This window comes from Malaclemys terrapin, chromosome 3 (genome assembly GCF_027887155.1).
Source record: "Malaclemys terrapin pileata isolate rMalTer1 chromosome 3, rMalTer1.hap1, whole genome shotgun sequence".
NCBI classification, from domain to species: Eukaryota; Metazoa; Chordata; order Testudines; family Emydidae; genus Malaclemys; species Malaclemys terrapin.
Window position 1 is genome coordinate 150,408,673 of NC_071507.1, and position 72,089 is coordinate 150,480,761.

The following is a 72,089-nucleotide window of genomic DNA, read 5'->3' on the forward strand; positions in this document are numbered from 1 at the left end:
TCATCTATTGTGATAAACATTCTAAGTGCACTCCCAGAGTCCCCAACTCTCAACAAAATAACAGTGGGTGTTTTTTGTTTCGTCTGCTTGTTTTTACAGCAATCTTATTTTTATAAATTACCTTAGGTCTAATATATAAGAAAGCTGATAGAGTTTAAGGCTTTGACTTACATACCCTGGGTAGCGCAAGCGACAGCTATTGAATGTTAAAATTCTTTGACCTGATGACGTAAATAGAATCACAGAAGATGAAAACGACTAATGCAGCTGAGCAGTCAGCATAGTGAATGCAGTTGAAGGCTATACTCTTTCAGAGCCCACTGCAAGTATTATTTTAACACATAGGCAATAAAATTGTCTATCATCACTGAATATCTCACTATTTTCATTGATTCTCCTCTGAAAAGGGCTGTGAATAAGCCAGCAGATCTAACATTTTCTGTATTAAACTGATCCTCTAGAATTTATTGTTATTATTTTCACTTCAAAAATCTCAAGATCAGAAACCTGGTAGTAAATAATACACTGTGTGAAATATACACATAACACATCTGAAAATAGGTCAGTGATTTTTTTTTTTTTGTCAGAGACCAGTTTTCTATCTTAACAAAAAGCAAAAAGAAAAAAATAATAATATACACTACAGGCATTGTAAGTGTCTATCCTCTTAATATCTAAAATAAAACCTATAAAATGGTTTAAGTTGTCAACAGTAGGTCTAATAGAACTTACTAGAACATTAAAAGAGAGAGAGAATTAATGCCTCCCATCACAAATATTTATTCAAATTTCCTGCCAACTTGTAAAATGTAGTTTTAAAACTGGAAGACCTGGATGACCAAGAAAAAAAGATATAAAGGGGCCTTCAGAAAAGGACAGCTGAATATTCTGTTATAAGGCCCCCTTGTACATTGTACTAGGCCTCATGCCTGGGAATTAAATTGGAAGCATTGGTCAGGTAACATTCCCATCGTGATAATCTGTAAATAATTGAGAACTAATTTATTGGCTCTGTCAGCTCCTAAATTTCCCTAGCCTATGTGCCCTCTCTTCTCTTTTTAGACATATACACTAGTCTGAGTACAAATGAGCTCTGATTTGGTTTAATTCATGTAATCCCTGCTCTAGTTCTGAAAATGGAAATGAAAAAAGTTGACATGAAATGGAAAAGAAAATTAGTAAGTGATATTTCTTATCTATTTAAAAAACAATTAAAAATTTAACCCATCATTGTAATCATATTGATTATTAATATTTTTTATTTAGCACATAAATCAAGCTATGTATTTCTCCCTGCTCTAATTTGCTTACAGACAAAATGGAGAGCTGACATATTAATTGAAGATGAAATAGAAGGAACTGTTCAGGAAGACTGAGGTACAAAATGTACAGATAGAGAAGACTAGCTCTGAGTCACTTCTCATACCACTTTTACAAACTGTGTAGCACCATTCATTTTGACTGAATTACTCCTGATTTATACCAGTGTGAGTGAATTTTAAACTCTTAATGAGCTCACTTGATTGGTCAGAGCATGTCTTCAAATATTTCATTTTGGGAGTGTCTGGAGTTGGTATGGGTGGGATGAAAGTGATGCAGAGAAAGAAATTAATAGGAGAGAGAGAATAGGGGAGGAAACAGAAAAGGGAGAGGAATTTGAGGGGGAGGAAAGAAAGGAGGGCTTAGGAGGAGGAAAAGGGAAATGAGAGAAGAATATTTGGAAAGGGGTGAGAGTAGGTCAGAGCAAACACAGCTGAAAGTCCAAAGATAAGAAGATGTCACTGAGGTCCAGGGACTGCAAAGGCAGAAGAGATGGCTTTTGTGGCAAAGTCTGGAGGTTCTCACGATCTCAACCAAGTCCCAGAGTCCAGCTTTGCAGGATCTCCGTTTCATGGTATATTACTGAGATGGGGCAGAGCAGTCTGGAGGATATATGTGCTGGGGAAAATAACAAAAAATACATATTGGCATGTAAGTGTGGTGCAAGTGCCTTGGAGGCCACTCCAACACTAGGGCCTGGTCTATACTACCATGGTAAGTCGATGAAAGTTACGCTGCTCCAGTTACATGAATAACGTAACTGAAGTCAACGTAGCTTAGGTTGACTTATCGTGGTGTCTAAACCGCATTGTGTCGACAGGAAATGCTCTCCTGCTGACCTACCTTAGTCTTCTCCCTGACCTGGAGTACCGGAGTCGATGGAAGGCACTCTGCCATTGACGTAGTGGGTCTTCACCAGACCTGCTAAATCAACACCACTGCGTCGATTGCAGAAGTGCCGATCTACCAGTAAGTGTTGACATGGCCTAAGACTGGCGTAGTGGCTGAAGAGTAGGTTTGTTGCTGCTTCACAGCTTTCAAGGAGGATTCATTTGTCCTGGTATCATCATAGAAATCCCCAGCAAATGAGCCCTGCTATTTGAACGAATTGTCTGGATTAGCATTTTGGTTTTGATGTATTGTTTACTGCTCTGTACACATAGAGTAGAAAAAGGATAATTAATCTCAGAAGAAAAACATCATCCTGTGCTCTCTCATTTTTATAACTTGATACTTCCTTTAGCTGCACTGTCATAAAATATATTCAGGTATGACAGCATGTCCATGACTATGATTATAATTGTAATAGAAAGACCAGGGTGAAGGCACTTTGATTTTTTTCTCTTCCAAATCTGGAAATATTTTCTCTAAGTGATTCTGTCTTCACATATGACTGACTTACTCTACATTTACATTTGTATTATCTTTCTGCATAACATTTTCCCCCCAAGGATTATATTTAGTCCTAGGAACAACTTGCAGCTAGTGCATTTTGCAAATATTTCATATTTGACTTGTCTGGTATGATAATAAAGTGCTTTAAATCTTTTCATTTTCTTGGGCAGAAAGCAAATTCAGCTTTAAAATGTCTCATTGCTGAGCTACTAAGTTATTTAATATTTGGGTTTGACTAATGCTAAACTGGCTGGGTAATGCTTCTGATATCATTAATTTTCTAGATGCTGATGTATTCTCTCATTCCATTATGATGTTCTAACTGCAGTTTGATGAAACATATATTAGCTCTGTTGACAGGAATTTCCTTAAAAGTGTGAAAAATGGTACATATGTTTGATTAAATAATGTAGGACTTTCAACATTGTTCAAAGTACCTAGATATAACAATATTGTGCAAATCCATATAGTATGGAGTTCTTTGGAAAAAAAATCATGCTAACAGACAAACACCCGATCATGTGTAGATGAACACTTTTCACAAAGAGATCACTCTATAGCTTATCTCTCAGTCCTCTTCTCAAAGGAAGTCTGCTCAACACCTTCAAAAGACAAGTCTGGGAATGTAAACTCATAATTTTGGTAGACAGTAAAAATCATGAAGTCAGATGCACTGATTTTATGGCCTATTAGAACAATATGAACCCCTACTAACCCTCCTTTGTCTCATGGCTGCAGAGATGTTAATTGTCCACTTCATTTTAACTGGTCTCCTGCAATATGTGTTTTGTTTAACAATCTATCCCATCTTGTACTTAGCTGTGACACTCTCCAGACCTGAGGAAGAGTTCCGTGAAGCTTGAAAACTAGTCTCTTCCATCAACAGAAGTTGGTCCACCTTGTCTCACTCTGTTATCAATCTCTGAAGACAAAGCAAGCAGGTGTGCTTGGGCAACCTGTCTCTCCCAGGAATAACATAGTAAAGGCAGAGAACTGTGCAGCCTGGAAATATCCCAGTCTTTTGGCAGTGGGCCCAACAAACGCAATGACTGGAAACCTGGAAGCTTGGGGAGAAATACAGGTGCAGTTGTCATGAACTGTGACAGTAACCATGGATAGATGTTACTTTTAAAGATCTCTTTAGCTCTGTATATGTTTGACCTCAACTTACAATGCACTGAAGCTGGTTCAACCAAAATTACTTTGTGGGTTAACAATTACAATTTTACCTTTGAGTTGTATCTCAGTAAATATTTTAGGCCTTGTTGCTGCAGTCAGATATGTGTGGGTAAGTACCTGAGCATGACTGACAAGAACTGTGCTGCTCATTGAACATAATTTCCTACTGGTGACCATAACCCTTTGATTTCCTTGAGACCTCTCCTGAGCAGTAAGATCAGGTATGGGAGTTTTAACTATATTCTGCTTCAAAAGTCGGCAAATGGCGTTGGGGGATGAGCGGTAGGAGAGTCAGAGGAAGCTTGGCTAGAGCAAAGAGTAACTAGAGGGGGAGTAGTGCGGTATTAGGAGTGATGAGGCAATTGCTGGACAGGACAGAGCATGGGAGTTATTGGAGTGAACAGGTGGGATAGGGAAGTGTCTATGTGGTGAGAAAGACCTTGGGAATACTTGAGAGTGGACAGGAGAGGGAGCATGGAACAGTTGGTGGGGTTTGTTCAGGTCTATTGGGGAGTCTCTCCCATTCTGCTTTGCTCCCCTTTAGCCATCCGAGTCTGTCACTGTTCCTTTCCACCCCATAGCCCTCTTCATCCCATTGTCCCCAGCCTCTCCCCCTCACAAGCCCCTGCCCAGCCTCCTATTGACTCCTCATTTCCCCTACCAGCAGTGCACAGCAACTGAGTTAGCCAACAGCCTTTGCCACCCTCCCTCTCTGCTGCAAGTTACTCTATGTTGGTTTCAAACAAGCAAGTAGACTAAGGAGAAAAGGAGAATAGTTAGTGTGGCTATATGGCTGCATTTACTTCTGTCATCACAGTGACCCCTTGTGGCTGGGAGGAATAATTGCAGAAGAAATCCTGTTCTCTCTCTAATGAATAAGAAGAGCTGCAAATGTGATTTACACCTAATACATGGCACTTGGTATATATGCTTGTGCAAAGCCCCATGTAAGTCAGTGGGTTGTGGTGCAAGGAAAGGGGTCTGCCCATGTGGCACTGATTGCAGGATCAGGTTCTTATTTTATAAATTGTCTGGATGAACTTTAATTTGTTCAAATTAAGTTGAATGACTAATTATTTGCTCTTAATTTACATCTTGCACTTTAGGTATTTGATATATCTAAAGGAATATAGGATTGCAGAAATATTGTTTCCATATTTTAAAATTATGTTTTCACATAATGTATATGTCACACACTGTAGCATCTGATTACATCAGTTTATAATTCCAGATCATGGAAAGGAGTTTGACATACCCCAAAGCAATGGACTGGGTACATTATTTTGTGTCAGCAATTTAAAATACTTTTTAAAATACAACATAAATATAACCTGGAAAAAAAACACCTGGAACTCTTCTTTCTATAGCTATAATGTGGTTAAGGAGAATATTATATGCTGAGAAATATTCAACTGCTAAAAGAAGGAAGCATTAGTTGTATCACTGTTCAGAAATCATGGTCACATGCTTTAGAAGCACCTAACCAAGGTGGTGACCAGCAGAATGGTTCTGATCTTGCTTCAGTTGAAGTTTAGTGAGATGAGCCTTATTTTCTTCCCCTGCATTTTGAGCAATCACATAACCTCCTGCAAAATGGGTTTAAAATGCTACTGTTAGATTTGGCAGCATTTTGTACCTCATTCAATGAGTTACAAGACTCAGCAAGGTTTCGGGTGATGGTGAGTGGGCCCGAGAAAAGAAATTTAAAGTAATTGATAATTGGAACTCAGTATTTTGTTTGTGTGACTGATCACTGTATTCTCATGGCTTTGTTTCTGTTCCCGTTGGATGGCTGAAACAGTTTTAACAAGTGCCTGAAGAAATCATTGAGGTGTTTCATTTCTCAGAAAGAGGGCAAAGAGTACTTTTACTCTGGGGAAAGAGAAGCATAGCACAAGCTATGCTGGTCTAGGAAATATTAAGACATTTAGATCTTTTTGTATCCTACTATATCTAAGAAAACACATTAGATCTGGCTACATATGTGGAGCCATGATTTTCATATAGTTGGGGTCCTTCCTAACTGAAGAGAGAAAGACATATGTCAGGAGGTATGCCGATGGTCTGTGATTGTGCTGCTTTAGGAGTCAAAGGAATAGTGAATATGCAGGTGAAGCCCTGATTCTAGCTCGGGGGCTGAGATACACATGGATGAAGGGGATGGAGTCTGGATTCCCCAGCTCCCATTTAGCTGTCTTTCACAAAGCCTTTTTTTATTCCTTTGAGGGAGGAGTGGGGTGTGTTTTGCCCTAATGGAAGGCAATCCATCTTTCAGCAAGAATACCCTGTTTGCAAGCCCTGAGTCACTGACTGGTCATCTTTGGAATGCATCTGCTACGGCTGCTCCATTAACACAGTGCATTGGACCACCTACGTTCATGATGGATGTGAGTTTGAAGTCATTGACAGACTTCCTTATCTTCCTTTCCAGTCACCCTGCTTCTCATCTTTGTGTGAGAGGTCCTAAAGGATCCCATAAGGCTATACAAAGTGAAGCTGATAAGAACAGTGGAAAGAAATACAGACTTCCACCACTTCCCTCATTACATTCTGCAGTGAAGGACTGTGTTCATTGGAGAAAGGGAGGAGGGGTTGGTGCAGGGTTTAAAGGATGGTTGTTAACTTTGGACATGAATTTGGGCGTGTTTCAGCTTAATAACATCTGAGACACATAGCAATGTGTTTTTAAAATATCTGAATCCCACAGCAGTTTATTTGATCCGGAGTAAAGGAATTGTATCAAGGCAGACAGTGTTCTAGAAAATGTTTATATTAAGACTATACTTTTTAAACTAAAGCACTGTTAGCTTATTTATAATATGTTGCAATCATTTTATGCTTTCACCTTTTTATCAGCAATATCTATTTAGCATCATAAGGCCTCATTTTTCTGGGCTTTGAATGCAAGTGATAATATTAGAGGTTAAATACCTCATAAAACCGTTTGTGTAATTTTATTAGCATAAGCTTAGTTTTGTACAGGAAAGCAGGTTGAAAAGGGAATATTTTGCATGAAAATATTTGCAGACATGGTACCCCTTTTTCCACTGAGTTTTTGAAATGTTTTGACCAGCTCTAGTGTACAGTAAGAAAGATCAGGATTTTGTGAGGATGAGCCAGGATTTGGCTTTACAAACAAAAAACAAGCCGCAGGTATAACTAAAACTCTGAAATTGAAGGCTAATATGACAGCACTTTTAAAATCTTTCTAACATTGGAACATTTGCTGTCAAAAATCTAGCAACGGCACATTGCAACATTAGCATGAAGAGGTTAAAAATATCTACTTACTACAGCAGTTCTTAAGATCACACAGACATTGCCCAGAGTTCATTGTCTAGGAATCCTGCCCTGATGTTTAAAATGTGTAACAGTATTTCATATCTTATACCTTTCAAAACACACTTATTTCCAAATTCTGTATTCAAGTTACTGAGAGTGAAAGTCGGAGATTTTGGAAGCCTCTTAGCTGCCAATCTTAATGATGTAGTTAGTCAGTGGCTTCAATTAGGGAGTCTGAAATTGATCATATTTGCTGGAACAACAAATCTATTACTAAAATCCTTGCAAGCATTGGGAGTTGGTTTACATACTTTTTGCATGTTGAAATTAGTGGTAAGCACATCAAGGTTGTTTTCCAGTTCATGCTGGGGATTCACTACAGTAAAACTATTTGGTATTTCTCAACCCATGTTTTTAACCTAAACCAAAAAGTCCTAAGGACACTATACTGCTTACATGTTTCAAATGGAAAAGCACAAGTCAGAAGGAAAACATTCTTCTCTGGGAGGGATCCCATCTCATTCCAACGACTTGGGTGACCTGAAATTTCCAGTGGGGAGTTCCTGACACTGATAGAACAGTTGATGCAGAATGTTTATTTTTACCTTAGGACTTTGAGAAACATTTCAAATGTGTTATTTTGGAGGTGAGAAGCATATTTCCTTCTATCTATTATATAGGTATACTGACATTTGATAACGCTAATGGCATGGGCCTGATTCTTCTGTCTCAAGGATTTTTTCCTGCACTGAAGTCAATGGTAAAACTGCCATTGATTTCAATAGTGCAGAATCAGGCACTCACAATGGTGTAAATCAGGAGTAATTGAAGTCAGTGGTGTTCAGCTTGGGGGGAAATTGTAAGCTTGCAAAGAACCAGGCTTAACGGGACCATCACAGCAAAAAGTACTTGTAGAAATGTGCCTGAACCTATATAGTGCTTAGATTTTTTTTTTAATCTAGTCACATATAATAGAGTTAGTCAGAATTTAGGCACAGCCCTGAACAAAGGGTAGTTCATAAAATGCACCTTCTCTGCAGTAGCTTTGGGAGGCATTTTTGTCTCTGAGATGCTCAATTGAGGCACAATTCCATCCCTGCCTGTGCTGTGAGAACTTGAATGGGGGTAGAGAGAGGAGAAGGAATGGAAGTACGGAGTGATGACTTGCTGCTGGCTGTACCGGCAAATTTACACACATACACACACTGTGCTGGCTCAGCTGCACTGGCTGGCACATAGGGAAGCAGAGTCAAGGCTCTACCCATTCCCCACCCACTCCCTGTCCATGTGTGTCAGTGTGGAGTACGTAGTCAGCATTCAGATAGAATCTCTGGGGTATAAAAGAGATTCTTGCTCTCCCTTATTCCTCTGCACAGTGGTGCAGTCTGTCATATCTAGCTCTTTTTTTATCATACCATTTAGTACTCAACCACCCCACAAATATACTGAGATAGACAAAACCTCGTGACAGAGACCCTTCATTCCTTGAATGCCCCAAAGTTTCATTGACAGGACCAGACCTGGAAAGGGAATAATGTCAACAGTTAAAATTTGTCAAATGCAAACTAAAACTATAAGAAACAAAAGTGTTAAAGGGCAACCTTTTCTGTAACTCTGGGTATCTTGAGAACATGCTTACAATCTTCAGCCCTATTAGTTCTGGCTTTATACCATTGTGGAATAACCTAATAAGATCAACTTAATATTTAGGAGCAACTATACAGAAAGAGGCATATTATAGAACAAAAACATACTTCTTCTGATTAATATATGAACAAGTATCAAATAGTGTTAGAAAGATGATTCTTTCATTGATTATGTGTTACTAGATACTTGTCCAGAAAGATATGAGTTGGTATTAGTTAATTATTTATTAAATGCCCTCAGTGTACATGGTATCAGTGCTGCTACTACTACTAATGATTTATAACAAGGTTATGAGTTACTGACTTTTAAATGACTATGAAAGGGAGGGCTCATGTATAGGGAATCAATCCCAATGTTCTAATCTATACCACCTAGAACAAACCATTAAGAGCTATTTCACTGAGCTGGGATTGTCAGCATACAGCACGCCCAACCCTGACACATGGGTAAATTAGAGGAAGATTGAAAGCCCCTGAGCAAAACTTAACCAGGGCAATCAGCTCCCACCACTGGGGTGGGGGGATTGAATAGTATTGACTTAACCCCTTTCACTGACAGGGTTGTCAGCAGACAAGAGTTCAGACCACAACATGATGACCTGTTTCTCATGTAGGCAACCAGGATACATCCAAAGAGAATGCCCCTTATGGAGTGCAAGTATACCCAGGTATGGACAGCAGAGAGCAGAGCACAAAAGAAAGGACCCACCAAAATAACAGTCCCTGTGTATGGATCAATGGGATGAAAGTGCAAGGTCTGTTGGACTCTAGATGTAGTCAGACTTTGGTACAAACTCCCTTGGTAGGGATGTAAGGGACCCTAAGGGAGACAACCTTCCTCTAATGCATACATGGAATTATGAAGGCCTACACCAGCAGGTGACTATAGTTAACAGTGGGCTGGCATACGGATGCCCTCCTAGAATCTCTAGCCTCAATGCTGGCCTATATTGTCATTATTGGTCTGGATTGGTGGTACTCCAGGGAAATTATTCATGAGCTGGGAAAGTCTGACACTGCAGCCACTGACCCAGTCCTGGCACCTGGATTAGGTCCTGGACTTGCAGCACTAGCTAGGTTAGGAGAATCAGACCTCCTCCTTGAGGGGAGTTCGAAGCTCATCCAGGTCACAGACAGAAGCAGTAGCCAAGGAACTATCATTGCCAGATTTGGAAGCCCGGACTTGTGACACAGATTAAGTTTGTGAACAAAGGGGAGATCATATGGTGAGCTTGGCCTATGATCAAATTGATGCTGTGAATGATGAGGTGATAGACCCTCAATGACAGAGGCAGTGGCTGCATTTCATACTCCAGAAAGAGCATTTACATTGCGTCCAACATGATATATAGACCGGGGAGGTAAGAACCCAATTATTGATACCTCAAATATACCCCCAAGAACTCCAAAGTTACATCATGACTTTGGAGAGGTTATTGAGTTTCTGGTCCTCCACAGTTACCAGAAAGGACCAGGATGTGTTGCAGCGGGGAGCTTAATAAACATAGGAACTTCCTGGTTGGGGAGTTCTCTATTTGCTACTTAAATCATGGTCCTGTTTGTTAATCTCCTTTCACTCTCACAGATCTTGGGAGACAGACCTGTCTTCGCTTATAGACAACCCCCCAACCTGAAGCAAATACTCACCAGCAACCACACACCACTGAACAAAAACACTGATCCAGGAACCTATCCTTGAAACAAAGCCCGATGCCAACTCTGTCCATATATCTATTCAAGTGACATCATCATAGGACCTAATCACATCAGCCATGCCATCAGGGTTCGTTCACCTGCACATCTACCAATGTGATATATGCCATCATGTGCCAGCAATGACCCTCTGCCATGTACATTGGCCAAACCAGACAGTCTCTACGCAAAAGAATAAATGGACACAAATCTGACATCAGGAATCATAATATTCAAAAACCAGTAGAACACTTTAACCTGTCTGGTCACTCAATAACAGACCTGAGGGTGGCAATTTTGCAGCAGAAAAGCTTCAAAAACAGACTCCAATGAGAAACTGCTGAACTTCAATTGATATGCAAACTAGATACAATCAACTTAGGCTTGAATAGAAACTGGGAATGGCTGAGCCATTACAAACATTGAATCTATCTCCCCATGTAAGTATTCTCACACTTCTTATCAAACTGTCTGTACTGGGCTTATCACTTCAAAAGTTTTTTCTCTTACTTAATTGGCCTCTCAGAGTTGGTAAGACAACTCCCACCTTTTCATGCTCTCTGTATGTGTGTATATATATCTCCTCAATATATGTTCCATTCTATGCATCCAAAGAAGTGGGCTGTAGCCCACGAAAGCTTATGCTCAAATAAATGTTTTAGTCTCTAAGGTGCCACAAGTACTCCTGTTCTTTTTTTGGTATTAGAAGTGGATTCGAACCCACACCTCTATATGGAGTAAAGGAAAGAAAAGCTAACCCCAGACTGCCAGAGTGGTGAGTAGGGAAAATGGAAAATCAGGGGGGACTCCTATGAAAGCAGCAGCAGGAAGGAGGCAGAGCCCTGTCTCAGTGCAGCAATGTAGCCCATAGTGCACATGACTCTGTTAGAGAAGTTTGATTTTGGCAATTCTGGCAGCTGGCCTTGCCAGATCTGTAGATTTAAGCAATTCTGGATGGCTTCTTGTTTAACAGAGAAAGCATAAGAATACCAGATAAATGCCCTGATATATCCCTGGGTGACAGTGATGATGACCTCCTATTTGCTCTGCCTCTCACTAATGATGAAAAGAGAGAATACTCCAAAGTGAAAGGTTTCAGGGTAGCAGCCGTGTTAGTCTGTATCCTCAAAAAGAACAGGCGTACTTGTGGCACCTTAGAGACTAACAAATTTATTAGCGCATATGCACCTGAAGAAGTGGGCTGTAGCCCATGAAAGCTTATGCTCTAATAAATTTGTTAGTCTCTAAGGTGCCACAAGTACTCCTGTTCTTTTTCCAAAGTGAAAGCAATTTCTGATGCCCATTCCATAGGCAGATAGAATATTATATATGAAAGGGCCAAATTTAATGGAAGATGCCAGGAACAAGGGAAAACAGCTGAGACTTTTATTTCTGGATTTTGTTTGCACTGTTGTTGTCACTGTGTTGGACCCAGGATATTAGAGACACGGGTGAGGGAGGTAATATCTTCTGTTGGTGAAAGAGACATGCCTTCAAGCTTACACAGAGCTCTTCTTCAGGTCAATGTAAACTTGAAAGCATGTCTCTTTCATCAACTGAAGTTGATCCAATAGAAGATATTATCTCATCCACCTTGTCTCTCTTTTATTACCATAGTTCATAGTCTTGTTGAACATTGCAAATATGGAATGTCAGAAGAAGAACTAACACGAGACAAGATACAACAATTTATCAGCACAGCTTCAGTGGGACCCAGATCTCACATGAGCAAAAGCTGTAGCGTAAGTGAGAATATAAGAAACCATAAAGAAACAACAACGTGATTTACATGCTAGCAGCAGAGGGGAGACTGCATCGGACAATATTGCACAGTAAAGAGAAAAGACACAAATGTGAAAGAATTCAGACTGAATTTACAATATAAAAATTAGTGTACAATTGGAGAGGGGGAAAGCAGGGAACAAAGTTTGGCTCAAAAGCTCCCAGACATTTGGAGTTGTTCAGAAATTGGTGGGAATTCCTAGATTGTACCTAGTTATGATCTTCAGAGTACTGCTTAGAAATATTTAAATGCAACCGAGAAGGGGACATAGTAATGCAAATAGTTTTAAGGAATTGTTATGTGTACATATACTGGTTTAGACAGCCATCCAGGAAGCCAGGAGGTCCAAGAGGCAGTGCACTGTAGCATGGCTTGACCTGACCAACGCCTTCGGGTCCATACCCCACCATCACATCTTTGCCACCCTGGGAGAGTTTGGGATGCCAGAAACCTTCATCCAGATCCTCCGGGACCTCTATAAAGATTGCACCACCACCATTTGCGCCACTGACGGAGAGACGGACACCATCCCCATTCGCCGTGGCGTGAAACAAGGATGCCCCCTCAGCCCCATCATTTTCAACCTGGCCAGGGAACTGGTCATCCGAGCCATCTCCAGTGGCCCGACCGGCTTCAACCTGCACAGCAAGAAAATCAGCATTATAGCCTTCACAGACAATCTGGCCCTGGTCGCCGACAGCTTGGAAAGCCTCCAGCAAATGCTCGACGTCACCAGCCAAGCTGCCAAGTGGATGGGCCTCTGCTTCAACCCCAAAAAGTGCGCCTCCCTACACGTCGATGGTAGTGACAAGGCGCTGGTCCAGCCATCACGATTCCTGGTCCAGGGCGAGCCCATGGCCTCCCTCGAAGAGGGAGAAGCATACCAACACCTTGGCACACCCACAGGAGTCCGCGTCCGACAGACCCCCGAAGACACCATCGCAGAGATCCTGTGAGACGTGGCCCAAATCGACTCCTCCCTGCTCACCCCCTGGCAAACGATCAACGCCCTCAATACCTTCCTGATCCCCGTATCTCCTTTGTCCTCAGAGGATTGGCTGTAGCCAAGGTACCCCTGAACAAGGCCGACAGCACCATCAGGCAGCTGGTGAAGAAGTGGCTATACCTTCCCCAGAGGGCCAGTACGGACATCATCTACATTTCCCACAGGCAGGGCGGCGCCAACGTACCTCGGATGGGTAACCTGTGCAACGTGGCGGTGATGACCCACGCCTTCCGCCTCCTGACGTGCCCAGACCTGACGGTGAGGAGCATCGCGCAGGAAACCATATGGGCCGTGGTCAGGAAACGTATTGCCAGGGCCCCCTCCGAGCAGGAGATCGCCACCTACCTCAGCGGCTCCCTGGAGGCTGAGTTCGGAAGAGAGGGGGGAGACGTGTCCTCTCTCTGGTCCCACGCCTGCAATGCCTCAAGACGCCTGGGTAAGAGGATCGGCTGCTGCTGGAAGTGGTGCGAGGAGTGCTGGGAGCTGGGAATACTGGTGCCACGCCTAAAGACCCCGGACCACACCATCGTCACCCCGACCGCCAGAGCTATGCTGGAAAGGACCCTGAAGGACACCATCTGCTGCCACTACGCCGAGAACCTCAAGCGGAAGCCGGACCAGGGCAAGGTGTTCGAGGTGTCCAGCAAGTGGGACGCCAGCAACCACTTCCTCCCCGGGGGCAGCTTCACCAGGTTCGCCAACTGGCTGTTCGTCCACAGGGCCTGACTCAACTGCGGCCCCCTCAACGGAGCCATCCGCCACGGCAACCGGGACAAGCACTGCAGGAAGTGCGACTATGCAAACAAGATCCTGCCCCACATCCTGTGTGGATGCAAACAGCACTCCTGACCCTGGCGGCACCGTTACAACGCCATCCAAAACCAGCTGGTGAAAGCCATCCCGCCGGCTCTGGGGAAGATCACCCTCAACTCCGCCATCCCCGGGAAGAGACAGCAGACTGCAACCTGACATCGTCGTGATGGACGCAGAAAAGAAGAAGGTCCTCATCATAGACGTCACGGTGCCTTTTGAAAATTGGCCATCGGCCCTCCGCGAGGCCCGAGCACGGAAGACGTCGAAGTACACCCCGCTGGCCGAGACCCTGAGAGCCCAGGGCTACGAGGTCCAGATACACGCCCTGATCATGGGAGCCCTGGGCTCCTGGGACCCCCACAACGAACCGGTTCTGAGAGCGTGCGGAGTCAGTCGATGCTATGCCCGGCTCATGAGACAGCTCATGGTGTCCGACACCATCAGGTGGTCCAGAGACATTTATACGGAACACATCACAGGACACCGTCAATACCTCACTGAGTAATCGAGACCGCCAACCAGGGAAATAACCCACTTCCTTCCCTGACAGACCAAGGGACGCACCCCACCCATGTACTCATCCGCTACACCAATACTGACTTGGACTCCTTATTCATTCCATGGGTGGCGTACCTGAGCCCACTTATCCACTGACACTTTAAAAACTCTTGCACCCCAATCTGGGTCTATGCAGGTTATGCGATACGTATGTATCTTTTCATCCTTGCAAATGATACCTGTAGCCCCCCATAACCCAAGCCTGACCCCAGATGTACAGTACCTTGCCTCTTAACTCTTATATTTCATTTTAAACATTCACTCTAATATCTCATTGAAAAGTAACAGGGCCAGAAAGAGTTAATTAACTCTCAGACTGACCTGACCCATGGCCGAACTTTAGAGACTGGTTAGGAAGATATATAAATGAGTAGAGTTTTGAAATGCGAGTCTGCATTGTTAGAGATAGAAGGGAAGCTGTTTGCTCAGGTCTTGTGATGTAAGCAAACAAGTCTTGTCTATTGCTATAGCTTTAATTCATAGATCAAAAAAGAAGGAGGAAGACACTTAAGTGAAATAGTATTATTGTCTATATGTTTCTTTGAAGGTTGTGGTAACCTGTATCTGAACTGTTTAATGGATATATTATCCTGTGCTAATTGCCATGATGTTTAGGACAAGGAAAGTTAAGCCTATTGTTTTCTCAAGCCAAAAGGCTGCAGGAAATGTATAAAAACCCTGGGACACAATCCTTCTTCATCTCAGATCTGCTTTGGGTTTCAAGAGGGGGAAACCTTAAGCCATAAGGAGTGAGATCCCCAGTCACTAGCTGGAGTCACCCTGAATATGGACATTGGACTATAACCTATGGACTATATTCAAAAGGACTTTTGGCAACTACAAGCTCATCTCTGCTATGTATCTAAACCTCAAGAATTGAATTAAAGTCTGAATGTATATTGATCTTTTAACCATACTCTCTCTCTTTTCTTTTTTAATAAATTTTAGCTTAGTTAATAAGAATTGGCTACATGCGTGTATTTTGGGTAAAATCTAACTTATAATTGGACCTGGGTGTGTGGCTGATCCTTTGGGATTGGAAGAACCTTTTCTTTTATATAAAAAGATAAAATTTTTAGTAATCATCATCATATCTGACGTGTATCTGGATGAAGGCCTGAGGCTGGGCGATTTAAGGGAACTGCGTTGTTTAAACTTCCCAGTAACCAGTGAGGTACTGTAGAAGCTATTTTGTGCTGGTTTGGTAACTCTAAGTATTGGAATATCCACCAGCGTTTGGGGTTTGTTTGCCCTGTTCTGTTTGCAATTTACCTTGATTAAGTGACCTCAGCTGGCTCCCATGGGCAGCATCGTCACAAGTTCCAATCTTTTTGTTCAGACCCATGGCCAGATTGTGAGTGGATGCTGCATGCATCCTATATGCAAGGGGCAGGGGAGAGGATAATAAATAGCACAATCCCCTACACAATCTCAGTCTTTGCTGTTGTTTGATCAGAATTCTGTATAGTCCCGCCGCAGTTAAGACACTGCAATGCTTTGTGTTATATAATGTTAACTTGTTTGCTAAAATGTTCCGTCCCACTCACCAGAATCTCTAACCTCTATAATCAACAGAATGTTCTGCCACATATATTCCACAAAAATCTGCCCATAATATTTATTCATTGTGGTGTTTTGCAAACTGCACTTATGGGGCTCAGTAATCCAGTAACATCTGCTTCACACGAGTGTGCCTCCATGGACCTCAACCAGCTGCTTTCTGATTTACACCAATGTATGTGAATGGAGAGTCAGACCCACTATTTGTTAACATGCAGTTATGAATACAAAAACAACATTCAAATTACCTTCCAATATTGCTGATGTAGTAGTTCCTGCCACGTGAGTGGGGACTGCCGAAAGACATCATTTACCTATCGATCACTTACATGTATTTTATGACATCATTGCCCCACCCAACATTGCACTGACACAAGCACAAGTTCCATCAGTTGTATTACTGCAGCAGGTGATATTTGGATTTTTTTTTTAATCTGTCTTCTGTAGTCTTCATTAAGGATAAAGATAGGCCTGAACTGTATCCCAACTTCCCCAAAGTTTGGATCCACAGTTTGGTTTATACTCATCTGTGTCTACTGGCCCCAGTTCCAGATCTCCACACTACCAACAGGCCTCCTCTGCTTAAACAAATGAAACCTCCTCCTCAGAAATATCTTATTTATGAGCTTTACATTACTTCATAAGGACGACAGTCAAGCTCAACTGCTCTGACATTGCCTTTGGGCTAGCTACTCACATGAACCAAGTTATATATAGCATATATATCAAGCCTAGGAAGGGCTTGATTCCTGGATCTTCCTGCAGAAATGGAGAGGGGGTCTATAGTAAAGTGGTCATCAAAGGGTAACTGGATTACTCAGAGTATTATGGGTTGGGGCCAGGTTCCCCCTCTTACTTCCTATTTTCTCATAGACTTTAAGGCCAGAAGGGATCATCATGTTCATATAGTCTGACCTCCTGAATGGATGGGGAAGTGTTAAGGAAGCAAGCTTTTCCAAAACATAACCATGACTAGAATGCCAGAGAGAGCTGGCCCCAAAAGACCTGGTGTATACCAAAATTTTCAATACTTGCCAACCAACATGGTATCTGAGTACTGTCTTAGACCAAACTGGACCCTGGTCTTCTAAAGTGATAGTCAAATCATAGGTTGAGGTCAGAATCAGTTGGCTTGTGGGGTGACATGCAAGCACCAGAGCCTTTGCCCTTGGGAGATGACCACCTGGAGCAGCTGAGGCCAAGAAAGGATGCAGTTTTGATAGGAATGCCTGAAATTGGGGTATCTACAGAATTGAGGGACCAGGAGACTGGGGGAAATGGGTCTCTGCCACTGGAGGTGGCTCCAATTGCCACAGAGGCCTTGTTCACACTTACAGCAGCATGTAGAGTTCTGGCATTAGACAAGGAGGTACACGCAGTGGTGAAAGCGGGCAGTGTCTACGCTTGTCATAGTGGTGTTTAACTACACGCAGCAGTGGCAGGCTCCAGCAGGGGGAAGGCAGTGGGGAAAGGCTCTGTCAGAGGGAATCTGCCCGAACCTTTCCCCACTGCCTCCCTGCTACCAGAGCTTTTCCCAACTGCCAGATTGTGGTAGGGAAAGGCTCTGGTGGGGGGAGGCAGCAGGTCACTCCACTGCTAAAAATAGCAGTTTAGATGTGGGAGGCACTGCTTGGGCATGCACAGAGCCATGTAGGGGTATATACCGTAGGGTTCAGGCATGGAGGGCACTTTGCTCTAAACTATTCACCTAAGACCTGCCTCATCATCTACATTGCTACCCTAACCCATTTTAACTAGGCATGCAGTGTCTGTAATCTACATGCCACATCAGAGAGAATACAGCCCCTGTTTTTTTTAAAAGACTTCTTACAGGCTAGATAGACAAGATAATAACTTTTATTGGACCAACTTCTGCTGGTGGAATATACGAAACTGTGAGCTAAACAAAACTCTTCAAACATACATAGACTGTAAATTAAGAGGGAATGGTATAGTAATGTGGTCATCAAGGGATTAATAGGGTAACTCAGAGCATTGTGGCTGGAGACATTCTTCACTCCTCCCTTACCACTGGCACTGGAACCAGTGAAAGAGGGGAGTGCAGGAGTTAGGGGAGAAGGGGCACAGGAATCCTCTTTGGCCTTGGCCCTGGAGGCCAGAAATGATACATGGGGAGCATGGGGAACATGTGCCCCCCCCAGATTTATTGGGATGCCTCTGGCCAGGTTGCCCAGCAGTGAGGAGGCAGCACTCCCCCTGGCAGCTGCACTCTACGTGTGTCTGTGCAGTGCAGGGAGAGAGGAAGCAATAGGGTGGTTGGCTGTTGGCGGAGCTGTTCCCTTCTCCTGCACATGGGGCTGCTTCTCCTTCCCTGCTGCTGGAGTCCAAGCGCTGCTGCCTGCTTAGCAGACCGCCTGCTGAGGTCAGTTGGGGGTGGAGGCAGAGGTAACGCATGGGGTGGTCATATGCCCTCCCCCGAACCTTTCAATTGTGCCCCCCATCTAGCCACAGTTGCTTCTACAAAGATTCCAGCACCCTTACTATCTATTTTAGTTATGTATTCTCCTCCCACTCTGCTTATACGGAGTTGAATAAAGCAGTATGTTCCCAGCCTGCAGTGCTGTAAGTAAACAGTATTTCTTGTGTACTGAGTGGTCCTTTTACAAAAGGTTCCCTCTGGCAGCCTCATTCTCTAGGGATTGTCCTTGTTTTATATGCGCCTATATTAGAGCTGCTGCAGAGCTGCTTCAGTTCTAGTGACTGAGACTCTCAAAAGGGTCCAAGTGTTCTCTCTGAGTTAAGTCGCTCAGAGACCTGCATATTAACATTCTGACAAGAGCACTGTGGCTATAAAAACAAAACAACTTTTTCTAAAGGCTTGAAGAAACCTACAGCCAATGGCTGCAATCATGTTAAATTTGGAGAAGACACTGTAATTACAGCGTGTACAGCTGGAGTTTGAAAAAGGTGAACCAGAGAGTATTTATTTTATAATTTTGCACACATATATTGCTGCTAAGTTCTGTCACTACATGTACACTTGCTCTATCTGTCACTTTATTAATCTCACTACATGGACTGAGGTCTGTAGACATAAACATGCTAGCTCTGTGTCAAGTGGCATTTGTACCATTATTGGAACCTAATCTTAAATGGACTATGTAGGACCATAAAGAAGGGCGGATTCTGGTCAAGCAGTGTACGGTTAAGTATTTAGTTCTTGGTGACTGATAATATGAAATTCTTTGTTATGGACTGTATGATGGGGTTTACAAACCCCATACTGAGCATAGACAGAGTTGGGAGGAGAGTCTCTCCTGTTTACAAGCAAGCAGCTTGATCACACCCCCACACAGCTGCCAGAACTGCCAATCATGGAGGCAGGCACCCACAGCTGCAAACAATAGAGAAAGGGGAGAGCACAGCAAAGGAAAGGGAGGCAGAAAGGCCTGAGATGGGAAAGGGGTGAGGGCTTTGCATCAGACTGCCTCCAAGAAAACAGTCAGGAGACTCTAAGCCCTAAAGTTGAAGGGCTGATGGACTCAATGGGAAATGAGGGTCCTGGAACTGATCTGATTGAAAGCAAACTAAGGAAGGTTAGGAGCAGATGAGACCCCTAGAAAGACCACACGAAGAAGCAGTGACAGCCTGATAGTATTATCAATGTGCACTGTATAATACACACTGAATTAGTGAGTTATATTAGCTCTGTAGAGTGGTTTCTCCTGCTATGTCTACCAATTTCATATTTATTTACTCACCAGCTCATGCACCTCACCCAGCCTTTCAACTCCCCTATTCCTCAGCTGACTAACTCAGAGGGGTAGGAGGAATACCCATGTGGCTAGGGCACCAGACTGGAATCCAGGGCATCTGAGTTTAATATCAGATCGGAAGTCTGTGGCTGAAATTACACAAGTCATTTAATCTGTTCTCTCGTGGTATGTCTACACTTCAAGCTGGGGGTATGATTCCCAGCTCAAGGAGACGTACTTGAGCTGGTGTGCTAAAACAGTGTAGTAGTGGGGGGAGGGACTGGGCTCCCTCAGTGCATAGCTGTCTGAGACCCTAGATCTGCATTCAGAGCAGCTAGTTGCTCATGCTGCCCAAACTTCACTCTCTTTTTAGCGCACTCAAACTAGGAATCACCCCCCCCAAACTTGAAGTGTATGTCCTTACCTGGCTGAGGTATTGTAAGAAAATAAAAAAATGATTTTGAGGTGATCAATTATTATGGTGATGAGGGCCATATAAGTATCTAGACCGAGAGCGCTGCAGGGCACCTAAGCACTCTCCAAGCTGTCCCTACTCCTGCAGCCCTGCCTAAAATCCACATTGCTTTCCTCTTCTACCGGAGTAGGAGTAGAAGCACAGAAACTTGTAACTCTTAGAAGTACTTCAGGAGCACCTAAGACTAGGGGTAGAAGTGGAGCAGTGGGGACTCCCCTAGGAAATTCCTATGTGATATGCAGCTCTTTTAAGTCTTCACAAGCTCCACAGCTCTGCTTCTGCAGACTTTAGAAAACAGAGGAGCAAGCGGGCTTTCTAAACTCTTCATGTTTCCTTTGGCTCCCCTCCAGTGGAACTTATAAAGTCCAGAAGATGAACAGGTAGTGGACCCAGGGACCATGCATAGATTAGAAGTTTCACATGCTCCTCTGGAGTTTCCAAAGTCTTCAGGAGGAGTACTGAGGCAATGGGAACAAGAGGAATTTATAAAGTCCAGATGCTACACAGATACTTGCTGATACTCTGTGGAATTGTTCTGATCCATTGCTCTTTAACTGTGTGGGGGCGTTTTGTAGGTACATCAGAACACTGTAGCTTAACAAATGGTCTAGTGAATTTGTAATCCTCCTCAGCAGTTATTTTGTAAAGCTCATTGTTGGAACCCTAGTCATCCTTAGAAAATTTGTGCTATTCTCATGTTCCTAATCTGGCCTTGAATAACATATATGTTCTCTTTGGTGTCTCACATTTGGTCTTGTGCACAAGGCTGTACCAAGACCTTTCAGACATACCTTGTCTGCAGTGTCTCTAACAAGCTGCTTTGTAGATAGGATATGGAAAAAAAAAGAGAAGAATTTTGAAACTATAATTAACACATCTTTTAAAAAACAGCTTGTTAGAATAAACTTGGATTTGGTTAAAAGAATTGTCCCCTAGCCATGGACCACACATGATAGATTTGATGCTATTTTTTTTTTTTACTGAGTGTTTTAGAAAAGGAGCCAGAATTAAGCTCAGAATGGAAAGCTTGCAGAAATCAGCCTTAAATGTGGAGAGGCTACCACAGCTGCTTCATATTAGCCCAGCGTGCAATTTGTTGTGTTATGAAGATAAGGTGGAAAAGAGGTTTGGGGAGAGGAGAAGAAATTTTAGGGGAGTTCAGAGATATTCCCCACTAGGAGATTTTTAAGCTCTGGAACTTTGTGCAATGGGGAGTATTCCAAAGGCAAAAAACCAAGTTCTTCCAAAGTATTTTCATGAGACCCACAAATAAATGATCTGTGGCAAGGATGGTTTAATAGTAACCGGAAAAGGGAAGCTCAAGAGTCCCCCACAAGATGTCACTGCTGAAGTGGGTGGTCAGATGGTGCCTAGAGTATTAATGGACTGTTACTTTTAACATAATATAGTTCATTTTAGAAAGGACAGCGAATAGCAGATTCAGTCTGAAAAGAAAGTGTTGTAGGGGTTTTGTCCTTTACATTAAAATTCTGTTCTTAAAAGAAAGAAATACTAGAGATTTGCCAATAGGCCATCAGGGTTCTGTTAGCTGAAATGTGCTACTGGAAAAAATACCACTGAAATATCAATGATATAAAGGAAGTTATGTCTTTTGAATCCCACTAACTGCAGGGATGTGATGATGCATGTTTAACACAGGAAATAATAAAAGCCTCTCTTCTGTCTAGCTGGCAACACTACGAGATCTAGCAGTGGCCCAGGCCAAAATTGATTACTTAGTACAGAGGAACACGGATATCTGTAACTGGATTCTGACCACAAACAATGTGAGAAAACGCTATGTCTATACTATTGAAAATATAGCTGAACCAGAGAATTACAAGATGCTCTGTCAGCGTTTTTTAGGCTTGTTTCTTTCACGTAACAAACAGCTGAAACTGCTAAATGTGTTGTTTCAGTAAACACATCAGCACAATATATATGTCATGGGCAGATCCTCAGCTGGCGTAAATTGCCATAGCTCCACTGACTTCAATTAAGCTGTGACAATTTACACTAGCTGAGGAGCTGTCCCAGATCATATAGATTCTAAGGCACTATAGAAAATCCAAAGACACATAGATTGATAGAATACTTTGAGGACATTACCTTTTTGTATATACTGCTCTCTCTATTTCTGAGGCTTCAAAAAAAATCACACATTCTGTGGCTGCAAAATTTGGGGATATTCAGATCCAGGTGGTTGGTTTGGCCTGTTACTCAAACAAACTTCAAAAAGGAAGTTTGAATCCAGATTCCTCCCTTCTCCCCCACTCATGCCCCCATCAACCTTCAGATATGGAATATTCATAGCCAGGATTTTGGTTCAGGTTTCTCTGTAGTAGAAATCAGACAGGGAATTATTTGCCATGTCTAACTATTAATTAACAATGTATTTACAATTATTCAGACTAAATTCAGATCAGATGCCTGCCATCCAAAGGGTTTTAATATATACCTAACTGTCCTCTTTCAGCAAAAAATGGGAAGTGAGTTGCAACCATTTAAAACAGTAAGGAATGGTGGCTTTGAGTGTATGGCCCTTATATGGATTCTGATGTAGAAGCATTGCATGGGAAAGCCTTATTAAACTAGAAAACACCCTGAAGAGTTTGTTTCCTGAAGACTGATGACTTTCACCTTCAAATTGACATGAGTGGTGCCATAGGAAGCGAAAATGAGAAATGTAATTATAGATAAGATCAAGATTAGCAAAAAGCTGTTTTGCCTATTTGGGGAAAATAAACAATAACATTCAATATACACACCAGATTTCATAGGGTCAGATCCTACTTAAGATAGTGTATCCTGAGCAGCAACCATTATGCTCAAAGAGAGCCAGATACATCTATTGAAAGAGACATCCTGCCTTCCCCAAAACCACAAAAGAAGGACTGACACATCTTTCTGGTTGCTCTCAGCAGAAGCAACATGTTCCCGGCCAATGGGAGCTGCTGGGGGTGGTGCCTGAAGCAATAGCCACACACACCCCTGCGTCCCTCCTTCCCCAGGTTCTATCGGCTTCCCAGAGCGACGCGGGGGCAGGGCAGGCGGGCAGGGAGCATGCCCTGCCTCCCTCCGGTGCGCGTTGGGCCGGAGCCGCTCAAGGTAAACGCTGGGGAAGGGCGGGGGGGGGGGGGGGCGCAGAAAATAACCCCGCGGGCAGCATGCAGCCCCTGGGCCACGTGTTTGAGACGCCTGCTCTACACCAATGGAAGAGAGCTCTCCTGTCAGCATAAAAAACCCACCTCTGCAAGGGGCAGAAGCTATATTGATCGGAGTGTGCACACAAGCGCTTGTATTGGTGTAACTTATGTCACTCAGGGGGGGGTGGTATATTCACACATAAGTTATGCTGACATAGGCTGTCGTGTAGTCATAGCCTGAGAGTTTGCACCCAGAAAGAGGAGATCACCTGGGATGGTAGAACAAGAGTTTCCCAATAAACATTGATACATTACTATTTATCAATAACTTTTTTCTTATGACTGTTTCAAGGCTACATGACAGGGTTCACATCCAAACTAATCTGCAATAATTTTGATATTAAGATTTTATGGGACACTTTATTAAGAGCTACATGAAAATCCAAATATGTAATATCTAATGTATTCCCTTCATCTACCTAGGGCCAGTTTATGATAGCCTTATTCACACTGAGTATTACCTGACTCCGAACAAGTCCATCGAATAGGATTATTTATGGGGTAAATAAGGTACCTCTCAAAGTGAAAATGGTTATCACAATCTGACCTTATTTTTGTAATGCTATGATATAGACCAATTAATTTTTCCTGATATAATTTGTTCTTTATAAACATCTGCTGATTACATCTCACTCTTCCCTTATTGCTAGGTGTTTAAAGATTCTTACATTCATATCACTTTAATTATTTTACAAGGAAAGAAATAATTTACAGTGAAATTCACCCTAATGCATAAGCCCTTGATATGGGACTGATATGGGACTTCAGCACAGATGGCCTTGTCTGGGCTTTGTTTTATACCCAATTAACATTTTATAACTTGCTTTAATACCAAAACAGCCATATCAAAACTGAACAGTGAAGTTCCCTCCTAAGCACTACTTTAACTCCCACTTAATCACTCAAAATAGGAATGAAATTGTGCATTGGCCTTGTCTGGGTCTTCTTCATGGAGATGTATTTCACCCTCAAAATACTTGTACATATTAGGTAAGGCACACGAATAATTTATATTGTAATGATAGTTTTCCTCATTCAAAATCTTTAAGACATTTGCAATTGACCATGTGCAGCCTGAATAGCTAATTTATCTTGTTTTCCTCATTTTCAGTTGAAGGCTTTCAGCATTATATTTAAGAGCTGTTGCAAAGAAATTTCTGGAGCAATGATAAACAAAAGTAATACAACCAAGATGCCTATAAAAAAGTTAGTCAAATACAGATTTCCTGCTGTTTGATTCCAAGAAACTGAAAATCCCTCATGCATTTGTCAAATGCCTATTGATTTTCTGTAAAATCTGTGCATATTCATCCTTGAGGCAAATGGTTTGTTTTCTGCAGGGGATAATGGCTGAAATTTTAAAATGTTCTTTTTGTTTGGGAAAAATAGCATATTAAACACACTAGAATTAAGTGCATGTCTGCTTTTGGACTATTTGTATGTTTAGTATAAAACTGAAATGGAATAATATAACTTGAAACTGATTTGCATTGCCTGGCAAATTTGTCATGCCATTTCAAAAGAAGAAAATCAAACTATCTACTAATGATCATGGGGTAGTAGGAAAATTTGTGCCAACTGAATATTATCATCCTTTTATTATTTATTTATTAAATATTTGAATACATGATTTTTTTTCTTAATTCTCTCTTTTTAATAGACTGTTTACTTTTTACTTTTTGTAGCATGAAATGGTCAAAAGTTTCATTTTGTCCCTTTTGACCTGAGCGGCTAGTCAAAGTCTCAGAACCAGGGGATGTCCCAACTAGAAGTAGAAATTGGTGATAGTCAGATATTTTGTTGACGAAGTTTTGTTCATTTACAACTAATGTACAAAGTTCTGTCTCTGTGAATGCAGAGGGGACCAAGAACAGAAGGAACAGTTTGTTAGCTTAGAGCCTCAAAACCTCTTTAGCCAACACAAGACCCAAAAACTCTCTGTTTTTCCAGGGTCACAGTGTGCCTGGCTTTTCATGCCTTCTTCCCTTTCTCTGGGTATGTCTACACTTAAAACACTACAGTGGCACAGCTGAGCTGCTGTAGCGCTTCAGTGTAGACACTACCTTCACTGACGGGAGGGGTTCTCCCATTGCCGTAGGTAATCCACCACCCCAAGAGGCAGTAGCTGGGTTGATGGAAGGATTCTTCTATCTGCCTACTGCCATCTATGACAGGGTAAGGTTGTCTTAACTATGTGGCTTGGGGGTGTGGATTTTTCACACCCCTGAGCAACATAATTAAGGCAACTTAATTTTGTAGTATAGACCAGGCCTCTGTGTCTGTGCCTGTCTGTGCTCAGTATTTGTGTGTTCTCTCACACTCCCACATGTGCCTACCCTAAACAATACTCAGCCCAAAAGCTCCTGGGTGAGTTCACTTCCCCCTCCATCCCATCGTAGGTGGGGTTTAAGTTTACAGTTATGTTAATTGAAGGGTGAGTTCACACCTATCAATCTCAATAGCCAATCACCACAGCACAGAGAAACTCTAGTGCAAAGCTGAAGAAAGTTCTCTGAATGTCCAGAGGTTCCTGCATTGGCTGCTTCTTCTCCTGCCAGTTGGAGCCTCTGGCTGGCTCCTCTCTGCAGCTTGCAGTCTTTCTCCAAGACCATATAGCACTGTATCTGAGGGTGCTAAAGGAGTTGGTGGATGTGATTGCAGAGCCATTGGCTATTATCTTTGAAAACTCGTGGCGATCGTGGGAGGTCCAGAGTAACTGGAAAAAGGCTACTGTAGTGCCCATCTTTAAAAAGAAGGAGGCCAGTCAACCTCACCTCGGTCCCTGGAAAAATCATGGAGCAGGTCCTCAAGGAATCAATTTTGAAGCACTTCAAGGGGAAGAAAGTGATCAGGAACAGTCAGCATGGATTCACCAAGGACAAGTCATGCCTGACTAACCTAATTGCCTTCTATGATGAGATAACTGGCTCTGTGGATGAGGGGAAAGCAGTGAACATGTTATTCCTTGACTTTAGCAAAGCTTTTGACATGGTCTCCCACAGTATTCGTGCCAGCAAGTTAAAGAAGTATGGGCTGGGTGAATGGACTATAAGGTGGATAGAAAGCTGGCTAGATCATCGGGCTCAATGGGTAGTGATCAATGGCTCCATGTCTAGTTGGCAGCCGGTATCAAGCGGAGTGCCCCAAGGATCGGTCCTGGGGCCGGTTTTGTTCAATATCTTCATTAATGATCTGGAGGATGGTGTGGATTGCACCCTCAGCAAGTTTAATTGGGAGGAGTGGTACATACTCTGGAGGGTAGGGATAGGATACAGAAGACCTAGACAAACTAGAGGATTGGGCCAAAAGAAACCTGATGAGGTTCAACAAGGACAAGTGCAGAGTCCCGCACTTAGGACGGAAGAATCCCATGCACTGCTACAGACCAGGGACCAAGATGCTAGGCAGCAGTTCAAAAGAAAAGGACCTAGGGGTTACAGTAGATGAGAAGCTGGATATGAGCCAACATTGTGCCCTTGTTGCCAAGAAGGCTAACAGCATTTTGGGCTGTATAAGTAGGGGCATTGCCTGCAGATCGAGGGACATGATCATTCCCCTCTATTTGGATTGGTGAGGCCTCATCTGGAGTACTGTGTCCAGTTTTGGACAAGAAGGATGTGGAAAAATTGGAAAGAGTCCAGCGCAGGGCAACAAAAATGATTAGGAGACTGGAGCACATGATTTATGAGGAGAGGCTGAGGGAAATGGAATGATTTAGTCTGCAGAAGAGAAGAATAAGGAGGGAGTTGATAGCTGCTTTCAACTACCTGAAAGGGGGTTCCAAAGACGATGGGTCTAGACTGTTATCAGTGGTAGCAGATGACAGAACAAGGAGTAATGGTCTTAAGTTGCAGTGGGAGAGGTTTAGGTTGGATATTAGGAAAAACTTTTTCACTAGGAGGGTGGTGAAGCACTGGAATGGGTTACCTAGGGAGGTGGTGGAATCTCCTTCCTTGGAGGGGTTTTTAAGGTCAGACTTGACAAAGCCCTGGCTGGGATGATTTAGTTGGGGATTGGTCCTGCTTTGAGCAGGAGGTTGGATTAGATGATCTCCTGATATTCTATGATTCTATATAGCTGGGGGAGGAGGGTAGATGAGGGCAGAGGCACCACCTGGGTCCCAATGCTCCTAGAGCAAAGGATTTTCATGTGTACAGTTCTGTCTCCTGGCGCTGCTGGAGGAAGCGTTGGCCCCACTGGCCCTGATTTTACCCTCTCCTCTCCAGTGCAGCATTTTCTGTTGTGACTGCTTCTAGTCCTATTGGCTGCACTCTGTCTGGCTCTTCTCTGTCATCTTTCTTCAAGACCAGATGATGGGGGGGGGGGGGGGGGGGCGGGGAGAATGCTCACATTTGAATAGGAGATGTAATTCATGCTCACAGTTGAATTTTGGGTGCAAAAGGAAGGTATCAATTTAGGCTGAGTCCTGCAATTGGGATCTGCATGAGCACAGCAAGCTGCCCACATGGATCCATGGCCAAAACTAGGCCTTAGTGGGTGCAACTTGCATTTGCAGAAAAGGAGATGCCCTTCTGAGAAGTAGGCTGTAATGTACCGATTAGTATGTTGTTACTGAACACACATGTGCAAATACCTTTTTACATGCACAAGAGCGCTATACATGTACAAGAGCAACTGTGGGCACAGGTTTGCAAATGGAAAATTAGAGATGACTCAAAGAAATACTCGTCGAGTGTTTGCCTGTCTTATCAGCGGCCTGTAAGAATCTTATGTCAACATTTTCCAAATTGAGTGCCTAAAATTAGGCACTTAAATCCAAATGTAGGCTTGTAAAAAGTGGCTTGATTTTAAGATCTGTTGCAAACCCACGACTCTCACACTGGTCCTCAACCTCTGCAGAACCCCTAGAATCCATCCACAGGAAGTCTGTGCTTCTGCACGGGTTTTCAGCTCCACTGTCCCACAACCCCATCCACATATATTTATTTTGGCTCCTGGGAGTGTGACTCCAACTGAACATGCAGTCAGGCCTTCCCCCAGTGGTACATTCCCAGAACCCCTCTTTAAAGTGGGGTTCTTCAGTACAAAGGGACCTCCAGACTGTATTTAAGCTTTAGTAGAATCAACTATGGTTGCTGAGTAGGGGCGGGGAAGATATGTATTCCTATTTATGCAAACTATGGTCCCAGTCTGGACTGCGTAAAGGTCTTTTCACAGAGTCCGAGGAAGGGAAGGCTGGTATCATAGAGGTGGTTAGCCACCCCCTCTCTGTACACCCTTATAGATATCAGATGGCCCAGATCTGTGAATGGAATTTCCCCTTAGGAGATCAGACACAAAATAATTTCACTGATGCCAGTGGAGTTACTGTGGATTTATGTTAGTTTAAATGAGAATACAACTCAACTCACATTTTTTTTTGGAAAGCAGAGTAAACTTAATTTAATAAAATAAAGGCACAATTGACATGAATATCTAAATATACTACATATCTTTCAAAGGTATCACCATTCCCTTTACTTCTTTCTTCCTGTATTTTCCAGAGTTCATCATCCTCTGTACATTTATGAAATTTTGATGAAATCACCTTCTTAGGAGAACTGTGATGTCATCAATTGTGTTTGAAATGTTTCCAGCAATATTTTCAAACTATTACATAAAAGGGACCTTTAAAAATATTCCAGTATTATTTTTAGAAACATAAGAGATGGTTATTACTATAAAATGTGTTTTTATTCTTGGAAGCCCAGTGTGGCATAAAGTAAAAGCTTGATATAGCTCCAGTTAATCAATGTACCTGAAATAATGAAGCAAAAGTCTGGTTATGAATTATGAAGCATAGAGAAAAGCTCAAGTGGCTGGCAAAAAGAAAAAAGACTTTTACTTTTGGCTGGTCCAATTTGTATTAATTTTAGTGTGATAAATTACTTGTGCAGTAGAGCTAAATGGCAAATGAAGCACTGAAAGGTTTCCAAATGTTTTGTTTCATTACTTATTTAAGGACATATATGAGTTGCTATTTTGGGCATGTATAATTAAATACATTCATAATATTCAAAACTTTCTAGAACAGTTACAGCATAGCTAAATAAGAAACAATATGCAGAACAGGCCACAGATGAGATTAAATAAGCATATGTTAATGTCGGGGAAGAGGCTGCTTTAAAATAGACTTTTTTGCACCTTCTTTTATCTCGTCAGTGTGTAATGTTACACCTCGTTTAACTCCCAGGTGCTTCAGTAGGCCATTATCCCATTGCCAAAAATCTTCATTTATCAAAGTGGTGCAAAGCCTCAGGTTCCTGTTTGAGTCCTCACTAGCCTTGGGAGACCATGTAGCCTCAATATGTAAAAGTTCTTTCATTTGCCTCTAGCTTGATAGGAATTTTGTCCCTTCCTCCCAGTAGAGGACCTGACCACAGTGATCTTACAGTTGCAGGCTGGATTACTATAACTCACTGAGTCTGAAGCTGATTGTTGAGGCTATGCACATGCTCCAGCTGCTACAGAATGAGCCACAGAGAAAGTGAGCAGCCACATTCTCAAGTAAGTACATGAGGCCCATGCTCGACTTCCTCCATTTGCTCCAAGTTGGCTTCTGATGCCAGGTTAAGATCTTGGTCCTAATTTTCAAAGCAATTCATCAAGCCCCAACTACATCATAGAATAACAGAATCATTGGAAATTAGGGCTGGAAGGGATCTTGAGAAGTTATCGAATCCAGCCCCCTGTGCTGAGTCAGTAGCAAGTAAACCTAGACCATCCCTGACAGGTGTTTGTCCAACTTCTTAAAAACTTCCAGTGATGGGGATTCCACAAACTCACTTGGAAGCCTATTCTAGAGCTTAACTATCTGTATAGTTTGAAAGCTTTTCCTAATATTTAACTAAATCTCCCTTGCTGCAGATTAAGTCCATTCCATCTTGTCCTACCTTCAGTGGACATGGAAAACAATTGATCAGAGTCAGATTTATAACAGCCCTTAACATATTTGAAGACTGTTATCAGTCCTCCCACCTCAATCTTCTTTTCTCCAGGTTAAACATCCCCGTTTTTTGTTTTTTTTTAACCTTTCCTCATAGGTCAGGTTTTCTAAACCTTGTATCATTTTTGTTGCTCTCCTCTGAACATTCTTCAGTTTGTCCACATCTTTCCTAGTGTGGCACCCAAAACTGGACAGAGTACTCCAGCTTAGCCTCACCAGTGGCAATAGAGAGGGACAATTACCTCCTGTGTGTTACACACTATACTCTTGTTACTACTTCCCAGAACATTAGCTTTTTCCACAACTGCATCACATTGTTGACTCATATTCAATTTGTGATCCACTGTAACCCCCAGATCCTTTTCATCAATACTATCACCTAGCCAATTATCTCCTATTTTTTAGTTGCACATTTGATTTTCCTTTCTTAAGTGTTGTACTTTTCACTAGTCTTTATTGAATTTCATCTTTTTTGAATTCAGACCAACTCTCCAATTTGTCAAACTCATATTAAATTATAATCTTGTCCTCCAAAGTGTTTGCAATCCTCCCATCTTGGTGTCATCTGAAAATTTTACAAGCATACTTTCCACCCCTCTATGTAAGTCATTTGTGAAACGATCTAATAGTACCAGACCCAGGGCTGACCACTGTGTGATCCCACTAATACATCTTCCCATTTTGACAGAGAACCATTGATAAATACTCAAAGACCAAAATTTGATATATGGACACCCCACCCCCAACAGCTGTGCTCTCTGGGAAAATGCAGCTCAGGATGAAGCACGTTAGATCTGGGGACAACGCTGTGATCCAGCTATGGAACAACCTTCCCTAGGAGATCAGGTGTATCCAGAGTCTGATCATCTTTAGAAAATGCTGCGAAACCATCTCTTTGAAAACCGCCTTCCACCATAAGAATGACACTAGCAACACTGACTTCCCCCTTCGATCCAAGATAATCCTACCAACCAAAAAAGATGATTGTAGTAAAATATAAAAGTTCAAAACCATATTTCCTATCCCAAGCAGAGTTTTACCCCAAAAAAGGTGGAAATGCCAGAGACTCCATGAAATCCACTAAGGACTTCTCTATTGCTATTGAATTTACATGGAAGGTGCTTAGCTAACACGGTGACAGGTGGCAGTATAAAAACCTTAGATAGTAGGTCTGAGGGAGTCCAGGAAGGATCCAACTTACACCATCTTATACATCACTTCTGAAGCTGTCCCCATGATCTACTGGTGCTTTAAATTCTCCACCAACTATTTATGGACATATTAATGCCATACCCAATACCTGTGTATATTCTAATGGAGAATGATACCTTATCAGGTTCTTGTATTCTTATCTGTATAAAACATTTCCATAATTAAAACCTGAAAAATAGTATACAATACCATTATTTGGCATAGTGCTATAGCATAATTCCCAGGAATACCAGAGTGTTACTGACAACTGGTCACACCTACAAGAATTGGTCAGATTCTGTAAAGGCAGATAGAGGTAATGCCAATTCCTGTTAGTCTCCAACAATAAAACCAAATCCAAATGGTTACTCTCCCTCCTAACAACTAAACAAATAATAGTAAGAAAACAATGTTTTTACCAACTGTAGCATTTAATTCCAGGTCATCTTTTTAGCTATGATTTGGGTGAGCTTTGGCAGTTGCCAGAAACTTGACTGTTCCAATGCAAAGCTGTCATTTAAAAGTAATATTACATTTTCCTTCAGAGGCAACAAACACATCCTTATTGTGTTTCTTCTTGGATCTGCAGTATATTATTGGTGAATGTGAGCTTTAACATGTGGTTTGTGAGAATCTTCTGGCAAAAGGAACCTAAACTGAACAGCCTTCCCTCAGTTTAGTTTAACTGACCGAACACTGTGTGATTTACCTTATTAGGCAAGATGGTTGACAGTGAATTCAACATCAGCATTCCAAATGAATGTAGTTAGCCACTAACTTGCTTATGGAAATTACAATATTTTGGAAGACGAGCATTTCATTTCCAATCCAAATGTCACTGCTCCCTGATTGTACCTTATGGGCTTGAATCTTGGAAGATCAGTGTCATGCAATACTAATGGCTATTTGCCTTTTTATTTTAACAGCTCATTTTCATTTGTAACTGAAAAACAATTATTCTGCCAAAGACTTCACAATAAGGATAAACATGAAAGGGGACCTGATAGATCAAAACTATTAGAATAGAAACATATATTTAAAATACAGTCTCTGGCAGCACGATTCACGTATTGTGAGACAAATCCTGGAGTCCTTAACTACTCCTTACTCAGTTAAAAATCCCGTGGAAAGGAATGTGAGTTATGCTTCTGTATGGACTCAGCGAAAACTGAGGGTGAAAACCACCCTAGTGTACAAAGCCTATGCACCCAGCCTAGGGGCTTAACTGGGTCTCATGTGGCATGTAGGCTTCAACATGGGGTGAATTGCACCTTGACTGAGGCTTTCTAGAAAAATAGATGAGTTGTGAAATACTTTGAAAAACAAGTTTCAGAGTAGCAGCCGTGTTAGTCTGTAACCGCAAAAAGAACAGGAGTACTTGTGGCACCTTAGAGACTAACAAATTTATTAGAGCATAAGCTTTCGTGGACTACAGCTTATGCTCTAATAAATTTGTTAGTCTCTAAGGTGCCACAAGTACTCCTGTTCTTTTTGAAAAACAAGTCAGTAAACATAAAAATAGGTCAATTGTGTAATATCTTATAAGGTAATAATTACTATCAAACATAAAATTAGGTGTCATGTATACTGAATGTGACACTATATAATGTAGTGCTGACTAAAACTGTAATATGTACGCTACAGGGAATATAGTTTTGCACACATGGGACTTAGTTGTACCCTCATTCAACACATGCATAGCCATGAAGAGTTAAATGCTAGTTGCTCAGATACTTTGGAGATGAATGTGATATAAGAACCTGGGGCTGAAATCATAGCATGATTGACGTCAATGGCAAAACTCGCACTGAAAACAGAGACAGGATTCCATCCTGAGATGGCTAATAGACAAGACAAACATGTATTACCCTTTTCTCTTTCACATGCTCATTCCATGTCAGTTATCAACCAAATTGGAAAATATTGCTGCTTGTCCTGGATTGGAAAATTTAAACATCCCAAGTAATGTAAACAATATAGAAATAAGCATGAAGGTTGATGAGGAACCTGGAAATAATTGCATACAGAACATTTATTGAGAAGATTAGAGTTAGTTTAAACATTGTAATGAAGAACCAAAAATGCTGGTAGAGGGTTAATAGTGACACAAATTATTTATTCTGTTTCCATAATATAATAAAAATAATAAGAATATACTTCAGTTGTTTGTAGTTTATGCCCCAAAGTTGTGTTTTTGTTTACTCTTCATTTTTTAAATCATCTGATGCATAATCAAATAGCATCTAATATTTTTCAGATCATAGAGGAATGCATTCAGCACTGACAAATATAGTTTAAAACAATTTGAATCCTCACATTATATTTAGAATTGTAAAGTAAATCAAGAATGAAGGAGTACATACCTTGTATAGGAAGTTATATATTCTCAATCTTAATTAATAGCCGATTAAAAAAAAATATTCTATTTCGATAAATATTCTATTCCATCAATATATTGTATAACTCAAAATAGCTAAATCCAAAACTACATGTGAAGAGTTACAAAAGGATCTCACTAAACTGGGTATCTAAATGCAAAGTAATGCACATTGGAAAAAATAATCCCAACTATATGTATAAAATTATAGGGTCTAAATTAGCTGTTACCATGCAAGAAAGAGATATTGGAGTTATTGCAGTTAGTTCCCTGAAACCATCTGCTTCATGTGAAGTGGCAGTCGAAAAAGTTAATAGAATGTTAGGAACCATTAGGAAAGGGATAGATAATAAAATAGAAAATATCAGAATGGTATGCCCACACCTTGAAAATTGTGTGCAGTTGTGGTCACCCATGTCAAAAAAGATATATTAGAGTTGCAAAAGGTACAGAAAAGAGCAACAAAAATGATTAAAGGTATGGGACAGCTTCCATAGGAAGTTAAAAAGATTGGGAATCTTCAGCTTAGACAAGAGATGACTAAGGAGGGGATATGATAGAGGTCTAAAAATCATGAATGATGCGGAAAAAGTGAGTAGGGTAATAGCGAAGTGTTGTTGGCCCCTTCACAAGAATAACACAAGAATCATAGTCACCCAGTGAAATTAATATGCAGCAGGTTTCAAACAAATATAAGGAAGTTCTAATTCACACAACACATAGTCAATCTGTGGAACTCATTGCCAGGGGATGTTGTGAAGGCCAAAAATATAACTTGGTTAAATAAAAATTTAACTCCATGGAGGATAGGTCCATCAATGGCTATTAGCCAGAATGGTCAGGGATGCAATCCCATGATCTGGGTGTCCCTAACCCTCCAACTTCCAGAAGCTGAGACTGGTTGTCAGGGGTGGATGACTCACTCAATAAATTGCCCTGTTCATTCCCTCTGAAGCATCTGGCAATGGTCACTGTTTGAAGACAGGATACTGGGCAAGATGGACCATTGGTCTGATCCAATATGGCCATTCTTATGTTCTTATGATTGTTTTAAAATATTTTAATGTAACAAAGGTATCTTAAAGCTCAGCTTTGTACTGCCCTGATTCTGCTGCTGCTGTGTGAAGGACCAGTCACTTGAGGATGGCTGCAATGTATACTGGCTACTAACATCCCCACAGAGCTATATCAACAAGCAGGAATAAGCATGGCATAAGGGCACCCTGTCTGCACCTCTTGTCCTTAGGCCACACACAGCACAGAAGGAGGTATTATAAAAGCTTCTGAGTTGGCTCAATGGTAGCAGAATATCACCTGGGTATAGAGGTGACCCTTCTATGAATGGAAGATTGTGCATGTAGGAACTGATCCAAAGCCTACTGAAATCAATAGCAGTCTTCCTACTGACTTTAATGGGCTATGTATTAAACCGTTTGTGCTGTGCAAAGATCTGGCCTGTAGTCTAGTTTTTAAAAATTGTGGTTTGAGAAGATCTAATTTATGACAGGAGACATCAGGAAAATTCTGAATACCTACACTGATAGAAAATGTTCTCTTCAAGTAAAGATAATTCTGTGTTATCAGATCTTTTAAAAAAAACTAAAAAGGGATAAGAAAGAAATGAAGAAAGAAAGAAAGATAAATAATATCCATTGTTTGAAACAGATGTTTGACCCTCAAAAAAGGATATAAATAGAGCTTTTTGGAAAATTTAGTTTTTATTTTGTTTAGTTTTTGTTTTTCTCAAAGAAAATTTTGACTTTTTTTGACAGTTTTAGCCCAAAATCCAAAAATATTTTGATCTTTTGCTAAAAAGTCTTTGGGTTTCTGATGAAGTAAAAAATGTCCATGAAAAGCTCGGACTTTCTGCAAAAGTTTTCATTTAGCCAATAGTCCAATTTCCTGATGAAAAGTAGTTTCAACAGAATTTTTTTGATGAGCCCTAGATACAAGTAACTTTCTAAAATATCTTGAGAATGGAATTGAAAAGCCACACCTCACTTTTTCATCCTCAATACCTCATCCATTTATAGTATCATGCATTTATCTAGCACTTATATAATAATACTTTGCAAAATTGATTATCATTAACTTCATTTTACAGAGGCATAGAAGGGGTAAGTAGTATTCAAGTATCTTGAATCACAGCTCCATGCTTAGTTCATTGTATCACAGTTGGTCCTTTCTGTTCATTTCTACAGGTAGCTCTAGAATTATTCTCCATAAATTCTAGTTTGCTTTGTAACAACATGCTTCCCTTAAAATTAATATTAGAACCTGCCTTCTAAGGCTGGCCTACACAGGGATACTGAGGATAGAGCTCAATCCTGCCAACATATACTACCTACTTTCAATCTGTGCCAGTCACAAGTATATACCACTATTGAGTGTCATGCCTATCCTAAAGGGGTTCTGGTCACAACACCCAGAATCATTTAAGGCAAAGGCACCAGGATTTCTATTGCAGAAATGTCCTTGTATAAAAAGTAATCATAGAAGATTAGGGTTGGAAGAGACCTCAGGAGGTCATCTAGTCCAACCCCTGCTGAAAGCAGGACCAACCCCAATTAAATCATCTCCACCAGAGCTTTGTCAAGCCAGGCCCTAAAAACCTCTAAGGATGGAGATTCCACCACCTCCCTAGGTAACCCATTCCAGTGCTTCACCACCCTCCTGGTGAAATCGTTTTCCCTAATATCCAATCTAGACCTCCCCCACTGCAACTTGAGACCATTGCTCCTTGTTCTGTCATCTGCCACCACTGAGAACAGCCTAGCTAATGTGTGACACTTTCCTTGAAATGGGCCCTTCAAATTGCATAGGTCTTTTGCCAAAGAGGAAACAAAGAGGGTTATTGCTTCATTTTAAATTAGGTTTTTAAGATTTACATGTATAATTCTTCTACCATACTGCTGTGTGTGAGAGTGTGTGTGTGTGTGTGTATGTGTGTATATATATATGACCCTGTGACCCTTAGGAGTTCTGGGAGAAATCAAGACAAAGCGTTATTTATGCAGCTTAGCTCCTGTGTTCAGGTGGCAAATGTCTGTACAAAATGAGAATATATTTGAGAAAATGTCCTAATTCCCAGTTTATAATACCCTTATGCTATTGAGTTGTACTAAGAGTTCAGGCATTTTAAGAAAAAAAATCAAGCAAAATATTTTAGAATAGTTTTTGTGGGTTGTTGTAGCAATGCATGTAAAATGCATGTTTTGTGCATGATTGCTAGTGCATGATACCTATTTTACAACAGACTTATGTCAATACAGCATGTGCTTTGAAAGCTACAGTATTTCTGTCACAATTTTATTTTAGGAGTTGTGATGGGATATGTATACAGAGGCACAAATTGAGCCCTCAGATGTATACATACAATATACACAACCAACTTCCAGCAAAGTCCATAGAATTGTGTGCATGTGTCTGAGGGCAGAATTTGGCTTGCTCACAATATTTGGGAAATAATCATATTCCATGTGTTTTATATCTGAAAAACCTTGACTTTGATAGATCTCCAGGGCACATCTAACCCTTACCTCTGTGGCTGCTGTTCTCTAGTGCAGCCCTACTGTTGAAGGGGGGCTGGATGCTGAGAGTGGTGGTGGGGTGTGCACAAACTCCAGATATGAAGCCCTGCTCCACACAAGTTCCTTCCTCAGCAGGAGCATGGAATAGAAGGTTGGGGATCTGCCACTGAATGGATCCTACCAGCCTGCCTCTCCAGGGGGCAGTATGAGGGAAGATTCTTCTCCTGATACACCCCTGCTCAGAGCTTGACCCATATACTCAGACTAGATGGGTTGAGGAGTTTGGTCCTGCTCCAATTGAAATCAATAGCAACATTCCCATTAACTTACACAGTGCAGGAGCAGGCCTTTAAGGCACAATATTACTGAATGTAAATAGATTTAAATATTTTCCATCATAATTGACTTCAGGGTTTGTATATAATAGACTCATTCCCACCATAAATTAGGCCAGATCCTGAGCTGGTGTAAATCAGTGTAGCTCTACTGAAGTCAATGTAGCTGTGCTGATTTACACCAAGTCAATGGGTCTATGACACTTTACACCAGCAAAGGATCTGGCCCATGGGTATTTAAATTATATATATTCATATGGAACAAGGGCAGATATCCAAGCACTGTATATGTGTCTTTCTTTCATTTGTGGTGAGTGTGGTACACCAAATATTGTGGTGAATGTTATACACTTTCTACCCACAGCTGTATCAAAAGAACTAATCCTAACTTACAAAATGTTTGCTATCCCAATCCTGATATTCTCCTTATCCATGTTTTCAAAACTTGCCGACTTACGGGGTGTTTTTTTGATGGAGACATATTTCCGCTTAGGACTGAGATGAGATCACGAAAGACACTTCCATTTGTGACTTAAGTAGAAAAATATATTAACATCATCTTTAGAACCACAAGTGAAATCCAGTACTATATCTTAAGTACAATGTATGTGGTCTCTAGGAATGGGTATTACTATTTATATCACATAAGTATCACAAACAAGTCCATGTAACTGACTTTCCAGTTTCCTCTCAGAAGAGGACAGAACTTTCTTCTGCAGCATAACACAATACTTAAAATGAATTATTGCATATTGTGCACAGGCCATTTATTATTTCTGGCTTAGCAAAAGCAGTGGGGTTTATTCCGGGCATGTGTTGGAATCATTTTTATCCCCAACTGTTGCATTTTTATTTTAAATTCTTGCATTTTTGTGCGTTTTAGGATTTGTTTCTTCTTGTTCATTGCTTAACTTTGGTCTGAATGAATTGCACAAACTTTGCAAAATGTTGCACATTCCCTGCTGCACTGTGGAACTTATCTTGTGCTCTTGTTGGGTAGCTTACATAGAAAATACATGGTAGAGCTAGTGTCAGGGCCGGCTCCAGGGTTTTTGCAATTCGGCGGGAGGTCCTTCGCTCTGAGCAGGAGTGAGGGACCGTCCGCCGAATAGCTGGACGTGCCGCCCCTCTCCGGAGTGGCCGCCCCAAGCACCTGCTTGGCAAGCTGGTGCCTGGAGCCGGCCCTGGCTAGTGTGCATAGAAGGCGTGGAATAGTTTCTGGAATTTTTGGTGTATGCATATTGTGGAGTTAATTTTGCATGTGTATACAGTGTAGTTAGTTGTAGCCATGTCAGTCCCAGGATATTAGCAAGACAAGGTGGGTGAGGAAATATCTTTTTTTGGACCAACTTCTATTGGTGAGAGGAATAAGCTTTTGAGCCACACAGAGCAATTTTTCAGGTCTGGGAAAGGTACTCCAAGTGTCATAGATAAATGTACGAGATTGTTTAGCATAAGTAGCTAGCACATATGCTAAGGGACCATTCAAGGTAGAGTGGCCAAATAACACCTCTGCAGTTATAGGAGAAAAAGAGGGGTTTACTGGGTTACAGATTGTTGTAATAAACCATAAATCCAGTGTCTCTGTCCAATCCATAATTTTTAATGTCTAGCAGAGTTATGAATTTAAGCTCCCAGGATTGTCTTTTGAAAGTGTTGTGCAGGTTTCTTTTGGGGACAAGGACTGATAGGTCAGATATAGAGTGACTGCTTTGTGAAAAGTGTTCACCCACAAGTGATATGGTGTTTTTGTCTTTTATCATTTTTCCGTGTGAGTTCATTTGATTGTGTTCATAGTGATTATTTGGTTTCAACCACACAGTTGTTATCAGCACATATAGTGCACTGGATAAGGTACACTATGCGTTGTGATAGGCATGTGCTGGATCCATGGATCTTGAAATGTGTATTGTGTTACCAGATTTAGTTGGTGTTGGTCCTGCTTTGAGCAGGGGATTGGACTAGATGACCTCCGGAGGTCTCCTCCAACCCTAATATTCTATGATTCTATTATTTGCCCATTACTTTGGGATATGCTCATTTATTAGAGCTACTCTTCTGGGGGCGGGGGTTTTCTGTAATTCTATCAATGCACTGCTTGTGTCACTTACATTTTCATATGCAGCTCTACTTCGCCCTTCTGCAAGTTCCCTCCCAATGGAGCGATCCTGCAGGATCGAGGTTCCCCAGGGCTGGGCTCCTCCAGCCCCAGAATCAGATGAACACACACAAGGAGATGCCTCTCTGTCCCATCTTTGATGCAAATGAGGCTAGGTGAGTTGCCTTAATCCTGTCACCCTTGTCTGGAGGGGTTTAGGTGTGTCTCTCACTGCCTTTTCATTGCTTTTTATAAGTCTTTCTTCTGATCGGTTTTGGTTCAGAGGCTGGTGAGTGGGTTGTCCGTCGTGAGTCAGACAGTCTGGGTACTGTGCCTGGTTCCCCAAGAACACAGAGCTGACAGGTAAAAATTGTGTGTGGGGGGGGTATTGATTATTGTATCAGTGGAGACAGATCTGCAAGTTTTGCATCTATTGTTCTGGCAGGGTCTGGTTCTGCTTTGAGTTGGTGTGTCCTGATCTGTGGAGATCTTACTTCTGATGATGAGCTTAGAGCGATGATTCTATATCTGACCTACCACTGGATTTATGGTTTATTACAACAAGCTGTCACCCACTAACCCCCTCTTTTTGTCCTATGACTGCAGAGGTGTTATTTGGCCACTCTACCTTGAATGGTCCCTTAGAATATGTGCTAGCTACTTATGCTAAACAGTCTGTTCCACCTTGCACAGTACCTTTCTCAGACCGGAAGAAGAGCTCTGTGTGGCTCAAAAACTTGTCTCTGTCACCTACAGAAGTTGGTCCAATAAAGATAGTACCTCACCCACCTTATTGCTGAATTTGTTAGTTTGTACTTCAACATCAGCATACTTTACTACAAGTTTTCTTATTGACTATAAGAACTGTTTTTGTCTGAATGCAGAGGAAAAGGTGCTGTTTCAATATGTTAGTATAAGGGTAAATAAAGGACACAAACTGGAAGAGAGATACATTAAGTAGCAAACGGTTGATAAGTTTAGTGTGAATCTATGAGCACAGATAACATTTCCAGAACTCTTTTTTTTTTTAAACCCAGCCACATAACTGGGTAGGGAAAATCCCTTTGCTCTAACTGAATTAGACTCTTACATTGTAATTATAAAATATTTCTTTGTTTAAATTTACAATTTCATACTTAACGCACCTCAGTGCATGCTTAAAATGCATTCACCTAGGTTCAAATGACTTCAGCCACTTGATTCTCAATCAAAAATAGAAAAGGCAACAGTGACACTAAAACCCTGAAAAACAGCTTATTAAATGGATTGAAATTAAAGCTAACCTATTAAGCCAAGACACAGTTCTGCAGCATTGGCCTTTAATTCCAAGCTATTCGTCTTCTTTTTTATTGTTTCTCTTTTTTATCTGATAAATAAACTTAACAAAAAACGGGGGCATTTTAATTCAAAGCTTTAATGAGAAAACAGTAAGGGAACATGGATGCTGGGTGAGATCTGTAATAGAAAAAATATTGAGTCGCTTATAATTAAATGACTGGTTTATTTTAAATTCTCAGAATATGATTCTGATCTGGCTTTACACAGTGCAACTTCATTGACTTTACTGGAGTTACTCCTGATTTACACTGGTATAAACAAGATCGGAATCAAGCCCAAATTGTATTGAAAAACAACTACTGCTGCTGCTTGGATGAATGTCAGCTGTATTGGAATTCTGATCTACTGCTTCATCCAAGGGCCCTAGAAAAGATTTATTAAAGATTGCTTTGAACTTGAAGTATTTTGTGGGATTCTAGATGCTTTTGAAAAGCAGATGATGTTGTGAGTGAATATAATGGAAGAAATAGAGTCCTGGGCATAATCAAAGGCAGGTCAGTATTTCTGATAGATAGCTAGACCGACACATTTTTTATGAAATGGAAAATTCCTGTGCATTTCTGTAAGGGTCTTCATGTTGGAAACATTTGTGCGTTATTATTTGTCGAATGAATTGCAAATTCCCTGAGTGTGTGCTGTAAACAGAGTTCAGCAGTATAATATCTGTACAGTGGTAAAGTCCACCCTGGATTTTCCTACTGTTTGAGCAACTGGTGTAATACAAAGCAATCAAAGACCCTGAAGAGATGGTGGGGTTTATCGTGGAAGAAGATTTATTGTTCATCAGGAAGGCCATACATGAAAAGCAAGAATCAGATTATGTCCCCTGCCACTCTAATTTTTTTTCAAGAAACTGGTATGTAGTGGAGAATTCGAGCCTTAGGCTTTGATACTAGGGTTTCATGCTAGTCTGTCTGTTTATCTATCTGATAATCTCTCTAGCTATGGGCCCGATTCTGATCTCAATTACATTGGAGTAAATCTGGAGTAATTTCACTGACAAAAGGGAAGTTATTCCAGATTTACAATGGTGTATCTGCTAGTCCCATCTAAAGACTTGGAGTGAAATCCTAGCCTCACTGAAGACAATAGGAGTTTCGCCATTGACGTAAATGGGGCATGCTCTGTGATAGGTATGGTACAAAGTACCTGTCCTGCAGGGAATTATCTGCTCTCTATGGTGAATTCCATTGGATCACATTAGTTCCTCTAACAAAAAGATACCCCCATCGTTCAAAGGAAGAAGAATTTTAAGGCTTCAGCAATGAAATCCTGGCCCCATTTATATCAATAGCAAAACTCCCATTATTTAACTTCCACTGCTGTCATATGCTCCAGAACAGAGTTTACACATGAACAATGAATTTAACAGCCTGGAGAGTCTGCCATAGTTCCTGAGACAGTCAACATATGGATTCTGCTCCAACTGGGGTCAGGCAAAACTTTCATTGAATATCAGTGGGTGTAGGCCAGGTTACTGGTCATATTGGGAAACTGAAGTCAATGGAGTTTCACCAAAGGTGAATTTGGCCCCGCTATATTAATTGCCAGTTGTAAGTAGACATATGAAAACTGCAATAGAAAAAAATCTAGCCACAACCTTCTCTGAACAAAAACATTTCTCATAAATACTTCTTTGATATTTTTCCATAAAAAAGAAATCTTGAAACAAAAGCCAAAATGCGGCATGACAGAAGCACGACTTTTGTGGTATTTAATGGTAATAGCCACTTGGTTATAGTTAAACCGCTATGTGAAAGAGCGTTTGGGAAAAATCAAAGACCATCCACAGGGATCTCAGAAATAATGAAACATATATTTAAAAATCTAAATATACAAGTAATGTTGATTGATGGCGTGATACTATGGGAGACTTTTTATTTTAAAATGGCTTACATCAAAAGGACATTTCTGATCCCAAAAATAAGCCTCTTTATAAATGAGCAAAAGAAATGATTGAAATGGGTGAAGAGAGGGGGGTGGAGATAAAAAAATGAACTAGCAAAACAAATGAAAACCAGAATGGGTGGAAACAGATTAAACCAAACAAACTGGTTTAAATTGCCAGAGATTTGGGGCTGGCTTGTTATTGTTGTTGTTTTAAATCTTAAGTCAGCGAATTTATGACTAGTCCAGTGCTCTGTGCTTTTCCTCTTATCACTTCATTATAATGATTTTCAGAGAGTTCATTACAGAACGAGTCAGGATGGAGTAAAAAGAAAGATCACATTGGATTGCTGGCCCACTTGTAATGTTCTGCTTTTTGTTCTGAGTGACTGAATATCAACATTAAGCAATGTGAAGATGACAGGTTCAGGACCAGCAAGCCACCCACTTCTTTTATGTAACCAAACTATTTGACTCATCAATCCACATGGCTAGTATCAGCAGAAAGAGAAACCTGTCTCATCAAGAAGATCATGAAATGAAAGATTTTGACTAGGTGAAAGAAAAGCAGAGCTTCCATGTTGGTAACTAACTGTGATTTTAATCAGGTGAGACATATGATGGAGAGAGAAAGCGTAATGGAAAACCTGTAATCTGTCATTATGCTGACTTCCATGGCCCATCTCCATTGGCTTCTAGAAATGAAAGGAACATGTCTAGAGGAAGGCAGTGGAGCACTACTGAATCAGGAGTGAAGGAATACATGCACAAATGGATTATGTGTGAAAGTGAGAGATGGAAACCATTCTTTTGATCATTGTTATTCGGTAGACTCACAAAACAGCAATCCTGAATGTGCTCCTGGAGCAGAGGCCATCTCACCAGAGGTTAATCTTTTGGACACTGCAGTGTACTTGAAGGCTTTAGTCCCAGATGCCATTCCACTTCTGGACCCTCTACACAGCACTCTCATTTTGTATAGCTCTTCTTGAAAGCCATCTATCGTTTGTATTACGTGGAGGGGCTGCTTTGTTTGCCTGCTGGAATCATCTGGGTTTAGCTCACCTAATCAATTCCCTGACATTGTGTGGGCCTCAGGCATTGGTGGCACCTTTGTTACTCCTGGGTGAAAATTAATAGCTTGCAATTTGCAGGAGGTTAGACTTGATTTATGGTCTCTTCTAGCTTAAATGCTGTGAAACATGAAACTATGAAATGGACCTTGATGAAGTTGTGACTAAAGCAGCCTAGGCTTAAGCCTTTGCCTGAAAAGGGGGAGCACTGTACACTTCCTTAGAATTGCCATCAATTACCTTTGGTAACTTCAACAATTTCTGGTTCTGTGGTCTCAGAGTTGTAATCTCCTGAGCCAGGGAACTGTTCAGTACAATGGTAGGACCTCCCTCCCTGCCACTGAAAGAATTAAGCCACTCCCAATCAAATGGGAGAAGCAGCAGTGTGATGCCACATGGGCAGAGAACAGGTTAATGTGGGCCAGAGAGGCCAATTAACATACCGGACTGCACCAGGACAGAGAGTCAGACTTAACTGATGATGAAGACCAGCTGGTGAGGGGCTGGGAGAGGACTATAAATAGATGACATTTAGCGCAGGGGGGATCTATAGGGAGTGAGAGAAGGACTCTGCAGTCACTCTCTGGGACTAGAGAATGGAGAACCCAGAAGGGTCACGAAGGAAGTCCAGGGGGAGAGGGCCCTGGAATCCTCTCCCAAATAGAGAAGTCTGGCAAGGGACCAGGAGAGAGATGAAGCAGCCATTGGGAGAAGAGCTGTTGCAATGGTGACCAGCCCTGGCATAGGCCAGGATCTGGATGTCCAGGAGGAGAGCATTGGGACGTGTTCAGTGGAGGAACAAAACCAAGAAAATTGAGACACATGAAAGGCCAAGTCTGAGAAGGGCAGAATATTGGTTACGTTGTATTTTTGGTTTATGATTTATTGGGGATTCCTGGGGAGAGCCCTGAAAGAAGACTGAACATAGAGAGGCTGTGGGAGAGGCCTGTTATATAGGCTACAGTAAGAAGGGAGGCAGCAACAAGCAGACTGATGGAGCAGATCTTGGCTGCTGATTATAGGGTCCCTGGATTGGAATCCAGTGGAGCAGGAGGCCTGGGTTCCTCTACCAGCCACTAGTGACGTGGCTTTAGGCTGGAGCAGGGGACAAGGGTGACAAGAGCCCTGAAAGAAGGGTGTGAGGATCACTGGACCCAGAGCTGGGACCATAGACCTTTTTGTAAGGACATTTGGACTTTTATTTGTTAGACTTTGTTATCCTAAAGGGGCAGGATTAAACCATGACCTGGCCAAGGGGCCAAGATAGAGGAAAAGAGACTGCCGCAGGGCCAGAGTGGCCACTGGCAGGGGCCACTTGAAAGATGCGTGCCTGCTACACCACGCCCAGTCACAAGGAGATGCTTTAGAAGTAAGTGAGATCTTCCACAAGCAGGAAAAGAGAGCAGAGAAGGAGGCGATGGAAAAATAAGGAATCCGAGAGGCAGCTGGCTTGTCAAACTGAAAGCCTCTCAGAAAACTGTTTGAAAAACATTTTGATTCTATTTTCCATCAGCTATAATAATAAGAAGAAAGGTTTTCTTAGTGCTAGAGACGCAGGAATTATTCCAGCTGCCTCTCAGCAACTTTAATTGCCAAAAATGAGCGCCCACTAATTCAAGCATGCAAAAGATCATCTTTTTTATTTTACATGTTATGAAAACAAAGTTGTGGGCAGTAGTGTTTCAGCTGTTTATTATATGAAATAAGCTATGGAAGGCGCAAGTAGGCATAGGGAAATCTTTTATCGAAGAAGAAAAAAGCATCATCCCTAGTCCCCACATCTTATCTTCAGTCAGCACCATTAGAACAAGCAAGCTTTGTATACAAAAGTTATTTTTCATACAATATCACTTCACAGATATCTCATAGAAAACGGAAAACTTAATTTGGAGACAATTCTGTTTAGAGGGGCCTTTGTTTTATTTAATACTCTCTGTCTCTAAAGTTACCCGTGCTATTTATTAATATAATACATTGGCCATCCAGCAGGATCATGAATGTTGCTTATTTCCCGCCTGAAGTAGTCATTCTGTTTGTAACACCACTCTTTCTCACCATGGAAATGTTTGCGATATCACAAAAAGGGGATTAGAACCTGGGACAAAGCTAACTTCAAAAAGTTATGAGCTTTGGTTTAGTTTGGATAAGCATCAAAAGCTCAGATGTTAAACAGGTCACTTATTAAAGTATCCAAAGTTTTCCTGAATTAACTAAACTTTGAGAGACTGTCTCCTTCTCCCTTCAGAAATGTCCTGACTGCCTCTCCTTCCCACGTGTCCCCATCCTCCAGTATATCCCCTTTCTCCTGACTTGCAATCTTGCCATAGGCTACCTTTATTCTGACAATTCACAGCAGCACTGTTAGCCATTACAATTCACAGCAGCTTGCAGCCAGAATCTTTGGTCCCTAGCAGCCACTGATTTATAGTTTGCATGCTCTTATTCCATATAGCCCAGAGTTATGCACAGTAACTCTCTGTAAGTAGGATGTTTGAATTTGGGTGTAGCTGGGTCCTAGCAGAGAGGCAGTCACAGTGGTGCCAAATCTTACATTTTTTATCATGAATCTCCTGATATCTGGTGTCCTGAAAGGCCTAAAGTTGCTGGAGTCAAGTCATTATGTGAAAATCTCAGCTCTCATTTAAAAAAAAAAATAGGCTTCATGGTTTTAGAGAAAAACTGGAAAGTGTGATGCCCATGCAGCTTAGGCTCAAAAACCAGAAGGTAAATAAAAGGAATCCCAACAACATGATATTTTTTAAAAGTCAATCTCATAATTTTTGAAGCGTGAGTCATGATTTTTGAACACATAAGGTTGACAGCACTGCAGTCAGACTTGCTGGATCTGGTAAGGAAAAATTGAGAAGAGGAACTGAGATCTGGTGACATGACGTCATGAGAGATGAAAATGGTGGTGCTTTGGAGTATGTAAAGAGGGGTTGAGCCTGAAACTATTGAAGCTGTGTGGCTCACTGGAAAGTTAGAGGAAACTCTTTGCCAAAGGATGTTGTGAAGGCCAAGACTATAACAGGGTTCAAAAAAGAACTAGATAAATTCATGGAGGATAGGTCCATCAATGGCTAATAGCCAGGATGGACGAGGATGGTGTCCCTAGTCTCTGTTTGCCAGAAGCTGGAAATGGGTGACAGGGAATGGATCACTTGATGATTACCTGTTCTGTTCATCCCCTCTGGGGCACTTGGCATTGGCCATTGTTGGAAAACAGGATACTGGGCAAGATGGACCTTTGGTCTGACCCAGTATGACCATTCTTATGTTCTAAAGGAGTGAAGAGAAAAGGGGGTCTCTCTGCTGAGAATCAGGAATAGGAAGGGAATATGGCAGAAAAGAATCGAGTCTTTACCCAGATGCATTTGACCCTGGACAATGGTCTGTGTTCTGTTCAGTGAATGGACAAGAGCTGGCACCAACAGATGAATTCTTAATGAAGATCTTGGGTCAAAATCTTATACCTCATGTATACATGTGAGTTTGAACGTTCCTAGGAAAGCTCAGATGTGGATTGGCATCTCCCAAAGTCCATTGTCAGTTAAGTGTTTCTTGATTGGGCACTTACTGAGAATAGTCCTTTTTCAAGAAGCTGACCAAATGCTTCACTGAGGCTACTTAGAATCAAATACATTGAGATACAATACCATAGCCAATATTCATAACTTCAAATACAAAAATGAAACACACATACAGACAGCATAATCATAACCAGCAAACTACAACCTTTCCATAGACACCCCACTTGACCTCCTCTGTACAAGACTTGGTGAAACCATAGGACCCTTGTTGCAACAATGATCTATACAGTCACAGTTCATGTCAATAACGTCACACCCTCCATTTAGGAACTGGGAATGGATGGTGTTCTCATAGAATGCGGTACATCACTTGCTTTCCCCCACAATGGGTAGACTGAGCTCTCCAGGCAGGTTAACCCACCTTGTATAATATTTACCAAAATAACGATAATAAGACAAACAACACAAAACACACAACACAATTTTTTGTTGCGACAGTAGATCTATGGTGTTCTGGGTTGTTCTGTCAATGGCGCCAGCTTGCCCATAAAGTGTCTGAAAAACAAAATAAACATTTCCAAGATCCTTGTGGGGGGACAGATTATTGCTTAAAAATACCCCTTCCTTTTACATTTTTTTTTTTTGCTGATTGCAGAAAAAAATAGAATTATTACTTTCATACTTTCCTTGTTTTGTTCTATAGTGTAGCTCATAGGATTACTTTGCTAGCTATTTTATCCTACTAATCCAGCCAGCCGTATAAAATAATATGTTTCTTTTTCTAAATTAATCCATTTTATTCTTATATTTTATCAGTATTAATTCCTATGAATTTAGGATGTGTTGAGGCATGTGATATGTGTTTCTTAATATACTTAGAATAAGTTTTGCTGAAATGCAAGAAGCCTATCGGCCTGTATCTGGTAAGATCCGCTTAATAGCTAAAAGTATAACCAGTTAAGAGTACAGTAAATCAGCATAAAAGCTGTCTGGGGCTTGGTCCTGCTTTAAGCAGGGGGTTGGACGAGATGACCTCCTGAGGTCCCTTCCAACCCTGATATTCTATAATTCTATGATTCTAGGTAATCCCATTAACATCACTGGGATTGCAGAGGATGCTTGGCCTACAGCTTTTATGGATGTATCCCTATTATATACTACAGTGATGGGTGGCAGTGCAAAGCCCTAAAAGAGATATGCAAAATTGAAATATCTCTTTCAGGCAGCAAAGCTCAATGATCTTTGGTGATGCTACAAGAGACCTGAATGACAGTATCCGGATAGGTGTCTAATCTTCTGGAAAATTATTTAATCTGAACAGGCTACGAACTTTCACAAAGGTATTCAAGGGAATTGTTCATGAACTGCTGCATGCTGGTGACAGCTCTAGAGGCACACACTCTAAAAGAAATACAATTGATTACAGACTGAGTCACGAAGCTGCAGAAAGGAATGGGCTGACACTGAAAAAGACAGAGGTCATGTATCAACCTGCACCAGGGAAACCTACACAAAGCCACAAGTCACCATCAGTAACACACAGCTGAATGCTGTTACAGACTTCTGCTATCTTAGTAGTATATTGTCAAATGATCTTACTATTCAAGGAGCTGACAAGTCATTGCCTAATAACCTGCCAAATGATGAACTGGCTTTGTTGATGAGTCTGGCAGCAACATGGTATTAAACTTCAAACCACATTAAAAGTCTATAAAATGGTTGTGCTGTCCAACTTGTTGTATGGGTGTGAGTCCTGGATCTGCTACAGGCATCACATTAAGCTGCTAGATAAGTTCCATTTACATCATCTGCAGGCCATACTCAGCATCAAATGACACAATAAAGTTATCAATAATGAGGTTCTGGGATGTAGCCACTCCACAGGGATTGAAGCCAGGCTTATTCTATCACAGCTACACTGGGCTGGCCATAAGCTGAGGATGGCCAACACCAGAATGCCAAAACAGTTGCTGTATGGTGAAATAAAGTGGGCAACCACATACAAGGCGTCCAGAAGAAATGCTTCAAGGACACACTGAAGCATAACTTGAAACAGTGCAACGTTGCTGTTGACAGCTGGGAGTCGTCAGCAACAGATAGATCACACTGGCAAGTTGTAGTCAATAATGGGGTTATCATTTCAGGATTAACCAACATATGGATCTCGAGGCACAGAGGCTAACTCATAAATAGCAGCAGACTCCGCAAGTGTGGACTGTAATCTCTTCCTTGGCATCGAGCTCCCTATGCACTTCATGCTGAAAGGACTGCTGCTCATGCATCTCCTTTTAGACACAGCCATACTCACAAGACGTAATAGCATCATCAGTGTCATCTTTGATCACAAAGGACAACACCATCACCACTGTGGTGATGGGTAGCAGTAACATACCCTAAAAGAGAAATGTAAAAATGACAGGAAGAAAAGAGCCCTGAGGTGCTATGACTGCTCCATGATACGAAGCAGTGACTCTAAGTAAAATATTTTTCATGAGTTGTAGACGCCTCTTTAAGTGGAAGCAGTCCCATGCTGTTTTGTTTCTCTTTTTTCTTATTTTCTTCCCATAGCAATAATTCATTGTTATAAAACATTCAAAATACTTCTCTTATTTTATTAATAAAACCTACTTTAAAAGTATGCACAGATGCTACCGGGGAATGTGCGGTTCTTTCTCCTTCGATCCATAAAAGGCATGGAGTAGTCTAACAGTGAGGGCAAAATGGATGTATCCAGTAGAACCACTGAAATCAAAATATGCATGAAAACACTAATAAATCCACTCAGCAAATACGCCAGCAGCAGGACATTCAGTGATTATTCTGATTTTCCTTCAAGAGACATATAGATTGCCACACTATATCATATATTGCCCGATCTATTCAGATATCCTGCTGATGACAGAAACCAAGGCCCAGTATAACAGAAAAAAAGCAAAACGTTACCGTTTTCCAACCAGCTCTGCCACATGGGAAAATGTGGTCATGAAATGATCCAGTTGTTTTTAAAAATCAGCCAAGATATTTGTTTCACTAAAACCCTGTAGCATATGAATCCACTCATTTACTATGTTATATGCTGACCTGATAAATCTTCAAATATGTTATAAAGAGGATGGTGATTAATTATTCTCCATGTTCAATGAAGGTAAGACAAGAAGAAATGGGTTTTATCTGCAGCAAGGGAGACTTAGGTTGGATATTAGGAAAAACTTTCTAACTATAAGAGTAGTACAGGAGTACTTGTGGCACCTTAGAGACTAACAAATTTATTAGAGCATAAGCTTTCGTGGACTACAGCCCACTTCTTCGGATGCATATAGAATGGAACATATAATGAGGAGATATATATACACACATACAGAGAGCATAAACAGGTGGGAGTTGTCTTACCAACTCTGAGAGGCCAATTAATTAAGAGAAAAAAAACTTTTGAAGTGATAATCAAGCTAGCCGAGTACAGACAGTGTGATAAGAAGTGTGAGAGTACTTACAAGGGGAGATAGAGTCAATGTTTGTAATGGCCTCTCAGAGTTGGTAAGACAACTCCCACCTGTTTATGCTCTCTGTATGTGTGTATATATATCTCCTCATTATATGTTCCATTCTATATGCATCCGAAGAAGTGGGCTGTAGTCCACGAAAGCTTATGCTCTAATAAATTTGTTAGTCTCTAAGGTGCCACAAGTACTCCTGTTCTTCTTTTTGCGGATACAGACTAACACGGCTGTTACTCTGAAACTTATAAGAGTAGTGAAGCACTGGAATAGGCTGCCAAGGAAGGTCATGGAATCCCCACTATTGGAAGCTTTTTAAAACAAGTTGGACAAACACGTCTCAAGGATGGTCTAGGTTTACTTGGTCCTGCCACAGTGCAGGGGGCTGGACTTGATGACTTCTTAAGGTCCCTTACAGCCCTACATTTCTATGCTCCTGTCCCTTGTCCATGGGTGCAAAGGTCCCCATGGCAGTGGTGGGAAGAAGGCTATAGAGGAACATGCAGGAGCTGTACCCCTGTAGACTGCAGAGCTCAGCTTCACGTGAGATCCCTGAAAACCCATGCCCAGGGCGGGGCAAGGACACACCATGGTGAGGCAAGAGGGTAAGCTGGAGTAGTCTCTTTGAAGCAGATCCACATTTGCTGTACAGCCTTTTCCTTTCCTTTCTCCCTACTTATGTATTTCAGCCAGACCTGGCCCAGCAACTTGGAATTGGGCACCAGGCACTGTATTTGGCCCTTATTATCTCTAAATATATGTATTATACTTTGAATGTAATTGAATGCCCACTTATTCTCATATTTAGGGGCAAGATAAAAATGAGAGACTGATCAAATATAGAGGTTGTTTTATTTCCTGAGAGAAGCATACATTTTGTGCCACACTAGAGTAGGGAACTCAGATTTATTAGAGTCTTAATCCATAAATGAGCCTTGTCTCATTTTGTAGGGACAGAAGGACTGAAAATAATGAGATGCAAGGCAAGGCAGTTTTGCTAGCAGATGTTTGCTTTTCACTAAAGTGACCTCAGGGACACCAGGATTTGGTTCTAATTGCTCAGACTTCTTTTCTACATTTTTCTTGTTAAAGACTGTCATTTTTGCATCATCGTTAATTTCATCCCATCCTCATTTACTAATAGACTTATGTTCTCCATAGTAAAAAGAAACAGAGAGTCCTGTGGCACCTTTAAGACTAACAGATGTATTGGAGCATAAGCTTTCGTGGGTGAATACCCACTTCGTCAGATGCATGTAGTGGAAATTTCCAGGGGCAGGTATAAATATGCAGGCGAGAATCAGTCTGGAGATAACGAGGTTAGTTCAATCAGGGAGGGTGAGGTCCTCTGCTAGCAGTTGAGGTGTGAACACCAAGGGAGGAGAAACTGCTTTTGTAGTTGGCTAGCCATTCACAGTCTTTGTTTAATCCTGAGCTGATGGTGTCAAATTTGCAAATGAACTGAAGTTCAGCGGTTTCTCTTTGGAGTCTGGTCCTGAAGTTTTATTGCTGCAGGATGGCTACCTTTAAATCTGCTATTGTGTGTCTTCAACCTCCCTGACTGAACTAACCTCGTTATCTCTAGATTGATTCTTGCCTGCATATTTATACCTGCCACTGGAAATTTCCACCACATGCATCTGATGAAGTGAGTATTCATCCATGAAAGCTTATGCTCCAATACACCTGTTAGTCTATAAGGTGCCACAAAACTCTTTGTCACTTTTTACAAATCCAGACTAACACGGCTACTCCTCTGATACTTGTCTATTGTTAGGAAGTGAAGAGCAACTGACAAATAGAAATGGCATAAGGATGTTACACCATTTCTTCTTGTTCACCAATTTGGCTCAAGATTATAATGATCAAAAGATTTCTATGCTGGAAGTCAAAGCCTTTGTCTCTTTAAATGTTTTTGGATGGTAGCTATGATAATTACACAGTGTGAAATCAATGAGAATCAATATGGTTGAGACATTCAGTAACTAAATATGAGTGAGCTGCTCATGGATTTGACAACTTAATAAGTCTGAAACTTAAGCTGTAGAGCACATTTAACATTGTTAAACAGGAGCAGTGCCATTTTTCTGCAGTGGTTTTTTTTTTCTTTTTCAGTTGCATTCTGATCCCTGGGTGCAATTATATAACTATTTTATTATGGAATAATAATAACTTATATGATTTAAATATACAGCATGGTGGACAAGCGGTAGATCAGAGACAAAGAGATAATTAATTGCTGGCCTGATGGGCCTACCAACTAAAATATACAAGGGAAAGTGGATTGTTTATTCTTGTTGTTTACATGTTCTGGATGGACTAAGTGGAATTTTTGGAAACAATAAAAGCAGTTCAGTATCTTCTCCCTTATTTTGTTGAATGACATGATGCAAGCCAACTTCAATAATTTGCTATGTTATATAAAGTTTTCTCCTGTGTTTCTAAGCCTGGCATATTATCTGTATCTGGTGAGAAAGTGGTTTAAATGCTTTCATGTTTATTTTCTCCAGATTTACATAAGCTTTTTACAGCTGCCATATGCTGCCCATATGCTATAACATTCTTTGCTGTCATGCTTTTTGACATTGTTTCTCATTTCCATTCAGGTGCCCTTCTTTCCTTATATCTCTGTGGGAAATAGATTATTCTACATAGGAAATCTCCACCTGTGATGATAAATTTCTTAATTTGGGGAACAGAAAGAAAGCAACTAATTGTGATATTTTTAAACTTTCGTCTCCAGTGTGGCCTGTTGCTTTCAGAAGTTAATTCCAAAATACAAACTGAAAGGTGCATCAATTACAATATGCCATTGCTAATCCACTTGATTCAAACACAGTGCTCTGGGACAATCTGAAATGGAATGAATCTGTCACTCTCTTCCCGCAACCTTAAAATACATCTGAGAGATGGAGCTTGAGTCTCTGGAGGCCTATGGACAGCCAAGTGAGTCAAATATCTTCACTCTGGCCCACGTGTTAACTTTAGGTTATCACCCTTCATTTTTAAGACATTAACAAGTTGTAAAACACACTCCATTTATGGAAACCTTTATCATTTTCAAAACTGTAAAAAGAACTGGGATATGTAATAATTACCTGAGCTTTATACTTCAAAATCTCACCAAATATAAACCTAGGAAATACTTTATTAAACAGCTAATCCATTCATCTAGGTTTTTGGTAGCTGAACATGATATAAAAGATACCAAATCTTTTACTAGCTCAAAGGGAAAGTGGTAAGAACATTTTCACAATCAAACTCAAACCTGGATGATGTGAAACCCTGTAGTTTCAGATTCAAACACGGAAACAAACAAACAAAAAAAAAGCAGAGAAAAGTTCTTGGGACTATGAACCATTGTTGGATTCAAAGCAAAAGTTTATCATATAAAAACGGAAGCTTTGACCCTGCAAACACATAGCATGTGCCTAACTTTGGCTGGTGTCCAAGGAACCAGTGATATGCACAAGTGTTTGCAGAATCAGAGCCCGAGTTTGATTTTACAACAACTCTTGTCTTAGTTGGTCCCATGTAAGGGTTTTGGGGTCAACTGGAACCTTATGAATGCTTACAGGACCTCCAGAACCCACAGTACAAAGAGTTCTATGAAGAATGCCAGTTTTGATTAGAAGATTCACCTTTACCACATTGGGTTCGAACAAATTTGAAACTTAAAGTGAATCCCAGGAGTTGCAAAATCAGGCAAACCAAAAGCCACAAAAATGTGTTGAAACATGCAGCTGAAAACCAGCCAGTAGTAATGGCTCTTTCTGAGATTTCTGATCAAAATTTTCTCCTGTTTTGAACATAAAAACAAAGTATGGAGATGAATAGCAGTTTCTATTTGATGGGGTAAAAAATATTCTGGATTTATAGCTGCACTTCATCCATCCATCCATCCATCCATCTGTAACATGGGGTTAATAATAATTCCCTTTCCCTGTCTTGTCTATTTAAATTATAAGCTCTTTTTCTCATACCAAGTGTACCTATAGAACCTAGCACAACAAGGGCCTGATTTCAGCTGAGGCCTGTAGGTGATACTGTAATACAAATAAATACTAATTTAAAGTGCTGAAAAAAATCAAGCATTTGCTTGTTGGAAACGTTAATATAGAGCAACGATTTTTGGTCATTGTTTCAAAAAATCAAAATGCCTATCATTGCTATAGCTCAGCGGTTCTCAAACTGTGGGTCGGGTCCCCAAAGTGGGTGGCGATCCCCTTTGAACAGGGTCACCAGGGCTGGCTTAGACTTGCTGGGGCCCAGGGCTGAAATCCGAGAACTACTGCTCAGGGCCAAAGCCCGAGGGCTTCAGCCCTGGGTGGCGGGGCTCAGGTTGCAGGCCCCCTGCCTGGGGCTGAAACCCTTGAGCTTCAGCTTTGGCCCCTCTGCCAGAGCGGTGAGGCTCGGGCTTTTCTCCCCCCACTCCCCAACCTAGGACAGTAGGCCTCAGGCTTCGGCCTCCCCTCCTGGGGTCGTGAAGTAATTTTTGTTGTCAGAAGAGAGTCATGATGCAATGAAGTTTGAGAACGCCTGTTATAGCTAATAAGGATTGAAGATACTGCATCTTCTATACAGCTTTTTTTTTTCAGTACACTTCCGGAATTCATATTAAATCAATAAGTAATATAGAGATGTTTTTATTTTTGCATTTGACTACACTTCTGCTCATTTTTTCTTATGCAACCAAAATACTAGACTGATGTCCAGCCTGATTATTAAAAAAAAGAAAAGCTTTTTTCTCTTTGTTTCAATTATATGCTTGATTTTTTGTATACACAAGAAAGTTATTTGTAATAATAGACAACCAAAGCCCATTCTTTCACAATTATGTGGTTTGAATAAAATGTTTTCATGGTGTTCCATCTACCCAACTCCAGTCTACTCAGGATCACCACATCAGGCCAGAACTAATCCAGCCACAACATGCATGAAATAAAAGCATATTTCACCAGACATAACTCTTTTGTCTATTTCCCACAGCCTGATAAGCAGCTCAGAAATGAGATTTTAGGAATTATTTTATGTTGTAGCATCCAAAAAATATATTAACATGTACGCTCTGAGCCAACCAAAGCGTCTTCAGATTGTTTCTGCTTTGTTTTAGGCTTAGCTGCACTTATTCTTCATGCCGCAAAGTGACTTGTGCTATAGCAATGAATCTTATCCAATAGATCTCCATATAGCATGTCTAAATGGTATGTAGAGAAAAGAATTTAATTGGATAAGGGGAAGTTCAGTTTTCATGTAATTGGTGCATGCTGGGAGATTTGCCTACATTCAGGTAATGGAGGTTTTCAGATACGGATTTCAGATACATTTCTTGTGCACCCTGATTCTTTTACTGCTGAGATTGGGGTTGAAGGGAGAAAAGGAAATAGCTGAAACTAAGAGAATGGGCTTTCATGGGAGGAGGGTACTTCTGAAGATCCAGAGACTATGGTTGGACAGGTGAACTACGATTCTAGGGTGGAGGAGCCTAGGACTGGAGGAGGGGAAAGAGACTGGAACTGAGGTCCTAGAGAAGAATGTACAGCAGGGAAGTCTCACTCTAAGAGTGTGAAGGAGAACAGAAAAAGAATGAATAGAGGAAAATCAAGAGAGGGCAGGGGAAGGGGACTACAGGCAAACTGTGAGGTTGAAGGAAGACAAGGAAATGGAAAAATTAGAGCGAGATAGTTTTACTCTGTTTGCTCTATGGCAGAAAAATGTGTACAGAGCCCCCTCTCCAGCTGGAACATGGTAAGTACTCACATATTTACCAAAGTAAGCAGATGTGTTTTGGACAATCCCTGCCAGTTCTAATTTCTTTTTTCCAGATGCATGGTCTATTTTCTTGTTACTTCTTTCTATCTCTAATGGCTTCTACTATTATTTCTTCTTCTTTTTGTTTTCCTGCTTCTATTGCTTCCCCTCTCTTTGGATGTAATTTAGTTATGATCCTTTGGTGCATATCACTCAAACTGTCTTGTCCCTGGGGCAGTCCTGCCCTTTACGTACAAATCAGAGTAATACTGTGAACATACAACAAAGTGGGTGAGGCCATTAAGAGGAGAGATGCCAGCGGAAGAACATGAGTCCTCTAAGTCGTGTGTAAAATTCTTCATTCTCAGTCTGTGGTGGGCTCTCTTGACATATGTTAAAAAGTCACAGTAAGACTTAAATGAGCATTTGTGGGCCTAATACATTTTGTTAACTGTTTAAATAAACATGTTCAACAAACTGTTGTCAGGAAGGTACATTAGAACAGTGGTTCTCAACCTTTCCAGACGACTGTATCCCTTTCAGGAGTCTATTTGTCTTGAGGACCCGCAGTTTCACCTCACTTAAAAACTATTTGCTTACAAAATCAGACATAAAAATACACAAGTGTCACAGCACGCTATTACTGAAATTACTTTCTCATTTTTACCATATAATTATAAAATAAATCCATTGGAATATAAGTATTGTACTTACATTTCAGTGTTATACTGAACCTTTTATTCACTTGTGAGCCTTGTCTGAAGCCCAAACCCTACCACCCAGGGCTGAAGCATGTAACTTAGCTTCACATGGGGGCTTATGGCTTGGGGCCCCGGACAATTGCCCTGCTTGCCACATCTTAATGCCAACCCTGCATTTGCAACCCCCCTAAACCGGTCCCATGACCGCAGAGTGGCAAGCCCCAGGTCAAGAAACATTGATCTAAATGAGTTCAGTACCCTCTGGAAGATCTCTGAGTACTCCCAGGTGTACGTGTACACCTGGTTGAGAATCACTGCATTAGACTACATAATTTAATCTTACCCTAATAGCACTTTGAATTTAATAGCAATTTGCAAATGGCTATAAGAAAAAATAAAAATAACAGTCTTTGGAATCTAATGCTTGTTCTATTAGCTCACAGGACTATGGAAAATGAGAGCTGATTATGCAATTGTTACTAGCTGCCAAACACACCATTACTGGTAACTGGCTTTCCAAACTATTCTGACAGTTAATGTATGGAAGAAAAATGTCTGGTCTAAAGTGGACATGGAGCATTTAACCCATGCAGCCAGTGACTCATGGGATATATCTTGGATGGAAGCACATGAACTTAAAGTGCTCTGAATAGGTTTTATTTCTAACTTCAACAAATGACATGTTGTTTGGTGTTAGGAAGATTTGACCTTATGTGGTGCACTTATACTTAAATGAAGATCTGGAACTGAAACCCTACAATTTTGCTTTCATATTAAAGCCAAAACCTGACAAAACCTATTTACACCAGTTCATAATTAGCTAAATATTCTCATGAGATTTTGGCATAACATGGAAGACGTTTTATGAGAACAACTGATCTTGCAGGATTTCTGAATCCAAACTAAAACCTAAACCCTGAATCAGCCTTAAATTCAGCCTTTACCCTAAACCTCATTTGACTCCAGATCCAAACACTGCCATCTTCATCCATCTCACATTAAATTAAAAACTTTCACCAGTTTTGATCACTTTTGTCAGTTACTAGTGCATACTTCAATTACTCCCTGTGCAAAGCATTTTATTATGCACATACAGTAATTCCTCACTTAACGTTGTAGTTAAGTTCCTGAAAAATGCGACTTTAAGTGAAACGATGTTAAGCAAATCCAATTTCCCCATAAGAATTAATGTAAATGAGTGGTTAGGTTCCAAGGAAATTTTTTTCACCAGACAAAAGACACACACACACAGAGAGTATACGTTTTAAACAAACAATTTAATACTGGTACACAGCGATGATGATTGTGAAGCTTGGTTGAGGTGGAGGAGTCAGAGGGTGGGATATTTCTCTTACTGTTAAATGATGAACTAGCAATTGGCTGAGCCCTCAAGGGTTAACTGTCTCACTCTGCAAGGCAGCAGGAATGGAGGGAGATACGCGCATTTCCCTTAGGTACACTGCCTTGTTAATTAGATCAGCTTGCTGAGACCGCAGCTGCCACAAGCTCCCTCCGTCCTGAGTCCTGCTCTATGGAAGATGGGGTAAGCGGGATGGGGGGGAGGGGGATACCCTGACATTTCCCCCCCTCTTCTTTCTCTCCCCCCCCATCCCGGTACAGCAAGCAGGAGTCTCAGGGAGCAGCTCCAAGGCAGAGGGCAGGAGCAGCACATGGCAATGGGGGGAGGAACACAGCGGAACTGTAGGCAGCTGCTGCACAGGGAACTTAGGGGAGCAGGGAGCTGATAGGAAGGGCTGCCAGTTCACCCTGGTTCCAAACCCTCACCAGCTAGCTGCAACGGACTGCTCTTCCTGCAAGCAGTGGACAAAGCAGGCAGCTGCCAAACAACGTTATAAGGGAGCATTGCGCAACTTTAAACGAGCAAGTTCCCTAATTGATCAGCAACATAACAAGGAAACAATGTTAACCGGGACGACTTTAAGTGAGGAGTTACTGTACTGTACAGGGTTATACACACACACAGACACACACACCAACTTTCCCCTAATCAAATATTTAAAATCCTAATAATGTAATGACCCTTCTATACATGATCCAAAGCCCATTTAAATCAATGGGAGACTTTCCATAGACTTCAGTGAGCTTTGGATCTGGTCCTTAATGCTTTTTGGAGGTTCAGGTGGAGCAGCTGTTCCAAGTCCTACCTGAAGAGTGTGATGGAGCTGCTCCTAAGCTGTGCAGAGGGTGGGAGCTGCAGATACAGGGTAATATGTGGAGAGAAACCAGGCACTGGAAGTCTCATCTGGAATGCCCATCTCATAGAAGTGTTTATAAACTGACACCTTTGAGTCATGCATATACTGACTCCTTTAAAATTGGCCTCTTATTTTGGCCAAAAGAAGATGTATGCAGTAATTAAAGGGAAGGACACAACTGTGAATGTAACAGGAAAAAAAGGTTCCCATGCAATAAAAGTTGATCATTACAATATGTTTTTCAACCATTAATACTCATATTTATACATACTAACTTGTATGTTTAGCAGTACATGCAAAAAGAACCCTCACTTTTTTCAGTCAAAGTGAGAGGAATGAACGTGTTGGCATGAAGAGGAAGCCCCTCTAGAAGCAAAACCACATCACACAAAGAGCTGAGTTAGGGATTTTTTTTTTTTTAACTGGTGAAGGCTTTTTCACCACATTACTGTGCTGCTTCTCTTTTTTTCTTGCTCATGTTATGGCAAAAGAGAGGACTCCCTGCCTCCCTCCATTTTGCCACCTACACAGAGGTCCGTGCATCTCCCAATGCATCTTCTATGATAGCATTTAGTGTTGCTGTGCTTGTCCCCTGAAAACAAACACTGATATAAATGTATGACAATATAAGAGTTGGTCAGAATTTTGCCATGGAGATGGAATTAAGACTGAAATTTTATTTTCCATTAAAAGTAATTATTTCACAAAATTCAGTCTAATATTTCACAACATTTCCTGATTATTTAGTGAAAAAACAGAAACCAACACAAAATGTTGTGACTGAAATCTTTAACCTAAAAATTGTTACTGAATTGGTTATAATTAAAAATAATTAATAATAATAATAATTTAACTGGAAGTTGTTTTCAAAATCTGATATTTTTGGTGTTTGTTTTTTGTCAAAAGAACAAGACACTTTTCTATGGGAAATTTTGATAATTTTAAAAATGAAATATTTTAAGAGCTTCTGGGAAAAATCCTCAACCAACTCTAGTAAATCTCTGCTAGTATTTAACCATTTATATGGTATTTCTATGATCGTAAGCCCTGGTTCTGCACTAAAAATTATACAAGTTTACCCCTGAATCTGTGCAGATCACTTTGATGTGGAGCTCTGCATGGGCACAGGCGTCTGCCCAACAGTGCAGAATATGGTCCTGAGGCATCCCCATTACAATATTATGCAGTACTTTTCTGCTTGTCGATTTAATGTGGTTTTTAAAAACATTCACCCAATGTCATGAAAAGTGACTTTGGTTGCTAAAACAATCTTTTCTTGGCAGGAGGAATGGGCTGTCCTGAGATTGGAAGAAAAATAAAAGAAGCAGGGTTAAATGAGCAGTAGATTTTGCTATCCAACAAGTGTAGGAATCTCCAGCTTCTTCACAGCCTACACATTAGTTATGCACACTGGGTAAAATTCTCTTTTCAGGCAGACAGAACCAGAAAGAAAATCTTGGTGCAGGGAGGCGGGTATACTTTGTATTTCCATCCAGGTCTGAATGCACCTGAAACAGAAATTTCCTTCCAAATTTTTGGAAAACTCATACTGCTTCAGTTTGTCTTTTATGTCTTTTATGACTAGGAATCAGATCTGAATACAGGGCCAAACCTGCAGAAAGCACGGGGGACAAAAGGCACTCTCATTATAACAGAACACTTTTCTGTGCGTCACTGCTGTTTGCAACTCCAGATCTGCCAATATGCTTTTTTTATAATACAGTGGGGATGTGAATTACTGAGAGTGTTTAGCAGCATGGAGCACATATACAGGCACAATTTATACAGATGGAAAAGTGCAGTAAGCTATATTCTAGTATCAAGAAGCTTTTACAACAAAATGAAAACCAATTCCATGTTTTTAATAAAGAAATATTTCACTTTCTGCCCTCTTCCCCCACATGCCATGTCTATGAAAAAAAAAAGAGGAAAAAAACATATAAAAGTGGGCAATTAATCGTACATTTATTTTCTCAAGTGCTTCATGACTGAAGGAAGGATTCCCATTTGGACAATCAAGATTATTTCAAATTTCTTGGTAATGACTCAAGGGAAGAAGCCCAGGGAGGCCTAGAGGATGTATCTTTTTTTTTTAAGAGAATTTATGTTATACCCTCCCAATAAATAATCCTGAGTCCATTAATTCTCCAACAAGCTCTCTAAAATGGAACAGGTCAAGAAATATGCCCCACTGCAGTATAAAATTCAAGTAAATGCTTCTGTACACCAATAATTTAAGATTGTTGTCACCTAAATTCTCAGTCCTGTGCGTGCTTGAGATACCCGAGATGACATACACAGTATATCACTTCCATCTCATGGATAGCTGCTTTCCTCAGGATGGAGCTTGAATACAAATGTTAATGTTATTGTTTATGTCTAACCCCAGCCTTGGAGCATTGTGCATTATGTCAGCAGCACCAAGTGGGCCAAATCCATCTGGACAGAAATTTAAAAGAAGCCAGCTGTGTATTGTTTAATGACAGATTTCCAAAGAAATCCTACAGGCGTTACCTCGCCCTGAATTCCTTGTTGCAAACAGTCCTCCTGCCTACCAATGGCAATTTTCAATGTGCTTTATTTACAATGACCTATACAAGTGTTTGGTCCCTACAGCATAGAGCTTTCCCCAAGCCCTTACCTACTACCAAGGTACAGGAGGAGGGAAAGAAAGATCTCACTCTGAGATTCTAGGCTGCTAAATCCAGGTTTTTTGCCGCCCCAAGCAAAAAAAAAAGGGAGGGGGACGGAGTGCTGCCGCCGAAGCAAAAAAAAAAAAAAAAAGGAATGCCGCCCCTTGAAAAGGGCCACCCCAACCACATGTTTGGAACACTTGCCCTTGCTTCCAATCTTCCCCCTTTCTCTTCTGCTTCTTCCTGTCCCTCTTTTAACCATCCTTAACTGACAATGGTTAATCATTTATCACCGCGCTTTGGCTCTTGTGGTGATGCTTAAAAAGTGCACAAAGCTACTCACACTGTCACAACCAGTGCTTAATTTGTGCTAGGGCTTGCCTGGCAGAGCCCCATCCCTGCTAGGCCTGGCAGTTCATACCCCCGGCACCTCTTTCATTACAAATCAAGCACTGGTCACAACTGGTCAAAAATCAACTTTCAGATAATGAATTGCAATGCCAGGAAGCAGAAAGCTTGTGTAGCTCACCCTCTTTATTGGAGTTAGAGATGGAAAAGACCTGTTAGGTCATCCAATTTGTCTCCTTGCCATTGCAGGATTGTTCAGTACTTTGCCCCATCTAGATTTTAACATCCTAAACTAAGATGCGCTTCACCCCTTATTTTGGGAGACTGCACCACAGCCTAATACATGAAGTTCTAACTAACCCCAACCCCAACCCAAATGTTTCCTTTATTAATTTCATTATTTTAACATACACTAAATAATTTCTCTCCCTCCCTATTTTTTATATTATTCAGGTATTTGTCAGCTCTTATGTCACCTCTTTAGTCATCTGATGGTCAAGCTATATGTATTTAGGGTGAAATTCTGTCTCCATTGAAGTCAATGGCAAAATCTCCATGACCATCAATGGGGCAGGGTTTTACCCATCAGTCTCTTAATCTTTCCTTAGAAATCAGAGTCTCAAGTTCCTGATCCATCTTGTTTCTTTTCTCTGAATTTCCTCCAATTTGCCATTACCTTCTGCTTATGTGGTGCCTAGAACGGAACATATTATAGCTGTAAAAGCAGCAAATAGTCGTGTGGCACCTTATAGGCTAACAGACAGATTGGAGCATGAGCTTTCATGGATGCATCCGATGAAGTGGGTATTCACCCACGAAAGCTCATGCTCTGATACGTCTGTTAGTCTACAAGGTACCACAGGACTCTTTGCTGCTTTTACAGATCCAGACTAACACAGCTATCTCTCTGATATTATAGCTGCTGTCACACCAGAGATGGAAACTGAAATCACTTCCTTTCACTTTATTTGTGACTCCCCAATTTCCACTGGGGGAAGGAGTGGTGATGTACACGATGGGATGTGTCATCTTCGTCATCTTTCTATTCCTTTTATTTATTTATTTTTAGCCTGCAATAATGAAAAGTGGAGGCATGGAGGAGATACCACCTCTATTCCATTGAAGTTCTTGTATCATGCACATCACCATAATAGCATCTTCCACAGATTAAAACCAAAATAAGCACTCTACATCTGTCAGATAATGTGCCCTCTCTCTCTCTTTTCATCCAAGGTGGAATAGGACATGTCTATTATTATGGTTTTTAATGCAGAAATATTTCTTCTTGCTGCTCTTAGGGAAGCAAGATCACAGAACTGGGTTTTGCATTTGGAGCAGAGTTTTGAGGTCATTCTCAGTCAGTTCCTGTGGTAGTGATAGTTGATAGATATCCGCCTTGTCGCTGTGATAATAAGAGGACTTTTGCCACCTCAGATACTGGAGCAGAATGCAAAATCAGAATTACAATAACAATGTTTGTCAAGTCAGATGCCTGGATTGTCCCCCATGAGATTTGCATGCGAAGGCTCCCTCTGCATACAGATCAAACCCCTTCTGCCTGGAAGTGGGAGTCAGCAACCTCTATGGCACTGTTCCCTCCTTTCTGGTCCCCTGGGTGGAATTATTCCCATAGGGCCTATTCTGCAGTGGGAGCAAATCATGATGTCACAATCAGAGCAGAGACCCTCATAGAGATGGTTTCTTTAGGGCCCCCCACAAGAGCAGGTGGTCACATCAGATTTCTAAATTGTTTTACAATGTGTTGCTCACATGTTCACATTATACTTGGGGCCAGATAGAGAGATAACAAAAATAGTGGTGCAAACTGGTGCCAATTAAGATAATGGCAAAATAACACCTGTGGCCCATCTGACATAATTTATATGCTGAATGACCAGAAGGGCAAGGATACAGCAGGGATATGACCCAAAAGGAAGGTATAAGATAAAACAAGCTTCCCTTCATCCACTCCTGTGTTTCTTACTTTTCCTGCTACCTACCTGGTCTTCTGTCCCTTTGCCATGGAAGACCCATCAATTTACACTTGCACCATTACACTGCTCCCTAATCAGTAATTGACACCACTATTTATAGTATGCCATGCCTCAATTTGGGCTAGAGTCTCCACTGCAAGCTACTGGGGGAGAAGGGAAATTCCCTGGGTCAATATTCTTTCTTTCAGCATTAGTGGGCAAAAGATGAATTAAAATTTCATTTTAATGTGGAAATTGAAAGCCACATTTGTTGAAAAGTCTCCCAATCCCACCTTTGCAAACAGGTTTTCCTTAAGAATCCAGTTTAATCCTTTTCTCAGTCCATTAATAGAGAAGTTATGTTTGGAGTGTTATGGTGATGGTGCCAACTGTAAAAGCAAATATGAACATATGCTCTGTTTAAAAATTCATATCCAACTTTAGTCTAAAACCTGAAATGTTTTTCTAGTTCTGTTTGGCTTGTATTAAGATTAATCTACTGTGTTCAAGACAGAATTAAATGGGGGGGGGGGAATAGGTGCAGATTTGGAAATCCTAATATATAGTGCAGAACACCTGCAAAATATCACTCTATAAATTATATTACCAGGAGCCCTGACCCTATCTATCTTCTCTTTCCACACACCATTCTGATGCAATCATTTCTTTTCCAACATGGTTTTATGAGAAGCAAGAAGGTCAGCAGCAGCAGAGCTCATAGGATAAAATCAGCTCTATGCTAATCCCAATTTAAAATAATCTTATTCATTTCTTTTAAAGAATATTTGTAATTTCTTCACTGTGATGGAAAGTCACTTGTCTTCAGTCATGGGCGTTTCCTCTCCTTCTGTTTATAAATTTTTAACTTACAGAGCTTTTAAAAACATTATTTATCAGCAGGGTTTTATGAAAAGCTTTCTGAGGCTTGTTCCACCAAAGTGTCCGCAGCTATAAGGCTACAATCAGTGCTGGGTTAGGCCTTAATATATAGGTAGAATGGAGAGCTGGTTGGGAATTTTTCAATGGAACATTTGTGCATTCAGGCAAAGTAGAGACTTGAACCTGTTTTTTTCCCCACTGCCAGATGAGCAGCCTAGTCACTATGGGCTATTGGCTATTCTAGGGTAAGAGACTTGTGGTTTTTTTGCATATATTAATTCAAAATGTCTAGTTTTTGTTCCAGTGTGGAGCAAGAACAAAATCAAAACCTTGAATTTTTTCCAAAACAGAATTATTGCTTTCTGGCCAGCCCTAGCGGAAAGTGCATTGAGAGAGAACTGCAGTGACAAAAGTTGCCTACAACCTTAGTTTCCCTGGCATGCCCAAAGTGGCCTGGTGTACAGCAGCCAATGGGCATACTGGTTCTACCTCTGTGGAATCCTTGGTGGAATCCCTGAGGGAGCACAGCAGTGTGAACTCTTCTCTTTCGGAGGTGAACAGCCCTGAGTTCAGCAGCCCCGCTAGCCCAGGAAGGTGCAGTTTGCACCTTTTATGCACTGTTTGCATTGAACTGAGTCCACAGGTGGGAAATTTGTTCAACCTGCTTAACTGCAAACTCAGCTGCATCCTTGAGGGAAAATTTTCCTCAGGGAAGTCTTAGAATGGAGATGGTCAGGTTACAAAAGGGAGTTTCAGTAGATGCACATATGTTTTTATTTGTTTGTTTTAAAGAAGAGGCTTAATTTGAGACATGGTAGGCTGCCACCTGGATTGAGGGGAGGCCACATTTGGTGTACCTTGGTTGGATTTCCTGACATTAGATAGGAGAGGGTTGGCACATTTATGTTCCTACACAAGACTTTCATCTTTGGGAACTGATCTGAATCCTGTTTTCGGTGACAATTAAAATGAGTTTAATTGTCTTATCTTAGTACTTCGTGAACAACTGTATACTCTGACAATGTGGTCTGCCACTGAGAGCAGTTGCTGATTGGCTGGACTTCAGTGGCTCAGGAACAACAAATCTTGCCCCACCTTTGAAAGAATTAGTCTAACCTAGGAACTTGGGTTAGACAGAGGCCTTCTCCAGGTCTGGTAAACTGCATTTAGCCTGGCCCACACTAGACCTGAAATATTTTTGTTCAGTTTAGACAAAGGGTTGTTCTTATACTAAGGCTTTTTTTTTTTTTTTTAACTTTAGCTGGAAGCTACATTGTCATGAAGTTGCTGTGGTAATTTATTTAACTTTAGTTATTTCAGTTCCCACCGGGCTAAACATTAATTGCATTTCCTCTCCTCCCCCCATTTGTAATGTTCCTGAGTCTTTTTCTGCCTCTTTCCACTTTTTGATATCTGAGTATAAAACCCATGTGTTAGATCACTGTGTTCTCCACAAAACAAAATCACCTAATGAAACAGCACAAGGGCTATCAGCCTAGTAATCTTTGCTGAAGATAAGTAATTATGGAAGCTTTGGAAATGACTAAGCTGAGTTGAGTTTTTCCCTTAAAGCAAGGCTTCACCCTTTTTGTTATGGCACCATGCAATGAACATTAACTTATGACTATGGCATTTTAGTGTTTATCTGCTTATAATTACAGTGAAGTTGTTTGAGTGTCTTAATTGTACATTGCCGTGCCTTAATATAGTTGGATTTCCTTTATGTGTAAACTTTTATGTCTGAATTCCCTGGGTGTGTAGTGCTTGGTTTTGGGATAATTACAACATCCTTATAATATTTTCTTTTTAACCTAAATTATTGCCATGTACTCTTAGCCTGAACTCCAACTTACCATAGTTTCCTGTCTGGGAATAAAATAAGAATGTGGTCCTTCGGGAATGAGAAGCAAAAGCAGAGCTCCATGACAAAGCTGAACCTATCTGTGCTATAAGGACCAGTGCCAAAATCTATTGAAGTCAATGGCAGGCTCTCCATTGACTTCAATGGGCACTGGATCAGCCACTTAGTCATTAAATTACATTGGCAGTACACTTAAAGAAGGGGGAAACAGTGTCAGGTGCCCAGGTATAAAAGAGAACTGTGTGCGTGTATATTAAAATTTGCAGAAACTCCGCCCTTTTGTGACTGACAAAACATCAACCAGCTGCCAAATGGCTGGGATGCAGATTCTAAAAACTACACCAATAAAATTAAAGACATTTTGCAGGCCAATAATTTTATTTTAATTATTATAAAGTTTATACATCACCGTCTCCAATATACAATGGTGCTAGGTATTGCCTAGAGTCTACAACATATTGAAAGTCTCCATGTAGAGTAATTTAGTAGCCAGATGTAGTAAAAAGTATGTCCGGGTTCTATGCCAGGCTGCAGAAGTCCTGAAAAGCTGGCATTTGCAGAGTAAGAGTGTTGCCACATGTTTGACTGAATTGGGACTGAATTTGAATTTGACTGAATTGGGACTCCTAGAAATCGCATTTCTTTCTAGTTCTTCAATGCTGAGTAAAATGTCACATTTATTTTGATATATTTTGTTTAACACAGGGTTTAATCTGGTATTCCTTACATGTCCAAAAACCAGTGGGAATTTCTGATGCAAAATCAAGGCAGAATTGAGCGCAATATGTGTTTGGTTTGTTATGGACAGATATACACAATAAAAATGATTGATTTAAATAATACTTAGTCACTTAAACAATGTTATCAAAAATTAGTGGCATTGATAGGTAATGATTATTACTATTTAATATTAACCTTTGGCACTTTACGAACAAGTTTTGCCCTCTGTATCTTCAATCTCAAGAGTCAGTCCTGCAAACTCAAACTATCAAAATTAATACTTACTACTGTGAGTATTTCCACTGAGTTCTAGCCATACATACACTTGACCTTGCACATTTCATAGGGCTGTATTCTGTAAGCCTGGCTTAGGGAAGGAGTCCTGATACATGCAAGTTGCTCCCCTATGTCCAATACTCCTCTCATTTACATCAGTGTAAATCAGGAGAAATTCCACTGAAGTTGTCATAACTATAAAGGGAAGGGTAACAGCTGTCCTGTGTACAGTACTATAAAATCCCTCCTGGCCAGAGACTCCAAAATCCTTTTCCCTGTAAAGGGTTAAGAAGCTCAGGTAACCTGACTGGCATCTGACCTAAAGGACCAATAAGGGGACAAGATACTTTCAAATCTTAGGAGGGGGAAGGCTTTTGTTTGTGTTCTTTGTTTGGGAGTGTGTTCGCTCTCAGGACTGAGAGGGACCAGACATCAATCCAGGTTCTCCACATCTTTCTAAACAAGTCTCTCCTATTTCAAACTTGTAAGTAAATAGCCAGGCAAGGCGTCTTAGTTTTACTTTGTTTTCTCAACTTGTAAATGTACCTTTTACTAGAGTGTTTATCTTAGGTTCAAAGTACAGCAAACAAAGACTAGAGGGGAGTCCTCTGAGCTCTTTAAGTTTGATTACCCTGTAAGGTTAATTTCCATACTGATTTTACAGAGATGATTTTTTCCTTTTTCTTTAATTAAAAGCCTTCTTTTTAAGAACCTGATTGATTTTTCCTTGTTTTAGATCCAAGGGGGTTGGATCTGTATTCACCAGAAGTTGGTGGGAGGAAGGAGGGGAATGGTTAATTTCTCCTTGTTTTAGATCCCAGGGGGGTTGGAACTGTATTCACCAGGAGTTGGTGGGAGGAAGGAGGGGAATGGTTAATTTCTCCTTGTTTTAAGATCCAAGGGGTTTGGATCTGTATTCACCAGGGAATTGGTGAAGGTTTCTCAAGGCTTCCCAGGGAGGGAATCCATTGGGAATGGTGGCAGCGGGACCAGAGCTAAGCTGGTAGTTAAGCTTAAAAGTTTTCATGCAGGCCCCTACATTTGTACCCTAAAGTTCAAAGTGGGGATACAGCCTTGACAGAAGTCAAATGAATTTACACCAGAAAAAACTAGTGTGAGAGGAGAACAAGACCCAGATTCTCACTTGTGCTGAACAATGGCTTCACAGCTGTGAGTGAAGGCATAAGGAATTGGGCCTAGAGATTGCAATAAATGTTTTAGACTCATAGACTTTAAAGCCAGAAGGGACTATCATGATCATCTAGTCCGACCTCCTGCACATTGCAGGTTACAGAACCTCACCCACCCACTCTTGTAATAGACCCCCACTTCTGGCTGAGTTACTGAAGTCCTCAAATCATGGTTTAAAGACTTGAAGTTACAGAGAATCCACCATTTATGCTAGTTTAAACCTGCAAGTAACCCATGCCCCATGCTGCAGAGGAAGGCAAAAAATTCCCAGGGTCTCTGCCAATCTGACCCATGGGAAAATTCCTTCCCGACAGCAAATATGGTGATCAGTTTGACCCTGAGCTTGTGGGCAAGACTCACCAGCCAGACCCCCAGGAAAGAATTCTCTGTAGTAACTCAGAGCCCTCCCTACCTAGTGCCCCATCACTGACTATTGGAGATATTTGCTACTAGCAGTCACAGACTGGGTACGTCCCATTGTAGGCAATCTCATCATATCATCCCCTCCATAAACTTATCAAGCTCAGTCTTGAAGCCGGTTAGGTTTTTGCCCCCCACTGTGTCCCTTGGAAGACTATTCCAGAACATCACTCCTCTGATGGTTGGAAATGTTAGTGTAATTTCGAGCCTAAACATGTTGATGGCCAGTTTATCTCCATTTGTTCTTGTATCCACATTGGCACTTAACATAATAACTCCTCTTACTCCCTGGTATTCATCCCTCTGATGTATTTATAGAGAGCAATCATATCTCCTCTCAGACTTCTTTTGATTAGGCTAAACAAGACAAGCTCTTTGAGTCTTTTCTCATTAGGTAGGTTTTCCATTCCTCGGATCATCCTAGTAGCCCTTCTCTGCACCTGTTCCAGTTTGAATTCATCTTTCTTAAACATGGGAGACCAGAACTGCACACAGTACTCCAGATGAGGTCTCACCAGTGTCTTGTATAATGATACTAGCACTTCCCTGTCTCTACTGGAAATACCTTGCCTGATACATCCTAGGACTACATTAGGCTTTTTTCATGGCCATATCACAATCAACCAATATACCCAGGTCTTTCTCCTCCTCTGTCACTTCCAATTGATATGTCCCCAGTTTATAGCAAAAAATTCTTGTTGTTAGTCCCTAAATGCATGACGTTGTACTTTGCACTATTACATTTCATCCCATTTCTATTACTCCAGGTTACAAGGTCATCCAGATCTTCTTGAATGATATCCCAGTCCTCCTCCATATTGGCAATACCTCCCAACTTTGTGTTATCCACAAATGTTATTAGCGCACACTCACTTTTTGTGCCAAGATCAGTAATAAAAATATGAAATAAGATTGGTCCCAAGACTGATCCCTGAGGAACTCCCAGCTTTCAGAGGGAACAACCCTTCCTAGTCACCCTTTTAATCAATTCCTTATCCACCTTTCAATTCTCATATTAATTCCCATCTTCTCCAATTTAACTAATAATTTCCCATGTGGAACTGTATCAAATGCCTTACTGAAATCCAGGTAGATTAGATCTACTGCATTTCCTTTGCTAGAAAATCAGTTATTCTCTCAAAGAAAATCAGGTTGGTCTGGCATGATCTACTTTTTGTAAAACCATGTTGTATTTTATCCCAATTACTGTTCACGTCTATGTCTTTACTTACTATCTCTTTCAAAATTTGTTCCAAGAGTTTGCATACAATTGAGATCAAACTAACAGGCCTGTAGTTTCCCAGATCACTTTTTTCCCTTTCTTAAAAACAGGAATTATATTAGCAATTCTCCAGGCATAGGGTACAACCCCTGAGTGTACAGATTCATTAAAAATCCTTGTTATTGAGTTTGAAATTTCATGTGACAGTTACTTTTAATATTCTTGGATGAAAATTATCTGGGCCCCCAATTTAGTTCTCATTAAGCTGTTTGAGTTTGACTTCTACCTCGGATGTAGTAATTTCTACCTTCATATCCTTGTTGTCATTAGCCACCCTGCCTCTACCCCTAAGCTCTTCATTAACATCATTAAAAATTGAGGCCAAGTATTTGTTTAGGTGTTGGGCAATGCCTAGACAATCTTTAATCTCCAACCCATCCTCAGTGCTTAGTGATCCCACTTCTTCTT